This window comes from Talpa occidentalis, unplaced genomic scaffold, assembly GCF_014898055.3.
Source record: "Talpa occidentalis isolate TD23 unplaced genomic scaffold, MPIMG_talOcc4v2.1 talOcc4.7, whole genome shotgun sequence".
Lineage (NCBI taxonomy): Eukaryota > Metazoa > Chordata > Mammalia > Eulipotyphla > Talpidae > Talpa > Talpa occidentalis.
In genome coordinates, this window is record NW_023605083.1 from 5,279,413 (window position 1) to 5,349,368 (window position 69,956).

Sequence of the window (69,956 nt, forward strand, 5' to 3'; positions counted from 1 at the left end):
AGGCCTTGCAGGTCAGTTCCAGCCTTCTCTTCAGCTCTTGAGGGCCCAAGGTCAACACCTGGGCCTCTCACCCTTCCCTACATTCTACCAGCTCAGATGGGTGCCGGGAGCTCAAGCCGAGGACGTGGCCCTTGGAGTCAGCAAAGCTGGTTTGAACTGAGGTTTGGTCCTGTTTGTGTGAGCCTGGACGCGTCCCTTCCTCCTCTGGGCAGTAAGGAACGTGTGTGCCCATCTCGGGGAAATAGGGAGATTTGCCCAGGATCACAGTGCCCGAGGTGGCCCAGTTTCTCTGTGGCCTCCCGGCCTGGGGAGCAGCAGGAACCAGGCACACCTGCCCCTTGGTGAAGGCCCTGGGGTGGGCAGTGACCTGGGTCAGGTCCGCTTGGTGTGGCGTGGGCAGGGGAAACCCCAGCGGAGCCCCCCCTACCTCCACCCCCAGGCCTGCTGGGTCCATCACCCACTCGAGGGAAAGCCCTGGGCAAGTCCCGACCCTCCCAGAGACTTGGTTTCCTCTTTCTGTAAATTGTGGGGGGGGGGGGAGGGAGGAGGGCAGCAGCAACCCCTTCTCAGAACTAAGCGAGGCCCTATGTGCACTCAATGAAAGCTGATCTGGGGTTTGGAGAGCAAAGGGTCCGCTTCAGGGAGGCAGCTGGCCGGAACCCGCCAGCAGGGCCCCCCCCGCTGCCCCCCTCACTTCCGCTCAGATGCCAGAGGTCCTGGGGCCGCAGGGAGGCGCTGAGGGGAAATGACTGTTTGGAATCCTGCACGGGGAGGACAGCTGGGCGACCACTGCTCGTTGACCAGCCATTTCCACTTCCTGTCTCAACTTCCCAGCAGCCCCCGGGCACGGCTCCTTTTATTAGTGGACAAGCCAAAGGGCTCAGAAAGGTGGTGTGACCTGCCCTGGGTCACAGAGCGGACACCAAGACGCCGGGATTTCCACTCTCTATCCGTGGAGAGTCAGGCAGGCCGTGCCCCACCCTCCCTAACACCCTACGTCCCAGGCTGGGCCCGAGTAGGTGCTGGACACCGTTCCCAAAGACCTGCGTGTTTGAGGTGAGAGGGGCTCCAGTGCCCGGGCTGTGGAGTGGACAAGGAGAGGTCAGCCAGCAACTCCTGCCCCTGCCCAGGCTCCGCTGAGGCTTCTGGCCAGGGCCCATCTAGTTGGGTCTGAGGCGAGGCCGGGGCCCCCGGGCCTGCTTCTTACCCTCCTCCATGATTCCCTGGCCCCACCCAAGCACCATCTGGCCACAAACATGACCAAGGCCGCTCTCCTGCCAAGAGAAGGCATGAGATTTGCCATCTCATGGCGGTTTGAAGACGCTTGTTTGCTTCCACCTGCAGCCGGTCCTGTTGAGCATGAAATGGGATGCTTAGCAGTGACCCTCACGCAGCTGATGCCCATACTCATTCTCCACAGTGAGCGCCTGAAACCGTGATGTTCTAATTTAACTTGACTTCAAATAAAGTCAGGGGGCATCTCTCTGGGCTAAAGCCAAGTTGCTCTCAGGACTGGTCCAGGCCTCTTACGGCTTCTGGAGGTGCCACCAGTGCCCTGGGGCCATCTCTCTGGCTCTCCCGGCCCACCTGGATGGTGCAGTTGAGCTCCCCATTTTGAGGTCAGATGAACCACCTTGAGTTCCCTTCGTCACATCACCTGGCCACAGGTTTTGGGAATTAGGAGGGGCCTGATGCTGATTCTGCTGACCACACTCCGGCACATTTGCTGGGCCTCCTCCAGCTAGTACCTCCTAAATAAGCACCCGAGGGGCCTGCTCTCCCGGCAAGCATGTGAAGAAAGCCCTGCCCCACCCCCATCCTCGTGGACTTACATCCACACGGAGGAAGCTCGGTAGAGTGGACGGTCAGCGTGTCAGGGAAGGCTGGGTCGGTGGGGGGAACAGGCTGCCATTTTAAATAGGGTGGCAGGGAAGCCTCTGAAAGGTGACACTGGACTAAAGATGGAAAGGAGGGATGAAGAAAAAGGCCTACTTGGCAAGGCCCCAGGCTGCACACTGACCTGGAAGAGGAGGGCACCCAGGTTCTCTGTGGCCTCCGGGCTGGAGGCAGCAGGTTTGAAGTGAGGGGACCAATTGGCCAAGAGCCAGTGGTTGAGAAATGGCTTCTGCCTGTCCCCCCACGAGAGGCATCTGATGCAGGTGGCCTGCTTCTCCGGGAGCAAATGACAACAGTCTGGGGTGACTAAAAACAGAAACTCGTCTCAGCTCAGGTCAAAGATTTGACCTTGGTGGGCCGGCCCCTTCTGGAGGGTCTGTTCCTCCCTCTTGGCAGCTGCCTGTAACCATGGGGATCTGCAGCTGCAGCTCTGCCCCCCTTGGGTGTTCTCTGGGTCTCTGTCCCATGCGTGTCTGTGTCCAGTTTCCATTGTATAATTGTATAAAGACACCAGTTGTTGGCCTTAGTGCCCAGCCTAAACCTGATCTTAATGGATCACATCTACAAAAACTATTTCCAAGCAAAGTGACATTCTGAGCTTCCTGGTGGACATGAGTTTTGGGGCGGAGGGCACTTTTAACCTAGTACAAGTGTCTATGCCAGCTTTGCATGTGGGCACACTTGCTGCTTCACCCCAGCCTATCAGGTGCCTGGGCCATCGGAGCCTAGAGTGTGGACAGTTAAATAACAAATGTGTTTTTGAGCCTGAGAGCAACTTGGCTTTAGCCCAGGGAGATGCCCCCTGACTTTATTTGAAGTCACTAGGCACTGTCTTAGATGCTGGAAAAAACCCAGTAACACATTCCCTGCCCCCCCAAGGTCATGCCCTTTCCTGGGGAGTCAGGTAGAAAGCAAGGACTGTGCCAAGGGGGGCCTGCCCTCATCAGAAGATGACCGGAACTGACAGAAGCCGGGAGGCACAGCCAGGGAAGTGGAGAGAAGCCACGGTGTCTGAGTCAACAGGGGCTGGAAGGGCCCGACCCTGACTCAGCAGCTCAGAGGCATGGGTCCTCAGCACCCCACATCCAACCAACACCTGTTCTAAAGAGGGGCACCCCCGAGGAACTCAAGGGGAGAAGCTGCCCAAGGGGGCTACACATTGGCTTTCTCACACATCAATACCTGCACCGCCCAAGCCCAGATCAGAAGAGCCGCGGACGCATCTTCAGCTTTGAAACAACTTTATTAGAAGGCGGCTTTAAATGACAACTTCCAAGTCTTTCTTAATTTGCATTCACAAATTCCAGATATACTCTATTTATATATAAAGATAATTTTTGCATTGATCTTTGCGTCCTACTCAGCTCGTCCTCATCTGGCTATTCTGGCGCGTGCGGCATCGGCAGTGGCGCTGACCAGCTTGTGGCGCAGAGGCAGCTGGAGGGAGGGCGCCCACTTCACAGGCAGGGCGGGGGGCTGGCCACCCGCTCCTCTGCCCCACGCACAAACTCACAGTGATAGGCACCCCGCTGCCCTGTCAGCCAAAAAGGGGGAAATAAAGAAATCCTCCCAGTCCAAAAAATGATTTGGACTTTCACCTTCAGCGCTGTTGGGATTTCTCCCATTCACCCACCCCGACCCACCCTCAGACCCCATGGCTTCCCGGGGCGGCCTCTGCCCCCACCTGCCAAAGGATGCTGCTCTCCGCGCTCAGGCCCTACCCCTCCTTGCCTTTCTTGTCACCAGCTCCAGAGGAATTTCTTTGGACAGATGTGACCTGACGTCAGAGTGGGCAGCAGTGGGAGGGACCCCCCACGCCCCCCGTTCCTCTCCCCACCCTACCTTGCCAGCACTGGGAAGGTGCAACCCATCAGGAACATAAATATGAATAAAAAATGAACTTGAAAATGACAGGCTATTAATGAAACAAATCTATAAAAATAGTTAGGACATAACTCTGTTCAAATAAATACAAAATAAATAGGCTCCTCACAAGCAGTGCGGCGAGCACACCGCAACGTCAGTGGAATGTGGGGCTGGTCCCACTCGGCCCCAGCTGGGACTGGACACAAACCCCCAGGGGCGTCCCCAGCAGACCTTGCTACAGTCCGCCAAGCTACCCACTGCCTTGTCTTCCCTCTGGAAGCACAGACCCTGCACAGCTGCCCAGCGTCTTTCTGAACAAAACCCTTTTCCCAACAGCACATGATCAAGCCCTTTACACCTTCTCTCGCCAGGCGGGCAGAAGCTGCCAGCCTGCCAGGCGGGTGCCCGACTGTCCTGGCGGCCCAGAGGGGACAGGAAGTGGTGAGCTGATGCCTTCCTCACCGAATCCAGCAGAGAGCGCCCCGACACCCCCAGCAGCGGGGAGCAGAGGTCCTGGGGCGCCAGGGCCCAGCACCAGCCTCTGTGAAGCCATGCAACCCCGCATGCGCGCACATCCAGATGCCCGTCTGCTGGTGCGCTCCGCTGAGAGCGAGCACAAAGCCAGACCCACCCTGTCCTGCACCAGGCCGTGGGTCGGGAAGCCGGGGTGGTGAGGTCAGGTGGAACATCTTTCCCTGCGGCTTGAGGAGAGTGGAGCCAGGAGCACAGGGAGGAGGCCAGCCGTGCCCTCTTCCCACCAGATTAAAACGGCAGCCAGGAAGGAAGCCAAGTGGGCAGGGGGAAGGCGCTCGCAGGCTGGGGTGGGGTCTGCGGCCGATGGTGGAGCTGCAAGGATGGAAGGCCGGAGAAGCCTGCCTCCCAGCCCTGCCGTCCAGCGGGCCCTGGGGGAAGCACCCCGTCCACGGGAGAGCCGTGTCCTGTTGAGCCTCGGCCCCGAGGAGGACCCACAGGTCGTCCCTGGAATGCACACGAGGGGTGGCAGGGTCAGCAGGACACACCCAGTGGGCCTGCCAGTGCTCTCCCTTCGCAGGTGGGGCCAGGCTTTGCACAGCTTGGCTTCCGTCGGCTTAGTGTCGGCATTCACAGAATGAGACGGCTACACACCCCGGGCTGTGCCCAGGATCAGCGAGTCCGCGGGGCAAGGCCCCTGCCCCCTCCCGTCACCGCGACTGCACGCCCAGCGTGATCTTCAGGTTCTCATACACCACGTAGCTGATGCTCACGGCGGGGATCACCTTCATGAAGTTGGGGGCCAGACCCCGGTACAGGCCAAAGGCCCCCTCGGTCCGCAGGATCTGCTTGAAGAGACTGCTCATGGTCACCTCTGGGGCACCCTCAATGGAGGCTGCAGGGAGAGGGACACCTGTCAGAGGCCTTTTACCAGCAACTCCCTGGTTCCCAACCTGCTCTGGGGGACGGCCCCTGGGACTGGTCTAGGGCCAGCCTTACCTTGGGCCTGCATCCGAGTTCTGACCAGGGCCAGAGGGTAGCTGGCCAGCTGGCCACAGGTGCTGGACATGGTGCCACAGGCCAGGAGCACAAACACGCCAGGGTCGGCGCTGTTCACGGCGTAGCGCTGCAGCCAGGCATTCTTGAGCGTCTGGAAGGGGAGGGACGGGGTGAGCCCCAGGAAGAAGCTGGGTGGCCGGGGCAGTGACCGGATCCAGACAGGAGGCATTTCCTCCTCATGTGGGGCCCTTGAGGCACTGACTTCGTTAACTCAGCCCAGCAGCCCGCCCTTGTCTCTGGGGACTCCCGGAGAGAGCAGGAAACCCCCTCCCCCACTGCCCCCGCACTGTGCTCTGGATATCTGCTGACCCAGCCCCTGAGGGTGCAAAACTGGGGCCACCAGGAGCAGACAGTGACAGGAGAGGCGAACAGTGACTTCATGAGTTTGGGAGGTGCCGCAGCCTTTGGTTCTGGTTCCCGTTCTAGCCACACCCCTCCATCCCACCCCGATCCATCAGGGAGCCAACAGGGTGACTAGGAGGGGTTTCCAAATCTCTCCCCCTGCTCCAGGGGCCTCACCTCATAGACGGCGAGGTCTATCCCAGCATAGGGGATGATGCCCAGCATGTTGGGGACATAGCCTTTGTAGAAGGCGGTCACCCCTTCTCTGGCCAGGATCTTCCTGGCACAGTCCAGCATGCCCGAGTACTGGCCTGTCTTCCGCAAGGCCATCCGGGTCTTCAGAACCTGCAGGGCCCAATGGGAAGAGGGAGTGTGAGCATGGCGCCCCCCTCAGCCTCATCCCCATGAGCACTGCCTGCCCCACCCAAGGCTGCTCACCTCCATGGGGTAGATGCTGCTCTGGGCGATGGCCCCCGCCAAGGACCCTGCCACGAGCCTCTCATGAATCCGCAGAGTCTCCTGGTCACTCCCAACGAGACGCTTGATCTAGAACAGGGAACATACAAGCTGGTACCCCCAGACCAGCATGCCGCCCTGCCCTTCCCTACAGATCCAGCAGGGGCAGCGGAGGCCTGGTGTCCCGGGCACACCTGACGCTACCCAGCACGGAGGGGAATCTGCCCACAGGGGCACCGGCAGCGGGGGTGTCATACCCAGCCTCCCGCCTCGCCCTGTCCCTTGACTGGCTCCAGGTCCTGGGGCGTTGGCAGGGCAGAGACCTCCACTCAGGGAAGGCTCAGGTAGCAGCTGCCGATGGGTGACCGTGCCTGGGGAGCAGGTCCTCACCTGCTCGTAGGCCATGAATTTGATAGCGGACTCGGGGGCAATTTTGAGGACGTTGATGCCGTTGCCCCGCCAGAGTGATTTGGCGCCGCCCTCGCGGATCATCTGGGTGAAGCCGCCCACAATACACATGTTGTTGCTGCGGGAGGCGTGGACCTGAGGGGTGGGGTGAGCGGTCAGAGTAGACCCAGGGCCACGGGATGCCTGACCTCGTCCACGAGGCGCCTCACAGGACAGAGGGTCGGCAGGGAGGCCCTTCCCTCCCGAATCCTGAAGGCGGGCCCTGGCTGCTCTGGGGCCCGCTTGGACGGACTGTGCCCCTGCTGGGGCCGCCGCCGCAGGGACTGCTCTCCGAAACGGAGACTGAGCTATGCGGCAGAAAAATGTGAGTCCTGTATGAACCTGCAGAGCATTATAGGGTGAGCTGGCAGCTCAGCCACCTCCAAACCCCAGCCCCCGCCCTGCCCTTGAAAGCCCACGCCAGGCCACCCTGGGCCCATCAGTCTCTGCAGCTTTCCCGGGAACTCAGGAAAGAAACTGCTAAGACAACATGTTTGAGGCCCGAGTTCCAGGAGCATGGAAGTTGGGGGTGGGGTGGGGACAGGGGCGGGGAGGGCTGCGGGCGCAGGACTTTGCTCCCAAGGTCATATGGCTGGGAAGGTGGGATCCATCAGATTCACTGGAATTTCTCCCCAAACCACTGGGCTTCCCTGTCATGGTACGTCGGGAAGGCTGCCAACCAAGGCAGGCCCAGGAGGGCACCGGGGGTGACTGATCACCGTGCAGACCGATGCTGGACAGTGGTGTCTGTCCTTGCACAGGCTGATTTTGCAAAACTGCCCCTGGCATTGGTCTAGCTTATATCTGCTCTGTGGACGTGGAGTCTGGCTGGTGCAAGGCCAAGGTAATGGTGACTGGGCCAGGTGAGGACCTATCTGACCTTACAGCCCCACCAAGACCAGCTAAGGCAACTGTTCCTGGCACACCCAGTTCTCCCTGGCTGCACCAGCCTCACCCATCCACACTGGCCCTGTAGTATAAGCCCAGGCTTATGTGGCTCAGATAAAATGAGATCAGCTTGTGTAAAAAGTCACTGAGGCCTGGCCTGGCCCTGTGGTCACCCTGGTCTGAGTAGTAATTCCAACCTAACTTACGGGGTCAGAAAAGCATGGCCCCACACAGGCCTCCAGATGGGCCTTGTTGCTTACCTGCATGAGCACCTTGAGCCGGTCCAGGGGGGCCGTGCAGGTTCTGGACACGGCCCCTGCCCCGCCTCCAGCCACCAAGTGTCTCCACCACATCCCTGTCTGCCTCTCCTCCACAGTGAACTCATCAGGGACGGTCAGATTCTCCCCCACATCAAAGATCTAGGAGGAAAGCCAACCAAGACAAATAAAGTTGCCTGTGGCGGAGCTTTTGTCTAGCCTGGCCCATCCCCAGGGACTCTGGCTGGGACACGGGTGTGCCCATCCCCCACCATGGAAGGTGGCCAAGCTCTGACCCCTGTTGGCGGCCTCGGAGAGGTCCAGGTATAGGCTCTGAGGACAGTGGGCCAGGAGCACACAGCTGCCTCCTGCGAGAACTGCTTACAGGGCATTTCCACAGAGGCCAGCTGGCTGGCTGTGCCACGGGACCAACCAGGGGTGAAAATCCTCCTGAAACCTGATGTGTAACCAGATCCTGCTGGCAGGACACGCTGTAAGGCCTCAGCAAACACGAGAGGGTTGTGGTGCCTGCGTCATACTCTCTCCTGGGGCCAGCTCTGCGGTGACCCCTGAGTTGCGGGCCAGAGCCCCAGGCCAGCCTGCTCACGCCCTGAGTGGCGTCCCTGGCCAGGGGACCGGGGGACAGATGGGAGGAGCGCCTCTGGCTTCTCCTCCTAAATGGAAGAGTCCAGGCTGGAGAAGACTGCAGATACCGGGTAGCTCAGCAAGCACCAGCGAGGGACCCCACATGATGGAGGGGGGCTCCCCAATGTGGCCGCTACCAACGAGGGTGCAGATCTGCACTTCTGAGCAGTATGTGTAAGACCATGAGGTCAGTCTTTTGTCAGAAATGGAGCCATGGGGGGAGAACCCTAAACGCCCTTGTTCTCTAAGTGGCTGCGTCCCCACCCTGGGAGGGAGTACGAGCGGGGCGGGGAAGGATGGCATCTGAAGTGGCCCCTGAAGAATGGGCAGCAGCGGAGACAAGAGGGAGGCGGGTTTCTGCAGAGGCGCTCAGGCCACGTGGGAAGGGGGAATGTGTGGAGGCGTCCAGGGGCTGGCAGCAAAGTGGACAGTCGTGCTGCTGGCGAGGCCAGCGGTAACCCCATCCCCACATGCAGTCTGGGGACCGGGGGGAGGCACCGTGGGCCTGGGCCCAGCGCTGACCGTGGAATGCTTCCAGTACAGGATGATCTCGGGGATGTTCTCCACGGGGTGCAGGAGGTGGTAGTCTCGCCACTCGGTCCAGTCGATGGTCATCGTGCCGTTCTTATCCATGCTGTGAAGGCAAAGGTGCCCAGGTTGACCCACGTGCCCATAGCCCCCGTCTGTCAGCCGCATGTCCCACCTCGGGCAGCCAAGGGCAGGCACTGTGGCCACAGAGGACCCACAGTAAGTGCCTCTGTCCCCCAGGAGGGAGGTAGGCGGGCTCCCCACCCTGCTTTGCACACAAACTAGAATATAATGGCCCGCAAGAAACGTGTCCTGATCAGGCACAGTCAGGGAGAGAGGCAGTCACCAGGGCGACAGGGATACTTACTAGGTGACAGGGCCCCAGAAGTGGCCCGTTCGTATTCTGACAGACAGACAAAGGAGGATGCAGAGGAGAGAGGAGAAACAACACAAGTAAGTGCTCGGAGTGGGCGTTAGCATGGCAAGTGCACAGTGGGTACAACACAGCAGGCACAGCACAGCGCAGGGGTGCGAGGACGGAGGCTGCGTTCTGAGGGCAGCCGCCTCAGGCCCAGAGTTGAAATGTGGAAAGGCTTGGCCAGGAGAGGAAGTTGCTCCCAGGGCCATTGGGTGGGACCGCTTTACCCAGTCACAGCCCCTTTCTCCGGAGAGCGGGCCTCTGGGGCTGCGCAGCTAACTGTGGTGTGAAGAGAAAGCTACCGATCTCGGGAAGAGCCCACCTCAATGGGGACACCCTGCAAGACCCCGCCCCTTCACAACCAGCCACACGAGGGTGTCCCTTGCTCGCCTTTCACTGACTTGGAATCCCCCCAAATGCTCTCTCCCTTCAAGGATCACTGGGGAAGGGGCAGGACTCTGTGGGTTCTCAAGGGAGAGCTGACCTGGCGTCTGGGAACAGGGGTTACTGATTCACCCCTTTACCACCACCAGAAGCCAAAGCTCTGAGAAAGGGGTCAGGACAGCACGTGGCGCCACGGGGTCAGCCCCAGACCTTGCTTCGTCCGCTTTTGTTGAGTCAAGCACAGCGGCTGCTCAGCGCTTACCTCTTGAGGATTTTTTCTGCCTGCTGTTCTGAAATCTTGACCCCCAGGTCCCGCAGGGACTGCATAATCTCCTGAGCATCGATTCGTCCTAAGGGGCAAGGACAGAGGCCGTGAGCCAGGCTCCGAGAGGCCCAGGACCCACCTGCCCTACCCTGGAGAGGACACGCACCATCATTCTTCTTGTCCAAACTCTTAAACACCAGCCTCAGTTTCTTCTCGTGATCCTGGAGATAATGCACAAACTCCTCAAAGTCGAGCTGCCCATCCAGGTCCTTATCGCCAGCTTGTACAATTTTCTGGAAAACAAAAATGAGGTTTTGCTTACTTCAGCTCACACACCAGCCTCACCTCGATCCTCACGGCGCTCGGTCCACAGGACACTGCTAATCTGTGAACAGACGTGGCCCAAGACATTTCTGTGGCTCTAATCCCAAAGCTATAATGATAATTTACCCTCAATCCCCTGAGGACTGGCCAGAACTCCAAAATGTCCACACCTTGCTGCCCTCAGGAACAGAAAAAAGGAGCCCCCAGAGGAGGTCTCATGGTGGAGGCCACAGTGGCAGGCTGGACCAGCTCCCCTGAGGCGCAGTTCCTGGTGCCGGGCCTCAGCCTTGCACACTCCCTGCCCAACTGTGGGAATGGCGGGAGCTCCAGATCCACCAGGAGCTTTGCAGCTCGACTTTTCATTCCTCCAAGTGGCAGCGGCCCAAGGACAATCTGGTGGCCAGAGCGAGGGTTCGGGGCACAGCCAGGCCCTGCCAATGCCTGCTTGGCAGAAACACTGTCAGAGGGAAGCCTGGGTGCTGGAGAAGGGTGAGAGCCCAGGGGAACTATTCTTGGACAGGAGCTTGGTGGCAGTGCCAGTGTGCTCTCAGGGGAGTCGGTTGATAGAAACACCCCAGAGCTCAGCCAGGCACCCAAAGGCAGGGCAGATCTACTAATTTAGTGGCCCAAGAAGGCTTTTAAGAGACCCTGTTCCTGGGCCCTAAGCTTCCGAATTGCTCACCTGCCCTTCCAGGTGAGCTCTGTTCAGCACCTGTGATTGGTTTTAGATGCTCAACAACTGTGGGGGTTCCCCACAAAAGAACTAAAGGCTTGGGCTCCAGCAACCTGCTGAATCCTCTACAATGGCTCTAGGAGGCAGGTACTGTTATTTTCCCCAGTTTACGGCAAAAGGAACAAGCTCAGAGAGGTTGAACAATTTATTCCAGGTCACACAGCTCAGGAAGTGGTGGGTAGGATTCAAACTAGACTGGCTGGACTCCAGAGCCACCTCCCTAGAGATACTGCTGCTGTCACCCTAAGGGCTAATCTCGAGGTGGGGGACACAAATGAGTCACTCCAACCCAGCAACACCCCAAACCTAGGACTGAGAACCTCCTAAGGAAAATGTTGCCCAATTCTAAATCTCTCAGCGAGAGCTACAGTCACTATCCACAAACCAAGATGGATTCAGTCTTGGGAGCCACGGGTCTGGACGGACCACTGGCTGGCTGGCTCTCTCCAGGGATGACCACCTCAATCTCTCCCTGAGCTGCCCGAAGGCTTTTTGTGATTACTGCCCAGTGATCGAGGGTGGACAGGTATTGTGCCAGCTAACGTGATCCAGAGAACAGTCATGGCAACAAGGAGACAGGTGCAAGCCCTGTGCTATCTGCTGTCTGGGGTTCTGTGAGTGTCCTGCAGACATCAGAACGATACAGACTACGTGTGAGTGCGCGATTGCCCTAGACTTAGGGCAGGAGCAGAAGCAGGACCCACAAGCCATGTAGGGAGTTGGTAAAGGTTTGGTATCTGGGCTGCTCTACCACCAGTGCCATCCGTGTGCCTTATTAGGCTGGGTGCCCTGTGACACAAACACCCCAGAACATGCCCAGTGCAGCAGATTGCAAAATATTCTCAACATTTCTGCTTCTATCTCAGAACTCACCACCCCTTCACAGCACCAGGAGCTGGGGACAACACAGGCTCCAGTTAACAGAAGTTGGGGTATCCCTAGGGACCTCTGAACTCTAAATGTGCTCTCCCTCTTTGAAACAATGAGTTTCTGCCGCCTCCCTGCTCCAAAGGGACAGCTCAGTAAGGACCCCCCTCTGCCTGCCCTCCCAGTGGCCTCCACTCCCAGCTCAGGAAACAGCCCTCTGCCAGCTGTACAATCTCCCCTTATCATAGCCCACACCCCCTTCCCTGCCAGGTATTTCTCAGGACCCTGCCACCACCCCATCCCTCCCACCCCCCACCCCGTTCCCCCCTACAGCAAGAGGACTCCAGCTCCCACAAGTGCTTTCCGAGGAATTCTAGACTTCCCTGGAAGTCACGTGAAAGCCAGTCATTCCCATGACGTGGGCCTCTCCCGGCTACAGCCACATGCCGGGAAATACCCACATTTCAGGCATTCCTCCGTCCCCCAGGGGGGACATTGCCCGGATGCCTGCCCTGCGCACAGACCTGCTTCCACTGGCGGTAGGTGGAGAACTCCTGGGAAGGGATGAGCACGCTGAGTTTGAAGATGGACTTCAGCTCGGCGGGAAGCCCCCTGGACTCGAAATATTGGAACTCGGTCTGGGCCTCCCCGATGAGGGGCACGTATAGGCAGAGGCAGAGCATGCTGGTGGCGCCGCTGGATGGGGAGCACTGCCCTCCGCCAACTCCAGCAAGATCTGTGGGCCGCGGCTGTCACGGCTGCTCAGGCCCTGCCCTTTTACTTCATTGACAAAGTCCGCCCACTGGCAGTGCCGCCAACAGCCAATGGGGACGGCCCCGCGAGGAGGCGGCAGCGGGTCGCTCAAGGAGAGGTGTAAAGAGCAGGCCTGACGTCACCCACTGGGGGGCGGTTAACTCTTGGGAGGCGGGCTGAGCATCCCGCCCAAACTAGCCTTTACCTCTCGGCTGCCAACCCTTCAAACAGCTTCCAGCCTGTTTTTCAACAACGTCCCCACATGCGTCACCCAATACAAAGGCTTTCTCCCTTTGGTAAATCATTCCCAACAGAAAAATCAACAGATGGAGATAGGATCAATGCTCGCTGAAACTGGGCAGTTGAGGGTAGGAGAAGGTAGGAGGGGGGGCGGGGGGGGCTGAGACGGGGGCCCAGACACCTCCGAGTGCCCCCACCGTGGGCTTGTTCGTTCACAAGGGAGCTGAGCCCTGACTCTGGCTGCCTTTGCCATGTGGCTTCCAGGTGCCACTTGGAGTGAACTTTTCCAGGGTCCTCTGCACAGCAAGCACCTCAGAACCCATGTGTTTCCCTGCAGGCTTCCCCTGGGAACCCCAAAGTGCTGAGGAGCTGACAAGGGCGGGTGGGCAGGTGACACTCTAGGCTAATGGTGGCTGTGCTAAGGCACCCCCCCAAGGTACCATTTTGGGGTCAGCCAGGGGCGTTGGTAGGACTCACAGGCCTGGTCTTTGGGGTCCACATGCAGAGCAACGACCACTCAGTTCACTTGACCGCTGGCCTAGGACTGTGCTGTCAGTACAGAGGTTTTAAAGACTGAAATTAACTCAAATGAAGTGAGATGAAATATTCAGCTCCCCCGTCAGAGGGCCACATTCGAGCGTTCACGGTCCACCAGCCTCACCCTCGCACTGAGTGTCTCCGTCAGCAGGAAAGTTCTACCAGGCCACACTGCTCGGGATGCCCTGTGCAGGTGAGCGCACAAGGGAATCTCGGGTCCCGGGTGTCAGAGTGGCGCGCCAGGCAAGGGCGGACCTCTCCAGGCCAGCCTGCACGCCCCACCTCAGTCCTTCCCCACAGAAAGTGTCCCGGATTCGTGCTGCGGGGGAAGCGGCTGCGTCACAAAGACGAAAAAGGAACCGACTATTCGTGCTCCCTCCGCAGAGCGCCACTTCCTAATATAGACTAACCCGCTAGAGGGCGGATAAAAATGGAGAGTTATGGTTTGGGGATCTGCAAATGTAAAAGGAATTTCTTAACTCACTAAACAGCTTTTGTTGAGAACTCTAAAAAAGAACTAAAAGATGAAAGGTTACATACCACCCATGAAACCGATTTTAAATAACTTCAATGGCATTTGGTCCTGCTGAAAGATCCGATGATAAGTCCAATAAAAACTGGTCCTGGGTTACAAGAAAGTGGGCCGGATGAGGTACCAAAGGCAATTCAGGGTCAACCAGCCAGATAGATTCCTGCTCAGCTTCACTTAAACCTAAGACACTCAGCTGTCTCTTAAGCTGCCTGATCTAGAATGTTCTGCTTTGGGGCTATTTTTATACTCATCTTATCTCTACGCACAAGGTCCTTGAAGGCAGGAGGCTACTGTTTAGAACCTTTTACCTCCTTGCCTGGAATGGGCCCCTGCCTTGATCAAAGAAGCACACCTGAAGACCTGGCTTTGCTTTCCTGAGTGTCTGCAGATAGTCACTGGGGTGTTGTATCCAACGCAACAAGATAATGTATCTATTTGTAAAAGGAGGTTTGCATTTATAAAGAACTGAACTGTTAAATGTTTAAAACAGTTCAACTGGAGATGTCATTTCCTAATAAACTATATACTTAAAAATAACTTTGGTAAATATAGCTGTAGCATTGAGTTTTTCTTTCTGTATCACTGAGTTTATGATGTTTTGAAAATAATACTAAACAAAAGTAAAATCTATATCTTATTTTGAGCAACTATTTTTTTCTAGGAAAAATAGAATGGAATAGAGCAGAACCTCTGGCTTATCAGTAAGCTCATCACCCTACAGATCAATGGTATCCTGAGGTCATGAAGTTATCTGAAAAGTTCTTGTCAGTATATGCATGCCAGAATGTTATTTTACAACGTTAATGGTGATTTTTTTTTTTTAATAGAGGCATGTTTTATTTATTTATTTATTTGTTTGTTTGTTCGTTTATACATGCACTGGGTACAGTCAGAAGCATGGGAGGGTGAGAGAATTCACCAGAGCAGGGAGCAGAGCAGGCAGAAGGACCGAAGTACACTGCTGAGGGGAGCAGAGGGCGTCAGGAAAGCTCTGCACGCCATGTGGGACCCTCCTCCGGTGGCCGGGGAGCAGCCGGGGATCGAACCGTCGCGGCAGAGGCCGCGGGCAGCCTCGCAACCCAGCGCTCAACCGCTGCGCCACCGGGGAAGCCCGTTAATGGTGATTTTGAAAAAAGATTCTAATATTTTTATTTGGTAACTGTGATTGAGTCCAAATGATTTAATTGTCTTCATTAGATAAACCTGAATTGGCAAGTTTGCGTATTATGTAAACCACCCATCCTACTGAACTTCCTTGGTAACTCTGAACTCCATTTTTACACAGAAAACTTGGAATTCTCCCCAAGTGAGCCAACTCCAGGCACCAGATCCAGAGGGGCTCAGGATCACCCCTTAATCTTTAAGATGAGGATATGGGCCAGGAGAGGCTCCCAGGCTTGTCCAGAGCCTGCTGGGGGCGGAGTTGAGCCTCTGTCAGGCCCGGCTCATGTTACAACATCCACTTAAACAGAACCCAACCCCGATACTGCCAAAGGAAATTTTAGACTTCAGCTTTCAAAGAAGGCCTATAAGCCTGAGAAGTATAGGAAGCAGTGGTTCACACTGGCAGGTGTGGGGTACTGGGGCGACCTGAGCAAGTTCAGGCTCAGCCTCAGGTAAAACACAACCCTGATCTGCGTTACAGCTTCTGAAACCCAAGAGAAACACGGATGAGGGAGACGACCAAAGCAGGGCTCGCGTGCTATCTGGCTGTTCTCTGGGTGACGGGTGACCTGCTGATCTCTCCCCCTCCCGCCACCTCCAAGTCTCGGCTTTCTTCGCTTAGTCTACTCGTGTGACCCAGATCCACTGTTTCCTTTCTTCTGACGTTCATTCCTGTACCAACCTGGAGAGAGGCACAATAGCCACAACTCTAGATTCCTTAGAATTTGCTGTTATCTGATTTCCCTTGCTCTGCAAGGTGGCACCTGCGCCTAGGAGCACCTCCTCACCCTCAAAACAGCCGATGTGACCCCCCAGCTTTCCTGGTCCCACCACTCAGTGTCTTGCCAAAAGACAGGTGCTTCCTGTGCATGCCAGGACAGCCTGAGCAGGACGAGGGCAGGTGGAGCACCTTGGGGCTCGGCATTAGGTCACCATGCACTTCCCCCTCCTCTGCAGTGACTCAGGCGAGCAGAAATGTTACTATGCGAGGGCGCCAGGCCAGCATCACCGCCAGCATCCGGAGGACCGAGCCCCGCCCACCGCCAGGCCTGGGCACCTCATTCGCTGCCTGCCGCAGAGTCATTTGATGATGGGGTTGCCATGACAGCGCAGGCAGCCGGTTTCCCAAGGAACCTGCCTACCCTTGGCAATTAGACACACAATGAGCAAGATTCTCTGAGCTGGGAGAAGACAGGCCCCTCAGGATTTGCAAGCTTCAATCCGCGGAGGGCGCGCCTCCCACTCCGGAGAACTGGCTTTCTTCTCCAACTGCAGACTGACTATAAGACAGAGATAAAGGGAGAACCCGAGGGTTCCTAGAATAAAGACTTGCCGGAACCTGACTGGCTAGCAGACATATTTTCACAGGGGAACAGAGAGTCAAACAAAGTGGCGCGGCTGGCACACTGGGAGGCCTGAGCACCAGAGCCCGCTTCTCTAGGAGGCTTCTAGGAGAAATGGCGAGGCCGGGCCCCTGGCCAAGGATCACGAGCCCCAAACACCCTCAGGAGTACCTGGGCTAGAAAGGGCGCCCGCTGCCATCCGTCCACACCGGGTTTAGCTGCCTTTAGGGCTCACACTGCCCAGAAGCGCCTCCTTCTTGAGGTTCCCCTCCGGCTCCCTTTTGGGGAATAGAGCCAAGGAACAGCGTGGGTCTCAGGCTCAGTCCCCCTCGCTCTGGATTCTGCAGAGGATCTGAACAAGTTGTTCAGGACAGCAAGTCCTGATGCCAGCCACCCCCAGGGGGTGGGCTGGCAAGAGGGGTCGGCATGAGTCTGGGAAATGGAGTAGCCCTTAATTAAAATCAAAAGCAGGTGAATTTAAAAAGGAGCCAGCCAATCCTTTAGTCCGTGGGCCAGAAAGCAAGCAGGTCAGGGAGGAAAGTTCTTGGCAAGAGAGAGAGCCAGCGCCATTTCAGAGCTTGTCTCAAGTGGTCAGAGGTAGAAAGTGTCTCCCTCTTGAAGGACGTCTCAGCCATGAGACTGTGAGCTGCCTGCCCGCCGGCCAGGGAGGGGCCCCCACAGACAGAGGGCTCTCCTCAAGGCTTCCACTTACAGACCACCCCAGCATTTCCACCCAAAGCCCCTCCCCTCAGCACACACAGAGCAGCTGAACTCAAATAACATTTTGGGGGTGTCTACAATGCACCAGACACACTGGCAGGATCTATTCCCCTTCTCCGGTAGATTTTTATCCTGAGAAAGGAAAAAAGACTCAAAATAACAGAAGCGTGGGAGGTGGAGGTGGCACAAGGTCATGCGTACTGTGGGCACAAGAAACCGCCCCCAAATAACCCCCAGAAAGAGACTGGCCCCATTAAAAACTTCTTTCTTAGGGGAAAGGAGAAAGTAGGCAACAGGGGCCAAAGTTCACCACAGATTAGGGGTGACATTGCAACCCCTCCTTGACAGGTCAACCCTGGGCAGATTACGTAACCTTTTTGCTCCTCAGTTTCCTCATCGACGAGATGGGCGTCCCACCACTTACCTACCTTGGCTCTTGTAGGTGCGTACGAGATGATCCGCACTCAGCGGTGGGACCGACGGAAGGCCTGGCACTCAGCGGACCACAGACCCAAGAGGAGCACCGGCCTTGGCTCTGACCTCCCCCTTCACTCCCTTCCTCCTAGACCCCAAGGAGCAGCAGGTCCGACCTTCGGGATGCAGGTCACTGGCTGCCCCCTCCACCCCCAGCCGTTGGGTTCAACTTGAAGATTCACTCCGCCAGCTTAGTGCAGGGGCCCCTGCTTTGTTCAGACATGCCAGCACGTAAGACACTCCTTAACTGCTTGTCCCTTCTTTTCAAAGGGCTTTCTGGGGCAAAACGACCATCCCTAAGGTCAACCGAGTGCGCCCCACGGTCCTTCCCCCGAGGGCCACACCAAAGCGATCTGGGTGGGGAGCAGAGTTCACAGAGGCCACGACAGCCTCTGCACGGAAGACCTGGGCTTCCTCACTGCCACCCCTCCCACACCCCAAAACCAAACTGATCGACTGATGTCCTTTCCTCCCCACTCCATTTCCTTCCAGGAAAATGATCCCAGAAGAGCCCCTCACCTCGGAGGGCCTCGTGAGGCTGCCATTACCTTAAACTGCTCTGCGGGTCCGACCACCAGCAAAATGGTGGGTCTCTTCTCCGTGGCCTCAGCCCCTCCGTCCTGTTTCCCCAAAAAGCTGGACATCTGGTCTCCCTGAGCAGGCGCTGGGGTGCCTCTGACTCCATGACCGCTCCCCTCTCCGGGGCCTTGGCACCCCGCCCCGGGGAGGACGCTAGACAGAAAGTGCCACAGCCTCGGCAGCATCTCGGCTCCTCCGCCGGCCGCGGCGACTGCTCACTTCGCGGAGGGCTGCGCCCGGCGGGGTCGGGGCGCTGCCGGGGCCGCAGGACGGCGCTGGGACCTGCTGGGCTGCGGCCGCCGGGCCTGGCAGGGGCTCCCGCGCCACTGGCCGCCACGAGGGGGGCCGGCGCCGCCTCAATAAAAACTCACTTCTGCAGGCGGCCGATCCGGCGTGCGGCTTTTTTGTTTGTTTCCTAAAGGAAACGGCAACAGCCAGGCAGAGCCGCCCGGCAGCCCCGGCTCAGCCTCAGCCCAGCCCCGCGGCGCCCCGCATCCAGGCTGCGCCCCGCATCCAGGCTGCGCGCTCACTGCAGCGGGGCGCGGCCAATCGCCTCTGCAGACACCGCCGCGCCCCGCGCCCCGGCCAGCCCAGCCCTCCAATCACCGCTGCCCGGCCCTGCCTGCGGCCGGCTCTGCAGGGAGGTGCCCGGCCGGGGGGCACCTCCGCGCCCGGGATCCCCAGGGGGCCCACCGCCGCCTCTCCACGCTGCTCCAGATGGCAGTCGCCGGACGGCCGCGCGCCACCGGGTCCCCGGCAGCCTCTCCCGAGACATCCAGAGGCCTCGTCCTTGTGCCTTTATCCTGCGCTCCCCGCTGCGGTGGCACAACGCAGGCCACGTCTTAGCGACTTGTCATGGCAACTTTTCCTCCGCTGTCTCCCTCCACACCTCGCGGCTCGCGGCCAGAGACCCACTCGGTGGCGTGTCTCTCTGCCCCCAAGGGCCCAGAACCGGGCACAGATTCGGTCTGTGGACGTAACTGAGTAAATGATCATGAACCAAAGGGTATTAAGCTGCGGGCATTTGTCTCTTAATTTGCTGGCAGGTGAAGGCAGTGATCAGCTACCCGCCCCTCTCACAAAGGCGGCCCTCTGACACGCTGTTCATCGCCGTTATCTTAAAAACAGCATAAAAAAAGTTGAAAAACTGTGTGGAGGAGAGTGTGGGGAGACACACACACTGCTAAGAGTCGGTACAACCCCTCAAGAGCAGTTTGTCCAGGATTCAAAACCAACATTTCAAAAGCACAAACCCTCTGACATAGCGATTCCAGTTTCCGCAGTGAGTCCTCTAGGTAGATTTGCACGTGTAAGAAATCATCTCCTCGCATATGTGTCACGGGTGTGAACATATGTGATAAAATATAAGGCGATTTTTCGCAGCCCCGTTTATAACAGCACATGCTTGGAAACAAAGCCCTTTAAAAAGGGGGGTGTGCGTGAATGGTGGCAGACCCCCACACTGACTGGGTCACGCTGCTGGTAAAAGGAACAGGGCAGTTCCTTGTGTACTATTGTCAACTGTCAAGTGACTTGAAAATATCCTAGTATATGAAAAAAGCAAGGGCAAATAGGAGACTTCTCTTCACTGACTGTCCTCTTTTATCTCACGAAGATACATACCTAGACACAGAGCTTTTTAAAAAGAAGACACAAGAAGACAGTGAGACAGCCACGCCAGGGCTCCCTGGCGCTTGTTCTGAAAGCCACAAGCCTCTCGCTGGACATACAGAGCCACCTTATCTAGAAGCAGCTGTGTGTGCTGGGTAAATGCGTGGTCTTTGGGCCCAGACCCCAGGTTTGAATCCTGAGGATCCTCACTAGCTGAGTGATCCTGGTCAGCTGTTTTAGCTGTGCTTTGTTTAATATGTGCAAAATGGGGGTTTTGTGACTTCACAGCATTGATTAAAGACTAACTTAGATAGTATATACAATATGTACTCAGTGAGTATTAGCTATTTTGTTATCATTATCTAGAAAATGACTGTGAGTTCATGCGCTTAAGAAGTTTTAATACCAAAGAAGAGTCGGTCTAGAGCCAAAAATCCTAAACAAGTGGTCCTTTAATGAAAACGATTCTTATTTTTAGGTCTTGAAAGGCTAGTGGAAGGGAGCATGTGGTGATATTTTGGGTTCCCAACTACAAACATAAGAGAAATACCTTATTTATTGGTTATTGGCTTTTAATTTAATGAACTCCTCCATACAATAGAACTGAGTTATGAAGCCAGCAGTTCCCAGCTAAGATAAAGCAACAGGACCAATTCACTTCCTGCCTGTAACAACTCAACAGCCAGACAAAATATATGAAACACTGGCTTGCAAGGCAATGGACATCAAGTGACAGAGATAATGCCTCCTGAGAGATCTTTTTTTTTTTTTTTTAAATAGAGGCATGTTTTTATTTATTTATTTATTTGTTTGTTTGTTTTGTTTATACATGCACTGGGTACAGTCAGAAGCGCGGGAGGGTGAGAGAATTCACCAGAGCCAGAGCGGGGAGCAGAGCAGGCAGAAGGACCGAAGGACACTGCTGAGGGGAGCAGCGGGCGGCAGGAGAGGTCTGCGCGCCATGTGGGACCCTCCTCCGGTGGCCGGGGAGCAGCCGGGGATTGAACTGGCACCGCAGAGCCGCGGGCAGCTTTGCACCCAGCGCTCTACCGCTGCACCACCGGGGCAAAAAAAGATAAAAACAAAAGAGACGTGCCCGGGACTGCCCAGTTCCTTGCTGGTTTCCAAGCTTTGGTGCAGACTGGCTACTGGCTACCCAGGGCAGCTGAAGTTTGCAGGACAGAGTGCCTGACAGGAGAGCGAGGTGCACATAGCTGAGTCCCGTACAGTCACAGGTGTGGGAGGAAACTGCTGATAGTGGGATCACAGCGCTAAGGATAGGTCCTGCTCCCCCAGCCAGAGTGAAAACCTGTAATAATAGGGAGGATCCAAAAGGGTGCTCAGAGGGTTGTGTCTCAACAGTGGGGCAAAACTAGCCCAGGCTAAAGGCTGCTCTTGCTTGCAAAAGCTCTATAAGGGCCAAACTGTCTCCAAATAATTGCATTCCAGAATAATATGCAAGAATGTTTACAGGAATATGAAAAATATCCAGCACCCAAGATAAAACTCAGTAAGAAATTAACACAAATGCAAAGCAGGAAGAGAGCACCCATAATGAGGCTAGAAATTACTCAAGTGAAACTGACCCAGAAACAACATACAACAGAATTAGTGCACAAGGATATTAAGTCAAAATTGTATTCCATATGCTCTAGAAGCTAACAGAAAGATCAAGCAATTTAAGTAGAGTCACTGCAGATATTCTAGGTGAAAATGACAATACCTAAGATGAAAAATACACTGGCTGGTTTTAACAGCAGATTACACAATGTTGAAGAAAAAAATGAATGAACTTGAAGACATAACAATAGGAACTTTCCAAAAATAAACTGAAAAACAAACAAAAGAACAAGAAGCCTATGAAGCGTGGGACAACCACTAAGGGGCCAACAAAGACATAGCTAGGGTCCATGAAGTGAGGGGCTGGGGGGCAGCACATACTTAAAAGTAATGGCCAAATTTTTCCTACACTTACTGAAAACCACACGTCCACAAATGTAAGAAGCTCAACAAATACCAAGTCTAAGAAACAACTAAAAGATTACACCCAGGCATATCACAATTAAATTTCTAAAAACCGTGATAAAGAGGAAATTCTCTAAAGCAGCTGTAAGGAAAAAAAGACCCATTATACATAGAAAAACAAAGATGACAGGGACTTCCTCTCAGAAACTGTTAGCCCAGAATTCTATAACCAGAAAAATACCTTCCAAAGGGAAGATAAAGTACCTTTCAAAAATACACCAACTGAGAGAATTTATCACCAGTAGATTTGCATTTTAAGAAATGCTAAAGGGCGCGACTCCACTGACCCCCCCCCCCCACCTTGGGTCTGTCAGGTCCCCCAGGGGCGCAATAAACTTTCCCTCCCTTTGAAAAAAAAAAAAAAAAGAAATGCTAAAGGAGGCCTTGAGGTAGGAGGAAAAAGATACCAGATGAAAATCTGGATCTACACAAAGGCAGAGCACAAGGAGTGGCCACAGTGTGGTAAAAGATAAAGGACTTTTTTCTTACCATTTAGAACTCTTTAAAAGATAAGTGATGTGTAAAGCAAAAATATCTAACAATGGATTGTGGGTTTATAATACACGTAAAGGTAAAAATGCATGAGAACCAGAGCACAATGGAAGCACACTGTTTAAGATTCTGGAACTATATGAAGTGGTCTGCCATATATTATAATTCCTAAAGCAACCACTAGAGACAGAATGTTATAGCTTATAAGTCAACAAAAGAAAGTGAGTCATAAATAATATCAGCTAATTCAGGGGCCTCCCTGGCGGTGCAAGGGGTTAAGATGCAACCTATGAAGCTGACAGTCGCTGCAGCATGAGTTCGATCCCCGGCCAGGGAGATACCCACATGGCGCAGCAGACCTCTCCTACCTCACCCGCTGCTCCCCTCAGCAGTGTACTTCAGTCAGACTGCCTGTTCTGTTCCCCACTCTGTCTCTGGTGACTCCTCTTACACCCTACATCTCTGGCCTGTACCCCAGCTCTTGTATGCATAAATAAATAAATATTTAAAAAAAAGAAAAGAAACTAATGATGAAGATCCTATGGCTTATTTAACCTAAAATCACCCTTGACTGTCCCCAGAGATAGAAATCAATGAAAATTTGTTCAATTCCATCCTTTGTTAATATTTTTATTTTAAAGCACTGTTTCTTGTATATTTGATTTCCCTGTGGTTAATAGTTTATCTCTCTCCATATACCACAGTCATCACCTAAATTAGAAACATCGAGTAGACCACTATAATTTGGGTTCTATACAATGACCATAACACAATTCTACCTTTCTTAGCTTTCTTGGGTCTGAGAAACCATCCATATCCAGAGACAGGGATGGCAAGTACATATAGCCCTCCTGACTGTATGGCTTATAAACTTCAAGAAAAGCTGGTTAAGGTGAGACTAATCACCTGCAAAAGTAACCCACTCTCTTCCAGGAATCTATAGGCTTGCTAGAAAAAAGTCACAGCATCTCCCATACTTTTCAGCGAAAACAGTAGTTTCTAATGGAATGAACCACCAGTGGGAACCCATTCCAGGTTACCATGATGGCTTGCCCAAGGTGGAAGTGTGCCTGCAGCAACCCACAGAAGGACAACTGGAGATTCCTGGGAGTCTTGTAACAACCATGCTGAGAGCTCCAGGACTGACTGCAGGGCAATGTCCCCTGTCTCGTGTCTAGCAGTTTAACTACCTGCTTCCCTGTCTATCTTAGAATTATCATTAACATTCCAAAGAGATGCTGTCAGAGGGAACACTATTAATACTTTTTTAAAATAGAAAAATGAAGCCAGATCACATTTGACAGAGAGCCATACTGATTTCCCTTGAAAATGAGGACTGGCTGGGCCGATAAGGTTATAAGGAGGGCATTTTCTATAAAATGAGTCAACTGTAAAACTCCTAAACCAGAAACAAAACCAAAACTAACAAAAACATTTCAACCACATGCACAAAAATCATATCCCCTGCACTTACTAAGCTTCCAACAAAATGTTTAGATATCACCTTAAAAATGTGCAAGGTAGGGGGTACATATTCTTTTAAATCCTTTTAGGATGGGACAAAAGCAACAGTGTTTGAAGGATCTCTTTTAAACACTGATCTATGGCAGCAGCGATTTGCTTTTTCAGAGGCATGGCTGTGTCCATCTCTGAACTCAAATCAACTGGCAGATCTCAAGGCTGAGACCCTGTGTGCTGCCTGCCTCGGCAGCGGGCTTCCGGGTGGAAGGAATAAGGTCAAAAGCCCTTGCCTGGGACTCAACCCACAGTTAGACAGCAGAGGAGCAGGCACTTGTCTCATTTGGCACAAGTGAAACCAAGGTAAAAGCCTGCAGTGATGCAAAAGATGAAATCCCCTAATTTATTTCCACTTTAGGAAGTAAAACCAGAAAATCTCGCCTTGGCAGAAACTCCCAGAAGGAGCTCCTGTGCCTGGGAAAGCAGAAGACAAGTGCCCTGGAGAGAGGGCGCCAGGATGGCAGAGCCACTCCCCCCAAGCTCCTAAGTCCAAGCCCAGCGTCTAAGAACAAAGACGTCTTTTTCCTTTCTCTGACACAAAGTTAGGGTTGTACAAAATCAACCCAATTTTAAGTGGCAGATTTTGAGATGCCACATGCAAATTAAGGTTCTACAGAAGAGACTGTATAGAAAATAGCAAAATTTTTATTTTTCTTCTCTTAGAAGTGCATGATTCCCCTTCAGACTAGCAAAGTGTCAGGAAGGAGGGCGACAAAATGGTATTGAGGGCAGCATGTAAAAACGTAATCACCTAAAATGATCAAAAACATCCTAACCCTGGGGCCTCCCTGGTGGCGCAAGGGGTTAAGTCTCAGCACTGTGAAGCAATCCGCACCACGAGTTCAATCCCCGGCCAGGGAGCTGACCCACATGGCACGGCAGACCTCTCCTGTCTCACCCGCTGCTCCCCTCAGCAGTGTATTTCAGTGGATCCACCTGCTCTGCTCCCCACTCTGTCTCTGGTGAATCCTCTCACCCTCCGCACCTCTGGCCTGAACCCCAGTTCTGTATGCATAAAAAAGAAAAACCAACTTAATCCATGCAAAACTGACCCATGGGAACCAAACCACTGGCACAAGCTCAGCCTCCAAGCTGCAGCCACTTTAGTCTTGTTCACGCCTTCCCTTCTCCCACACAAAAAGGCAAACCAGCAGATTTATTATTAAAGCAACACTAAATGTTTTGTTTCTAAAAACTGCTTTCAGGATAGCAATCTGAAACTGAGATTGTCTGAATGAGTGCAAAACACAGCTCATACCAGATGCTTGCTTTGCGTCATGGGGGGATTGCAGAGAAGCGCCCCCAAAGGCTGCCTTCAGCCAATATTCCTGAAGGGTGAATGGGAGAATTCTATGTAACAATAACTGGTTTAAACCAGGCCAGCTCTTAGAAACAATTCAGAAAAGGCAATCTTTAGCTCTAGAACTATTACTATATATTATCTTTATTTTTTATAAGGTTAAAGAAGCAACTCTAGCAAAAAAGACACCCAACGTGTAAAGGAAAAAAAATCCATAAACGCACGGTTAAGGGGAGCTCTGCATGCATCATTTAACCTCTCTGGATGCAAAGCATGGGGACCTTTCCAGTTCTCATGCCCTATAGATTCAGCCTCAATCTAAAGACACGAACCAAACTAGACAATGGAGTTTTACGCTGGAGGGCAAGAAGGAGGCCCACAGGCCGATGGAGGTGGGTGCAGTAGCTGGCTGCTCTCAACCACAGGACTAGCCGATTGATTCGGGTCCCCAGATGTGGCTTCAACCACCAGCTGGTGCCTAGTCTTGGCGAGCTCGACTCCCCTCAGCCCATTTCCCCCCCACCACTGGCATGTCACTGCAGGCAATGCTGGTGGTTTTCTTTGTGATTTGGTTCCAAGAGCCATCTCAGACTGCAGGAGAGGGAGGGCCGGAGGAAAGAAGGCATGAGGCCCGGGTGCATGGGATGGGGCAGGAAGCTTCACAGGCAACAGTAGGCTTGGTAGCAGCACTCTCTTTGAGTTCCCCTTTGACCCTGAGGAAATGAGCCCTGACTCACCTCCTTTTCAAGCTTCCTGGAGAGGCCAGTCAAGGGTTCAGGGCAGATAAGAAGTTTCCTATGTGCTACCTTTGTTACTCATTTATTTTCTTTATTTTCAACTATTTCTTAGGTCCTGTGCTGAGGCTTTCTATATCACACAGAGAATAGAGTGTACCTACCATTTTGGTCACTATCCCGGGCCTTCTAAGGCCAAACTGGTGTTATGCACAGATGGGAAAACTACTGTGGCAAAGTTTGAAGGGCTTGTCCAGTGTACACAGCCCCGGAGGAAGGAAGCAGTGCAGGCTGGGCTAAACAGGGCAGAGTCAAAATCCGGGGCTCTGCTACTGGTTTCCCCTTCAGCCAGCTGGCCTCTGAGCCTCAGACTCGCTTCTGCAAAATAATAGTCAGTGAGGAAATCTCCAAAGGTTTTTACCAAGTTCGACTTGAAGGTTCCATTCTTTCCCACATTTAAGAAAGACCACACGTGGATTGCGCAGTGACTGAGTTTCTGAAAAGGTAATATTAATGATTTTATTCTCTAGTCACTTCGTGCTGTGCTTTCATTCCTGCGTACATGTGAAGTCATGTGTTTGATTATTGCTACCTCAGAGGCCGGGAGAGCCTGTGCCTTAGGCAGAGTTTACTTATGAGCGCGCCTCCGTAACAGAGGAAGGAAACACCAAGAGCAGAGCGGCGCTGTCAGGCTCCATTCCCATCCGGAGAGACTTCTGGGCCACAGACACCCTTCCAGGGGGCAACCCTGCTATTTCGATCACTTCAGAAATCTCCAGCACCAGGGTTCCTTTTGTTTGCATATTCCTGATCTGAAGAATTCAGACCCACCAGTAACCCACACAGTACTGAAGACACCCCCCACCTTGCTCTACATGGGGGGCTCTCCCTTTACTAGCAATGTCCTCAGATTTCTTCCTTCTAGTCCACTCTTACCTAAGCCAGCGGCAGGGGCGGGGGTGGTGGCAAATGTACATATGACCAGTGTCGGGCATCTTCTTTCCAAAGACTCAGGAGGGAAAAGTCACTTTGTGCTGAGCACCTCTGTGTCAGACAAGGTACTAGGCTCTCTAAACTTGCGTTTACTCTGCACAGCCACCTTGGAGCAGGTATTTGAGCCAGGCTTCTGATGAGGGAATGGAAGACCTGGCAAGGTGGAGTAACTTCTGGCAGAAACAACATGTGAATCCAGGTAAATGCCACACAACACTACTGTTTTTGTTAAAAATAGTCTCACGGAGATAAAAGTCTCATACCACACAGAGCACCCATCCATTTGGATGTAAAATTCAATGGTTTTTAGTTTAGTCACAGATATGTGCAAGGTCAATTGCCAAGGTCAATTTTCAGAACATTTCATGGTCTTGAAAAGAAACCCCACACCCTTCAGTTACTACCTTCCGTTCTCTCCAGCTCCCTCCTCTCCTGACCCCGAGCAACCACTATCCTGCTTTCCAGGTGTTGGACTTTCACACACACGGATCATATACTCTGTGGTCTGTTGTCAATGGCGCCTCTCCTGAAGTGGACTACTTCCCGGGAAAGGCTGTACGGTCATCGCCGGGAGATACAGTCCAAGACCCACCTGTGGATGCCCCCAAATCACCGCAGCACACAGCACCCAACCCTGTAGACGCCACACTTTCCCTCCATGTACACACCTCTGATTGTTTAATTTCTCGATAAGGCGCAGGAGATTAACAACTAATAATGAAACAGAACAATTACAACCATACATTGTAACAGAAGTCATGTGAATGTGATGTCTCTCAAAATACCTTATTGTAAGTAATACTTTTGTCCTGCGCAGATCACCAAAACTGGGAAGCAAGATCGAGGCTAAGGGGGGACCTTCCACGGCACCCTGCCTCCCCTGAGGGGCCTTGGCACCCTGCCTCCCCTGAGGGGCGTGGAAGGCCCGGGCAGCTGGCCTGTTGGAAGCGTGTTGTGAAACCTCCTACGTTAGTGGCGGCAGAGATGAGAGGAAGGCAAGACAGCTGTTTTCAGATACTCAAAGGGCCCTTAGGTGACTTTTCGGTGTTGCTCCTGAAGGTGAACTTGGGACAAATGGGGAGCAGACAGGAGCAGACAGCTTTCGGTCTAAGAGAAGAAAGAACTCTCGCTGCCTCTGACCAGGCCCACACTGGAATGGGCTGATGGCTTGGAAGGAATGATCCCCACACTGGGGTCCCCAATGGCCGGGGACCCTTTCCAGCCCAAGATCTGCCCAATGCACGTAAGTGTAAGAAGAAATGGTTCAAAGGAAAAGTCTGCCTAGCCTTAGTTTAGTGAGACTGGCTTTCTGAGCATAGCTGTGCTTGCAGAATCCAGCCCGCGGCTATACCCCACCGACCAGGATGAACACCAGCAAAACATGTTTCTCTCATTCCCCGGTGCTTTCCGTGAGACTTCAACAACTATTGACTTCCACAAACAAAAGGGAAAAATCCTTTAACGTGTGACTCTGAACATCAAAGGAATTTGTCCAACTGAAGCTCCCAATCAGGTCTTCTGGTATGTTCTTATTCATTCCCTGGTTTAGGGATTAGGACACCTGACTCTATCTTTCCAAGTTATCAACTAATTCCTAAAAAGACCCTCTAGCTTACTGGAGGATAATCACTTCCAGTCAGGGGCCAATTTTGCAATGAGACAGCAATCCCGGTTCAATATATGAACTCAATCCAATCTGCAAACAGTGCTTTTCTTTCTCTAATGGGCCATTATATTACACCAAAGGGCGACTATGCCTTTTCTCTGAAAAAGGCTCTTTCTTCCAGAGATATATCTATGTCCAGCTAATTAGGCGAACACCTTCCCCACAAATGGTGAAACACTGTAAAGGTCTCCAGTTCTACAGTACTGTCTGATTAAGACATGCCAACTCGACATTAATGATTTTCTGTTCAATTATTTCAAGTAAACAGAGGTTGGCTACCTCATGTATACTGCTCAGGTCTAGGAGGGACTGAGGGCCGGGTGGATTCTGAGGGTTGGCCAGGATAATCTCTGAATAATCTGCAAACCTAGCTTGGGAAGAACAGAGGTGGATCGAAATTGATTCTTATCTTTCTCAAACTGTCCCAAAGCCCAGGTTGGCACTCTCTGTGTCTCACAGCAACAACTGGCAGAGGAAAGTGGAGTGAGGCGGGCATCAGAAGATAGCCTCGGTCCTTCTCTGGTCTAATTCCTTGGGGACCAGATGAGTTTAGAGGTGTTTTAGTCTGTTCCTTACCCTTTGACCCTGTAAAACAGACAGCTTGCCTACTTCACACAATTACTGTGAGGGTCCCGCTAGATGGGACAAGGCTGAGTTAGCAAACCATACTCTTCTAGAACACCAGGCCCTCAGGAGAGCCCCACGAGCCTCGGCTAAAGGAACAACCATTTCCATGCAACACAGCTTTGCTTTCTTCCTCTAATTGAGGCTGCCTGAGTGGTAACCTATGTTTTAAATTTGCTGTAAGACAAAGCTTTTGTTTGGTCACATGAAAATGCCTTAAATAGGCTATGCTATAATTAGCTCCAGCTTTAGTCTCGTCTCCTGAGGTCACTGCCGAGCTGTCATCTTTTTTTCTTTAGTAAACCCTTGCCTTCTCTTGTTCGAGGACGAGCTTCTTGCTCCTGTGCCCTTTCCAAAGAATATGTCCCTGGCTGGCTGGCTGGCTGGCTGGCATTGCTTTCTCTACCCACTTCCATATTAACTAATTTTTCCTCCACTATCCCCAGTTCTCTTTTTTTTTTTTTTTTTTTTTTGATAGAGGCATGCTTTATTTATTTGTTTGCTGGTTTGCTTGTTTGTTTTGTTTATACATGCACTGGGTACAGTCAGAAGCGCGGGAGGGTGAGAGAATTCACCAGAGCCAGAGCGGGGAGCAGAGCAGACAGAAGGACCGAAGTACACTGCTGAGGGGAGCAGCGGGCAGCAGGAGAGGTCTGCGCGCCATGTGGGACCCTCCTCCAGTGGCCGGGGAGCAGCCGGGGATCGAACCGGCGCCGCAGAGGCCGCAGGCAGCTTCGCAACCCAGCGCTCAACCGCTGCGCCACCGTATCCCCAGTTCTCTTGAAATGAAGGCAGATGCCGAAAACTGCTGGTTCATTTCAAAAGAAAACTTGACCTAAGCTGCTGTAGGCTGGCAAGAGGCTTCGTGCAGACACAAAGCCTAGGTTCACCCATCACCCACTGACAAACACTCGCAGCCGATTCCTGAGCTTCTCTGGCTGGGCCTGTGCATTACATGAAGCAGCTGCCAAAGTTCTTCTGTGCCTTGTCCCTCGGCAGATGACCCATTTCAAATCCAAGGGGCCCCAAATTCTCATTTGGCTCTTACTAGTTCGCAAAACTGGGCACTGCTTCCTTTGTACTCAGCTAATACTGATACTATTTCAACAGGAAGTGTGTGTGGGGGTGGTCATGCGGCAGGGTGTCTTCCTGGTGCCCAGTTATTTACAAAAAGGCCGATTACCTCTCTAATACTTAAAAACATTCAGCACAGGGGGCCTCCCTGGTGGCGCAAGGGGTTAAGATGCAACCTATGACGCAATCTGTAGCCTCTGCAGCAGAGTGAGTTTGATCCCTGGGCAGGGAGCAACTCACATGGCGCAGCAGACCTCTTCTGACTCGCCTGCTGCTCCCCTCAGCAGTGTATTTCAGTCAATCTGCCTATTCTGTTCCCCACTCTGTCTCTGGTGGATCCTCCCATGCCTCTGGCCTGTACCCCAGTTCTTGCATGCATAAATAAATCTTTAAAAAAAATTCAGCACAGGACTAACTTGCGCTCCTCAACATGTCATAAAGGAGAAGCATAGCTAGCTTGCTCTCCCCATCTCTCTCTAAGCTGTGTAACAACTTAATGTATTCAAAAGCTGAAAGAGATAGAGTTCAGACCAAAGCCACACTCCAGAGGCACACACACTAAAAGTGGAATGACACACAGATTAGCATGACCCAGTGCAAGCGTGACATGAAAATGCGAGAAGTGGTCCATATTAAAAAAAGAATTATTTCATTTCATGGAACTCACATAGTCACAGAATCAAAAGATTTTGGAGCCAACGTGACTCCAACGTGACTCCAGTGATAGGCGCCTTCTGGTTAATCAAAAAGGTTTTCTTTCCGTGCTGGAAAAGAAAAGCGATCACTTTCTCCTTATCTGCCCTTACAAATTTGCTGCCAAAAAAATGGGTTTAGATCAAGAGCAGATGTGCCCTGAGCTACAAGAACAGTGACTCCATTTGAGGCACAAAGCATGGTATAAACAGGAATACCAGATGCCCTCCCGCTGTGAGCCTGGCAGCATATGCCAAGTGGGCAGGTTTATAAAAACAGAGAGGTTCACCTAGCGCCCATCTCCCTGAGCCCACGAGACACACAGATCCTCTGAGTTTGCCATCCTATTTTTCCAAGTCACTTATTTGTCAGCTATGGATGGGAAGATGGGAACCCAGCTCACAACGCCATTTTGTGTAAAACTCACTTAAAAAAAATTTTTTTTAAAACATGTCACTCCACCTCTTGGACTTAACCCAGTGGTTCTATCTTGTGTGGTGCTGCCCGCCCTTCGGCCTCCCTGGCTCATCCTAAGTGAGTGAAATACCCGGGATGTGGACCCAAAATCCCCTGGACCTGAGTTAGAAACCCCTTACGTCTATCCATCTGAGCAACAAACAGGTTGAATTCACTGCCGTTTTACTAGATTTCGTCACACTTGGCTACGAGTCTTGAATTGTTGTATGTGCGAATGGGCCAAAAGAACTTTGATGAGAACTAGGTTACTAGGTGAAGTACTTGTAGCCCTCCTCCAGGTTGGAAAGCAGGCTAAGGGGAGCGGAGCGACAGCTACAAATTCAGACTGAGAAACCCACCAGGAGAGACTGAAGGGGAAGAAAGAGCCTGGGCTCCATGGAAGGGGAAGAAAGAGCCTGGGCTCCATGTCCTTAGACAGAGAAGCGAGCGTTTCTCTTCTGGCAGGCCCAGGGTGGCCACCTGTTTCCCCTTGCACCTTAGCAAAGCGCCCACTCCAGCATGAGACTGTTCCTCCCCGTGATATTCACTTTTAGGAAGAATTTACCCCTTGATTCTTCCCCCTAATCTGCAGCCCTGCCCTGCAGGGCCCGTGCTCCCGTCTTCTGGACAAGCATGGCCGTGAGGATGAGTCCAGCCTGAGAAAGAACTGTCAGTCCTCACCACCCACATCCTTACCCTCCCGCCTGAAAACCCAGTTCCCATTTTTCTCCCAACTCCCACATGCTTCTGAGAGGAACCAGATCGGGGCCCTCCGCTGGCATGGAAACGGGGAGAAGAAGGGAGGCGCGCAGGAAAAGTATGAGGACCCGGCCCATGGGGTGGGGAGGGTTGGGGGGACCGTCCAGCTCAGCCTTGGGGTCAGGAGGGAGGTGACAAAAGGCGGACGTGGCTTCTACTTTGGGCAAAGCCCAACGGCCTTTTCACCACCAGAAAGCTGCGACAGTGACCTCCTGTGCCACTCGGCGCTGATCCCCCGGCCCCGGCGCCCACAGAGGTCAAGAAGGACCCCACTCCCGCCAGGGCGTACACGGGGCGTCCACCTATTCCTCAAGGGGTCCCACCCAGTCCACGACGTCGACCGCCAGACCTGCCAAGCCTCGAGGGGCCGCCGGGGCCTGGCGGGCAGAGCTGTCACCCCCGCCCAGGCCTGACAGCCCGGGGCGCGCAGGCCCCCCCGTCCCCCCACCCCCGCGCGGCCGGAGCGCGTCGCCTACCCGGAGCTCGCCCTCCGTGCGGTGCAGTCCCAGGCGCCGCAGCCCCACGGCCAGGTCGTTGACACAGAGGCCGCCGTCGCGGTTGACGTCGAGCGCCTGGAAGAGGCTCCAGAGGCGCAGCCGGTGGTCCGGGCCCCCGCAGACGGCGCCGCCGCACGGGTCCCCCACGGAGGCGGGCGACGAGGCCGACGCGGCGGCGGCGTCCGGCGGCGGGAGGCCACGCAGCGGCACAACACGCTGCTCACCATCGGGCGCGAGGCGGGGGCGCGGGCGCGGGCGGCGGGCCGGCGGCGAGGGCGCGGGGACACGCCGGGGCCCGAGAGCGCGAGCGCGGGCTCCGCGAGGCCGGCAAACCGGCGGGAGGGGCCGCTTCCGGGAGCCCCGCCCCGGGGCGCCACGCCCCCGGACACGCCCCCGGCGTGGCAACCGACCAATCGCAGGCAGGACAGCGACCCGAGGGGGCGGGGCCTCCCGGAGGGCGGCCCGCATTGCCCGGACTACCCGGATCAATGGAGGGGGCGGGGCCAACCGGGCTCAACCCGGGGCCGATTCAAACTGAGGAAAGCGGGGATTGGCCCAGTCGGGACGGAGGGCGGCAATCACGCTGCGATAGGCTCGGGCGACGTGATTGGCAGGCGGAAGGCCCCGTGGCCAATTTCCATTGAGAAACGCTGCTTAGACGGCGGCGCGGCGGGGACGGGAGGGGCGCGCCTGGACGGAGAGATCGTAGGTCTCGCTGGGAAACGCGATTTGTGTGAGAGACTGTGAGCGTTGCTTTGCGAGGCAGATTTTATGCCCGCGTTGGAATTAAAAATTAATCGGCCAACAGCTCCAGGGCGCAAGCGTTGGGTATCCGCAGGAGGCCGAGTTCGGGTCATCTCACTTCCTACCGCCAATAAAATAGCTGAATTTAGCGGTGTAATAGGCGTAGAGCCGGCGAGTGAACGACAGACTGATGTTCCAATGGAAGGGGAAGGCGGTCATGTGGGCGGAGCGTCCTATAGCGACGGACACACCTTTAGGCCAATGATCAGGCGACTTGCAGTGAGGGGGCGTGATCTTCGGGTGAGCAACAAGGAGAAGGAGCCAATGAGGAACGTGATAAGTGAGGCGCAACCAACCCTTCCCCTGGAGAAGCCCTGGAAGGCGGGACGAGGGGAAGTGGGCGGATCTCCGCACACCCCGGCGGAAGAGGCAGATTCAGGAAGCCATTACGCAGCTGGCTGGCCGCGGCTGGGCCGGTCGGGACTGGGCCCTACGCACTTTGCGTAGCGAGGGGGGTTCCCAAAGGCCTGGGGCTTGGCTTTGGTCAAGCCCGGCCTATCCCCTAAAGGGGGGGTGGGTGAGGGGCAAGGCTGAGGAAAAAGAGAAGGGGAATTGGGACGGTTGAGGGGGATTATAATTTCTTTGAAAAGAGGGTTGGGGAGAGGCTATGGCCGTCCCGGCCAAGAAGAGGAAGATGAACTTCTCGGAGCGAGAGGTGGAGATCATCGTGGAAGAGCTGGAACTGAAGAAGCACCTGCTGGTGAACCACTTCAACGCTGGCGTCCCTCTGGCTGCCAAGAGCGCGGCCTGGCACAACATCCTGAGAAGGGTCAACGCTGTGGCCACCTGCCGCAGGGAGCTGCCTGAGGTCAAGAAGAAGTGGTCAGACCTCAAAACCGAGGTCCGTCGCAAGGTTGCCCAGGTCCGGGCAGCCGTGGAGGGTGGCGAGGCACCAGGGCCCACTGAGGAGGATGGAGCTGGTGGGCCTGGGACAGGTGGTGGCAGTGGTGCTGGCGGCCCAGCTGTAGCCCCTGTGCTGCTCACCCCCATGCAACAGCGCATCTGCAACCTGCTGGGCGAGGCCACCATCATCAGCCTGCCCAGTACCACGGAGATCCATCCCGTGGCCCTCGGACCCACGGCCACTGCAGCCGCAGCCACGGTCACCCTGACACAGAGTGAGTGACCTCTCTCGCCCAGTTCAGCGTACATAAATGGGAAGGGCCAGCAAGAGCTGGGGCAGCCTGGGGAAGGTTGATTGTCAAGGGTTAAAAGTCAGATGGGAGTCTTAGAAGACCACGAGGGCTTCCAGAAACTTCCCAGACAGAAGTGATCTTGTTCTCTTTGGGACGTCCCTCAACACGCAGTCTGGACTTCTGACAGGCTGGGCTGCTCTCAACTGTTTTGCCACCATTTCATGTCCATGACTGAACTGTGTGGTTCTTGGCCATGTCTGTATCCCCACAGGACTTAGCACAGGGTCTGCCACATAGGAGGCAGTCAAGACATAGCTGTTGAATGACTAAATCTACAGGAACAATAATTCCTGAGTTAGATATCAAGCCTAGACTGAGACAGCATGGTTTTCAGCACAGCGAACATCAGCAGGCTGTGCTCAGGAACCCCATGGTTCCCGGCGTTAATGTACTTATTCATCCACTCATCAAACATGAACACTGTCAGACCCTGTGCCTGGCACTGGGATTACCGAGGTCTCTAAGATATAGGCCAGTTACACTCCAGTAGGACAGACAAGACACATGTGAACAACCACACTACCCATTGGAAGAACCTAAGGACTCGGACGAGGAAGGGGCTTCTTGGAGGAGGGTAGGTGGGGGCACACGGTTGATGATGGCACTGAGGGTGGAGAGTCACCTTTTTCACCTGCATGGAGGCCCTGACAGTCCACCTAGAATCCCTTCAAAAGTTCTCAGCTATGAACGACAACGGAATTTACTTTGGTTTGACTTTTTAGTTTAAGGTTTTGTGCCAAGGCCTTTTCGTGGCTCCTTCGTGATGGGCAACGAGCTGTCTGATTCTCAGTGGGGCGTGCGGGGAACCCTGTGTGAGTGCCCCCTTCCCCAAGGGGTCACATTTCTCAAGGTCAGTGAGGTGGGAAGGCAGACACTGGTCTGTATCAGTTATGGAACAGAAAGGAGCTTTAGTCTTGCATTGACCCAGGTGATCAAGGAGATGGGAGGCATTTATTGGGTACTTTGGCTATGGCTGCCCTTCTCCCACATTCTCCTCTGCGTGACCAAAGGGACATCAAAAAGGTAAGGCGGCTGTAGACAGTTGTGTGGAGTCCTACCCCGCAGCTGCTGGTGCTACGGGAGCACATGGCCCTGCCTGTAGCAGCTAGAGGCAGCCCGGTGGGGTATTATGAGTGCATTGGACTCTGGGGCTGGGGAGACCTGGGTGTGCTTCCTGGATCTGCTGAATAAGCACTGTGACCTCAGGCAAGGCACTCCACGTTCTGAGTCTCTGCAAATGAACATGACAGGGAGTCTTCCTCATCATGAGGACTGGGAGAGCTAACGAGCGTGAAGGGCTTAGCACAGTGCCTGGCACCTAGTAGGTGCTCTGAGTTTCTTGCTAGCCTTAGTATTAGCATCTTTGCTTTTGCCAGATCTGGGGCTGGCCCATTGATTACTAAGTAGATTAGGATTATGAACCCCTTAGAGTCTAGACTTACATGTGAATACCTATAATGTCAGGGGAGGCCTGAATTCCCAGAACAGAGCTCAGTGGGCTCCTCTCTACCCCTGGGGAGCTTTATTCTTTCTAGAAAGTGACCTGGTGCTGCCTTTGCTTTCTTCCTCACAGTCCCCACAGAGACCACCTATCACACACTGGAGGAGGGGGTGGTGGAATACTGCACGGCCGAGGCACCCCCACCCCTGCCGGCCGAGGCGCCTGTGGAGATGATGGCTCAGCACGCCGAGACCTCTGTCAAGCCACAGGCGCTCAAGAGTCGCATCGCCCTCAACTCAGCCAAGCTGATCCAGGAGCAGAGGGTCACCAACCTGCACGTGAAGGAGATCGCCCAGCACCTGGAGCAGCAGAACGACCTGCTGCAGATGATCCGCCGTTCCCAGGAGGTGCAGGCCTGTGCCCAGGAGCGCCAGGCCCAGGCCATGGAGGGCACCCAGGCGGCCCTGAGTGTCCTTATCCAGGTCCTCCGGCCCATGATCAAAGATATCCGCCGCTACCTGCAGAGCAACACGCCCAGTCCGGCTCCTGCCTCTGACTCGGGACAGGTGGCCCAGAACGGGCAGCCAGACGGCATCATCCAGTGAGGGCTGCCCGGCTCGCCTTCTGCTGTGATTGGATGACACTACCTTGGTCCTGTAAGTGGGCTCCATGATTGGACAGCTCCCTCTTTGATAGAGATGTGGGGGTACCCTGTTTCTGAGAAATGAAGGAGACTGGGAAGAGGAACTTGTTGGGTTCCTGGGACCTGTCAAATCCTACCACTTGAGCTGCCTTGCTGAGAACCCCATGATTGACTAGCTGGGGGTCAGGCCTGGGGATGACACGTATTGTCATGTGCTGGGCTTGTGTCTAGGACGGCTGTCAGGAAGGCTCTCACTTGGGGGTCTTCACACAACTGGGGCTCACTGCTGAGCCATCTCCCCCCCCACCTCTCGGGGTGCCATCCTTTTGAGTAAGATAATGGCAGTGGCGCAGTAAGAGCTACTACCTCCCTCGGGAGAGAGTGACTGGGCCGAAAGAGGAAACCCTTTTCCCTTCTCACTGTGCCTCAGTTCTCAGGGGACTCTAGTCAATGCCGTGCTCCCCCAACCCCACCCCACCCAGCAGGGGCCCTGACTACCAATATACCTGCCAGCTGGGCTCAGGAATGTCATGTGCTGTGGGGATGGCTTGGCACCATCTGATCTTCCCCGGTGTCCCCTGGACTGCCCTCAGGTCAAACAGCAGGCTGCTGTCAATCTAAGAGAGTCAACCCAGGTGGAAACATCTTGCCCCTCTGCAATGGGAGGTGAGCTGTTGGCTCTGTCCAGAAGGCTGTTTCAAGCCAGTTGTATTTATTCTGTCTGAGAACCCCTCCTGGGAAAGCCTCCATGACCTCTGAAGGCCGCTCTGCAAATTCAAAAAACTGGGTGCCCAGCACCCCCTGGAGCCCTTTGACACGCTATGCAGCGCCTGTGTTCTGATGAGACCCCCCACTGACTTTTGTGGTATCTGGAGACCTGACTGGCCCTCAGTATGTGAGCGGGGAGAGTCAAAGCGCCAAGAAGTGGGACCTTGGATTTCTGTGCTGGGGAAGAGCAGGCCCACCTCAGGGTGCTGCTGCAGGAGGTGGTATTCCCTGTTTGTCTAGATGATTTCTCCCCATTTGTAGGGAGCCAACCCGGATGGCATTTGTCTGTTTCATTTTCAGAACCGCCATTGATTACTGAGACCCTGCGTCCTCCCGGGTTGTTTCTCAGTTTGGTCCTTTTGCTGCCGGTGCCCTGGCCAAATGTGACCTGAGGGGTAAAGCTCCAGGCTCCAGATCGCAGCTAAACACAGAGGGTGCCGACCTTGTGGGCAGGTTTGTTTAGAATTGCTCGCCTCCACCGTTGCCATCCTGGGAAGATGCCCCCGAAGACGGTTGGGATGTGACTGTTGTCCCACCAGCCTGGAGGGTGCAGGCAGTGCCAGCTGCAGAGAGCTGGAGAGAAATCGAGCCAGAGAGGAGTTGGGTGGCAAAAGGAAAGCCCTTCTCACTGTGACTGGAAAGCAGCAGCTCCTGGCACCCCAGGCACCCTGCCGCCATGGAACCTGATGGCTCTTCAGGAGAGCTGTGGGGACCCCCCTGAGGTTTCCCCACTGGGTTTGGTGGTTCTTTGGGGTTGGAAATCTGAGCCAATATTGTATCTGTTCCAATTGGGTATAAAGAGGAAACCTGGATCACTTCTATTGGTTCCTTCCAGGTCATAATTTTAAATTAAAGAAATACTACCGTTTTTCATACCCATCTGTGTCTTTATTGAGTATATGGTAGAGGTATTGTTGTAGAGCAACCCCGATACAAAACGGGGTGCCTGACTGTGGGTCCTCACCCGCGCGCTTAAAAGGACTTATCAATGCTCTACTGCAGGCACACGTGAAAGGTTAATAAAAGGTTTATTTACAAGGGAAAGGAAAATAAGAAAATGTACAGCTCTGGGAGAAAAGTGGGAGACAAAGTTTTAAATGAGTCCTACCCGATCCGCTGATCAGAAATCCCAAAATGGCGCTCTGAGAGCTGGCCGCCAGCCAGGAGCGGTGAAGCCAGGAGGCGAGCGATCGCGAGCCAGAGAGCGAGCAAGGCCCACGTGTTTGGTTTTTATATCCAACCTGGCTGCCCAACTCCACCCTCAGGTCCCAGCCACCCTCCCCTTGGTGGTGATGGGATTTGTCTTTCCCAATGTCCTGATGGCTTTAGTCTGGAGTGGGGGTGGAGTCCACAAAGCCTGTATGAGATTATCTCAGGACATCCTTTCCCCCTAACAGTATGAGCTGCCAGAGAGCACAAGCTGGCACACTGACCTGCAGATCCAATTCGGCCCGCCACTTTTTTTTTTTTTTTTAAAGATTTATTTATTGATTGATTGATACAAGCACTGGGTGTACAGTCAGAAGCGTGGGAGGATGAGAGAATTCACCAGAGCCAGAGCGGGAAGCAGAGCAGGCAGAAGGACCGAAGTACACTGCTGAGGGGAGCAGCGGGCGGCAGGAGAGGTCTGCGCGCCATGTGGGACCCTCCTCTGGTGGCCGGGGAGCAGCCGGGGATCGAACCGGCGCCGCAAAGGCTGTGGGCAGCTTCGCAACCCAGCACTCAACCGCTGCGCCACCGGGGAGGCCCTCGGCCTGCCACTTTTATTTATAAATAAAGTTTTATCAAAAGACAGTCACATCCTTCATTTACATGATGTCGTTGGCTGTTCTCCTGCCACAATAGCAGGAGCTGAGAGTGGGGAGGAGAGGGAAATATATCAGAGTTGGGTGACTGTGACACAGACATCTAGTCCACAAAGTCAAAAGTACAGTCACGCATCTCTTACAGACCCAGATATGCGCTGAGAAATGCATTGCTCGATGATTTCATCGCTGTATAAAAGTCATAGTGTGTAATTACACAAAACTATATGGCCTGGTACACATCCAGGCTTTATGGTACAGCCTATTGCATATGCAGTCATTAAATAATTCTTGCCTTTATTACTCTCTGTCCCTTTATAGCAAGTCTGCCTCTTCCTGGCTTAGGGCTGTGTTTCAGACTCTGGATGAGAATTGCCTGTGGTGTTACACTTACCCCATCCCTGACTTCACCCAAAACCTAGAATTAGAGGAAAGGAGCACTCTAAGAGTAAGCATTGTAAAAGCTCTGGGTGATTCTGGTGTTCCCTGAAGGGTAAGAACTTTGGCGCAGACACCGGAAGACTTTGACTCAGCTGGGACACAGGTCACCCCCAGGCAGAGCTGGTTCCCAGGAGTTTCTTCCGAGTAACTGAGAAGTCCCCCCTCCCCCAGCAGATTCTCATGAAGACTCTCCTTTTTTCTGGAAGGATCCCACCCATGCCAGGACGTGGTTATCTCTCTCTCCTGTGTTTAGTAATAATACAAATTGACCATTTTTAAGCCTCTACTCCGCCCAGCTCTTATAAGCCTTACCTCATTGACTCTTTGCAACAGCCTGAGGAATTAGGTGCTGACTTTGTTCTGTTTATGTCTATGGGCACCCCCCATCAGAAAAGTTAAAGAATTTGCCTGAAGTCACACAGTTATCTTACTCCCTGGGATGACCAGCACTCAACTTTTTTTTTTTTTTTTAAGATTTACTTACTTATTTATTTAAGTACTGGGTACAGTCAGAAGCGTGGGAGGGTGAGAGAATTCACCAGAGCCAGAGGGGGGAGCAGAGCAGGCAGAAGGAGCGAAGTACACTGCTGAGGGGAGCAGCGGGCGGCAGGAGAGGTCTGCGCGCCATGTGGGACCCTCACCCGGTGGCCAGGGATCGAAACGTTACTGCAGAGGCTGCGGGCAGCTTCACAACCCAGCGCTCAACTGCTGCGCCACGGGGGAGGCCCAGCGCGCTTAACTCTTAGCTGCTCTGACCTTGCTGCTGAGGAGAGGCGGAATCCCCTGGAGACAATATGAACCTGACCTTCAGGAGTTTCCAGGTTAAAGGAGGGCTTCCTGAGAGGCAGCTGGAGCTGTTGTTTGTCTGGCACTTGAGCGGGAACACAGCCACCTCTCCCACTCTCAGACTACGCTGATGCTAAAGGAAAGAGAATGACTTAACATCTAAACCCAGGGTGGCTCGAAGGTGCCAGTCGAGGGCTTTCACTTATATTGGGGTGATTTTTTTTGAGTTGTCAATCTAGAAAGACAGGAAGCAATTAAAAAGGCAAAGTACATTTATTTGGGATCAAATAATTGCAGTTCAGGCTACATGGATTTAGGAAGATGTTGGGTAAGTGAATCAGGCTTTTTACGCCACTAGCCTCTGTAGCTATCACCTGTGGCTTTTATTGTGCTAATGCTGGAGGCGCTTGGGAGCATGGGCTTGGGGCACGCATGCCTGTGTGTGGACACCTGGAGCAGGGGTGTGGGCATGCTTAAGTGTGCACACCTGAGCCTCGAGGTCAGGGCTATAAGGGCAGCGTCATCAGGGGAAGATGGCAGCTAGAGGACATGTGACTACAGAAGGGGCGAGGTCACCAGAGAACACCAGAGAGCCCAGAAAAAACAAAGATTCACCGGGGCTGGGAGTCCTGCCAGCCTCCCGGCCCCCTGCCTTGCCAGTCTGCCGTCTTGGCACTATAGTAGAAAACCTAAAATGGGCCCCACAGAGGGGATAAAGCTGTGTGTGTGTGTGTCTCGGGGTGGTTATGGGAGGAAAAGAACAAGGTGAGGCGCGAAGTTAAGGGAAGGAGTTGATTGGTATTACTGAGGCTCGACTTCCCGGGCTGCGCGTCCCTGCTTACCGGTTCTCTGGCAAAGATGAAAAGGGCACTGGCTGAGTCTCTTCTCGCTAAAAGTCCATAATCTTCAAACAATTGCTTATGGTTTCTTACAACAATTGCTTTATGACCCAGCCAAAGGTCTTTGACCTAGTTCAAAGGAGACAGGTGATGTATTTTCTCTGTAATGGCTTCACAGGTGTGACCTTTTTCAGAGCCCTTCCTGAAATGTGGAGCTTTACATAAAGAAATCGTCCCGGCCGCTGGCCCTTGCAGCTCCCACCAGTGAAACCTCTAACACTTTACGCCATCTTGATGGAAGTCTGTCCCCAAAGGGGTCGGGGTGAAATGCATTTTCCCAGACTGTACAACAGCCTCCGAGGCCATAGGTCCCAGTTTTCTCAACTCTAAAATGGGGGTGCTGAGTCAGAGTACCTACTGGGAGGGTGCTGTGGGGATTCGAGGGGAACAGCTACCATGTGCTGAGTACTTACCTGCAGAAAAGACTGTTCGAAGCACTGTAAGTGTCAACTCATTTCTCGAGGTCAGGACTGAGCATAGGCAGGGGACACAGAAATACTGGCGTGATCATTATCAGACCCAGATACCCCAAGGGTAACTCTCGAGTCTTTTCCTGAGATCACAAGAGAAGCTTTGTCTAAGGCGGTTTGAACCAGATTACAGATGTAGCCCTAAAACTATAAAGTGGCACGGACACAGGGAGCAGAGAGCAGGAAGGAGACAGGGCCAACCAGGCCTGGGAAGCAAGGCCCACAGGGGCAGAGCTGGGTGCCAGGGTCTCCTGCTCCAGGTGCTCTGAATGAGGCTGTGGGAGCCCCCTGTGAGGAGCTGAGCTGCCGCGTGTCTTGGAGTCCATTGAGGCAAGCAGCCAAAATGAGAGTAAGAGCCTGTGACCACTCCCACCTGCTCAGGTGTAAGCGAGAGGACAAAGCTCCCCGGCCCCTCCCCCCAGTGTCTGTTTCCCCCACCGTTCTGCTCCAGACAAGTCAGATATTTCAGATGGGGCGATCATCATACTCACTGGGAACCCCAATATAAAGCTCTTGTCTTATGGACAGACTTGTGTGTGTTTGGGGGGGTGGGGCAGCCCACTAGGGCTGTAGGAGTGGAAAAGTACTGAGGACTGACTCAGAGCAAAGTTTCTCCCTCTCTCTCAGATAAGGAAGTCTTGGCAGAGGCACCGGGGAAGGCTTCGGTTGACAGCCTCCAACAAAGAGGCCTCTGGATGGAGGCACCTGAGCCAGGGATGCAGAGCTCGCCAGCAGCGGAGGGTGGGGGCAGCACGAGGCTGGCCACGTACCACCATGGGAATGGCCTCTGGTTGGTCCTGAAAGATCACACGTGGCTTTGTGACAAAGAATGCCAGGCCTCTGGAGTCCGCCTGCTTCATATTTATCGGCTGTGGGTCCTGGCAGGGAGGGGGCCCTTTAATTTCCCCTGAGCCTTGACTTCTCGGCTACAAAGCCAGCTGTGATGACACTGATGTGCTCACGGTGGCCTCTCGTGGCCAGGCACGCAGTGATTGCTCAACAGCGGTAGCTGCTTGTTGCAGTGATTGATCGCTGGGTAACAAACCTCCCCACCACTTAGTGGCCCTAAAACAACAATCTTTTATTTGCTTGTGACTTTGCAGCTTGCGCAGGGCTTGGAGGAAGCAGTGTGTAGTTTTCTGTCATCAGCTGGGGTGGGGTAGGGTGGAATCTTTTAAGATGGCTTGAAAGGTGATGCAGTCTTGCAACATGTCTTGGAAGCTGAAGCTGCATGTTGGCAGAGAACTGAGCTGGGACCGTCATCTGGCGGGGGTCTGCTCCCCATGTATGGGTTCCCTTGCAACATGGTGGCCAGGCTTCTGATCGGAAGAAAGTGGCAGCTACAGTCCTCTTAAAGGGTGGCTGGGATCTGGCAGGGCGTTACTTTGTCATGCTCTCTCGGTCATGCCCTCGCAGGCCAGTCCAGCCCGTGGTGCTGGGGGAACACACTCCACCTCTTGATGGAGTCACGGCCTGTGCACACGGCCAGGCGAGGCTTCGCTGGTGGCCGCTGCCGGGAACAAGCTGACACGCTACTTTTATTATAAATGGGGTCAGGACTCCACTCCCAGGAGAGGTAGCCTCTCCTCATGTCCCTGCGGGAGTGGAGGAGACGCCCTGCAGGCCACTGGGCTGGAGACAAGGGAGAAACCCCCATTTTGAAAGAAGCTATTGAAGCTACTTTCGATTTCCTATAGCTTTGAGTCAAGAGGCCCGAAGAGCCTCCCAGGACAGGGGCTGTGTGGGCTCCCTCTACTCTGGGACCTGGGCCTAGGGAGGGGTCCATCTGAGCAGACCTGCTTGCAGAGCTCCCTGAAAAGACTTCTGGGGCCCTGGGGAGATCCAGACTGTTGACTGGGGCTCTTACAGCGTGGTGAGGTGGTCGCCGAGCGGAGCAGGCAGGGACAAGCCCACTCTTGGTTGGAGATGAATTAAACTTGGCGTGGATGTTTGCAAAGGGGATCTTTCCCTTGAGTGTCCCGTCCAATGACAGGGGCCCAGAGGCTGCGCTGGATGTGCCAGTTTTCTGCCACCCAGGACTGTCGCCTTCTCTGCCCACCTCTTCCCGTGCAAGCTCCTGGGGCCAAGTATGGATGTTATTGTCTCAAGAGGCTCTTCCCGACACCCCCCCCATCCCTGCCAGCTCTCCCCCCATCAGGGATTCCTATGGTGCTTTGCACTTGCTTGTTCTCCCACTGACGCCCGCCATGGGAGCCTCTGGGCTTCACGGAGCTTGTTCTGGCTTAGCCCACCCCTGCAAAGGGTACCTCCATTCTCTACTGGAACCCCAGTGACTTGCTTCTGCCCATGGCCTCACCCCTCACCACTAGTTAGAACTCCCCAGATCCCTCAAGTGCATCTGTTGTCGTTTTTTGGGGCCTGTGGGTTTGGACTGCGGGGTCCTTGGGTTCACTCTGGGAAAGGTGTCCCCAGAGCTCCCGTTTCAGCGACACGCAGCGAGTTTCCCAGGCAAGTTTCTCCACGAGACAGAGACGCCAGTTATATTTAAAGGGCAGCTTTATTAGGAAAAGGGACAGAAGAATGAAGGACACTTGCACAGACACCAGCGGGCAGGAAGAGCTGCCCCAAAAGGGACAGGTTTGCTGAGAGGCCTGCGTGGTCACAGGCGGGTGGCCTTGAGGAGAGCGGCCTCCGCCGAGGGAGCTCAGTGACGAGAAGCCCTGGCAGGTACAGGGCACGGGCAGGCAGGAGGCTGCTGCCCTGCGGAGGGAGAGAGTTGGTGAAAGAAAGCAGCTGCATAGGCACAAGTGGGCAGACGGGCTGCTGCCCCGTTGTGAGGGCTGCCTGCGTTAGGTTTTATCATCTTCAGGGAGGGGCTCATCTTAGTGGGTGGATGGTTTGTGCCCCTGACCCTCCCTACAGCAGTCTGGTAGTTTCTGATGTTGCGCCTCCTGATCTGGGTGTTGATGCCTAAGGGTCTTGGTTTCTATAACTGGGTTAGTGGATGATGCTCCTCCCTTCTGCCCCTACCTCCTAGTGTGAGTCAGGTTCTTGACCTTGTATCTCTTGCCCTCCAGCACCCGCAGGAGCCTCCCTGCCTCCAGTTCCACCTGAGGGGGTTTTGGAGGCAAACCTAACCAGGCCAGTCTCTGTTCCTGCCCTTCACTCAGTGTGAATTACAAGCTTTCGGAAAAAAGTCCTTCTGATGGAGTTCAGATGATGGGGCTCGGCGCGTGGGGGTCTTGGGTCTTCTGAGAAGGAATTCGGCAGCTGTTCCCATTCATCAGCACACGGCAAGGTTACCAAGGAAAAGAGAACAAGGAAAAAAGGGCCTGCAAAGAGGTAAGAGCTGCGTTTTGCCACTGAAAGGCTGTTCTTTTATAATGTTCTTTGATGGAATTATTATGGAAATTTTCGCCTTGCGGGTCGGATTGGGTTGGTCTTTTAAAATCCTTAATCCTCCTGTCTGCCCCCATCTGTGGCTAGTAATCTTTCCTGACTCCACCTCAGATTCCTGGAAACTTCCATAGCTGGTTTACTTAAGATTTATTAATTGTCCTGACCCCACCTCTGGTGTTTGTCCTGTGAAACCTTCCATCCTAAATTTTTCTGTGCTAAGATTCCATCACTTTTATAGTCTGACCTGACCCTGTTTTCTGTCCTGTACTCTCGAATCCCACTGAAAGTTTGTTTCCTTGTCAATTATAGCTCCATAAATCTGGAAGAAAATTATAAAAAAAAAGTTTACTTAAAAATGCCAGGCTCGGGCCTCCCCAGTAGCGCAGCGGTTGAGCGCTGGGTTGCGAAGCTGCCCGCGCCAGTTCCATCCCGGGCTGCTCCCCGGCCACCCACCGGAGGAGGGTCCCACATGGCGCGCAGACCTCTCCTGCCACCCGCTGCTCCCCTCAGCAGTGTACTTCGGTCCTTCTGCCTGCTCTGCTCCCCGCTCTGGCTCTGGTGAATTCTCTCACCCTCCCGCGCTTCTGACTGTACCCAGTGCTTGTATATCAATCAATCAATCAATCAATCAATCTTAAAAAAAAAAATGCCAGTCTCTTTTTCTAGCCTCCAAGCCTTTGCCTTTGCTGTTCCTTTTGTCCAGAACAACTTTCTTCCTTATCACTTTCCTACTGTTCTCCATCCTTCACGTTCAACTTGGCACCCCTTCCTTCAGGGAGCCTTCTTGGGTCACATCCTGTGTTCCCTTCCTCACACACTCCTCATGTTTTGTAGTTGCACGTTTGAATGTCTGGGTCCTGCTCAAATGGGGTATCTCAGCCTCAGCACTCCTGTAAGTTGGTTTTCATTTCCCCCACTTGTTAGTTGGAGAGAATAACGCCAAGACTCACCTGGCGCATGTGACTTGTGAGTGGCTGAGCTGGCCTTCCGCCTGAGGTGTGCTGCCGCCCCGCCTCCTCTCTGTGAGTCAAGTTCCCGTGAGTGTGAGTGTGAATCAGCCTTCCAGAGTGTCAGCCTTGACCATGGATCTGTGACAGGAACCTGGGGTGCCCTGCCCTGACTCACCCTGCCCCACCTAAGCGCGGTGGCCTCGGGCAGGTAGGGCCCGCACTGAGGCCTAGGAGGATTCAGCAGCCAAATGAAGTGGCCGAGAGCCAGGTGGGGCTGAGCTCAGGCGACCCTGACCTCTAGTACTGGCCCCTGGGAGGTAATGCATTTGAAAAGAAGAGGTAAGGGGGCCCTATCTGAGAACCCCTCTCAGCACCTTCTCCAAGGATTCTTTAACCCTGAATTCAGCAACTAAACAACCTAAGATGCCAGCCCCTGCCTGGGCTGAGGCTTAACTCACCTTCACATAACCTGAAACTTACAGCTTTTTATTTTTAATTTTTAAAAAAGACTTATTTATGCACACAAGAACTGGGGTGCCGTCCAGAGATGTGGAGGGTGAGAGGATTCACCTGAGACAGAGTGGGGAGCAGAACAGGCAGATCTACTGAAATACATTGTTGAGAGCAGCGGGCGAGTCAGGAGAGGTCAGCTGCGCCATGTGGGTAGCTCCCTGGCCCAGGATTGAACTTGTGCTGCAGTGACTGTGGACAGCATCATAGTGCTGAGACTTAACCCCTTGTGCCACCAGGGGGCCCCCTGAAACTTACATCTTATTACACAATGTTATTTCTATAAAAACAACAAAAATTAGTTGAAATAAATCTTGACAATTAAAAAAAAAAGGGGAGGGCCTCCCTGGTGGCGCAGCGGTTGAGCGCTGGGTTGCAAAGCTGCCCACAGCCTCTGCACCACCGGTTCGATCCCCGGCTGCTCCCCGGCCACAGGGTGTGGGTCCCACATGGCGCGCAGACCTCTCCTGCCGCCCGCTGCTCCCCTCAGCAGTGTGCTTCCATCTGCCTGCTCTGCTCCCCACTCTGGCTCTGGTGAATTCTCTCACCCTCCTGCGCTTCTGACTGTACCCAGTGCTTGTATCAATAAATAAATAAATAAATAAATAAATCTTTAAAAAAAAAAAAAGGGGAAGTGGGGGAATGTGGGTCCGTTCTGCTGGTTATTTCTTTCCTTTGTACAAAAGCAGCCAAAATTGGGGGTTTTATGTGGAATCTTCTGGTTTATAGGGACTACTAAATATTTGTAGACTCTGGGGGAGCCGAACAAATCACTTGTGGTTAGAGTGACCCCTTGGAGATTAGTTTGTAAGCTTTGAGCATAATTTTTTAGGGGCGGGGCGGCTTATGCCCCTTGGGAGGAGCCAGAGGCCAGAGTGGCAGATTCATTTGAGTCTCAGTCCCCCTGTCCATGTGATGGGGGTGGGTTGACCATCCCGGGCCCCTGTAAGTGTTGTCCCTCCTCTGCCCTGGCTGGGTCTGACTCACCGGGAGGAGCTGGGCTGGCCTCTTCGCGGTGCTGGAAGCTGAGTCAGTTTCACACACATGGGCAATGGTGTTCACATGCCAACTGCCCATCAGGAACCAACACAAAGGGGCTCTGGTCGTGTCAGGGAGCCCCACTTTTTTCAGGCAGGCCTTCAGCAGGATCCTGCCTGGGTGGGGGCTCCGGGATCTCTTCTAGATGTTTTTAGTGCCTGCCTAGCGCCCAGGACTCCTCCTGGCTGGACACTCCGGCTTGGTTTGAGGGACCATCCCTCCCCTGTGCTCAGTTCGTGCAGTTTGGGAAGGGATTCCAATTCTGGTCTCAGTTGGTAAGTGTGCGTCCAGGAGAAAAACACATTCCTCTGTCCATGAAGAGTGGTCAAGGGACTCAAGGGGTTCCTGAACCCAATTCTAATGTGGGTGTATGTGGAGGCCTCCCACACCAACAGGTAATTCTCAGACTTCCGCGTGGTGTCCGAGAACTCAGCTCAACCCTGACACCAGGTGACAAGCTCAGTCTCCCTGGACCAAACCCAGCTCATTCCCCATGCTCCTGACCAGCTGGTTATAGATCAGAAGTGCCCCCACCTGCTCCTCAGGTTCAATTAATTTCTCAGCGGCTCACAGAACCCAGGAAATCTGTTAACTCACTAATTACCAGCTTCCCAAGGCCGGAACCTGGGCCAGCCAGGCGGAGGAGACCCAGGCCAGCCTCCCTGCTCCCGAGGCGGCTGCTCTCCCAACCCTTCCATGCACGCCCTCGCCAGGAAGCTCCCTGAAGCCCCTCCTCTTGGGCTTTTCGGGATGCTCCATGACGTACGTATGATTAGTTTAAGTCATCAGCTATTGCTGATTAAACTCAATCTCCAGCCCCTCTCCTCCAGGAGGTCTGGGTGGGAGTGGAAGTTTCCACATTCTAATCAGAGGAGCAGCCAGTCCCCAGCCTTAGAGTCTGCCCTGGGACTTTCTCAGCTGGAAGGGAAAAAACCTGGGGTTCTAGAGAGCCCCCTCCTGGACAAAGCTGCCCTCGTCATGCAGCTAACCCTGCAGAAGGCTCTTCAGAGACTGGAGATTTCAGCTCGGTTCTCAGCACTCAAGGCCCCGCAGTTCCTGAAGCGAGATTACCCTCCGGGGCTAGCAAATCTCCCGTTTTGTTTACCCCAAGCAAGAGTTCAGGACTGAAAGCATCCTAAGGCTTTATCCTATCCTCAGGGTCTGCAATTTAAATTCCAGGTGGAAACAGCTTCAGGGGTTGCCTAGACCAGTTGTTTCTCTAGTTACAGCCTGAGGAGTGTTTGCTCTGGGATCACCTGAGCTGTCCGCACAGCTGTTGCCGCTGGTGTGGCTCTAGGGGTGCGCTTCCCCCAGTTCCCAGGGGAGGCATCTGCCCTCTTCTCCTGACTGCCTGCCGCCTGCAACCCCCAGCTCCTCCTCCGCACCCTTTTCCTCTCCACCCTGCTTCTTCCCTTCTCCCCTCCCCCCCCCACCCCATCATGTCTGGAACCCATGATTCCTGCTTCTGCTCCTCTGGCCACAGGTGATAGGAAGGGGAGTGGATACCTCGTTCAAATTGGGCCAATCCCTTGTCCCTCAAAATCTGAAATTGGGGTTCAAAAACCGGCTCTGTTTTTGTACCTGTTTGAATCCTCTTCCCTCTCATGCCCCAGCAAACCAAAAAGGTCGCACAGCAGAGGAGGAGCAGGGAGGGAACGTGTGAGGAGAGGGAGGGTGGAGAGCACCCCACACAAAGTGACCCTGCTCCGAAGCCCCCCAGCCCTGAGCTTCACCCTTAAGGCCTCTCTTCCCCACTATCTGCTCGACCACCCCCTTCTCATTTTGATTACCCCTTCCACCTTTTGTGGTAGTTAATTACAAGTAATTTATTACTTGCAACCAAAAGACCTTTATGTAAGATGCAGTTTTTTTTTTTTAAGATTTATTTTATTTGTGAATATAAAAACTGAGGTGTAGGCCAGAAGTGTGTGTGTGTGTGTGTGTGTGTGTGTGTGTGTGTGTGAGAGAGAGAGAGAGGATTCACCCGAGACAGAGTAGGGAGCAGAACAGGCAGATCTACTGAAATACACTTTTCAGGGGAGCAGCGGGCGAGTCAGGAGAGGTCTGTGGCACCATGTGGGTCAGCATCCTGGCCAGGGATTGAACTGGTGCTGCAGTGGCTGCGGATTGCTTCATAGTGCTGAGACTTAACCCCTTGTACCACCAGGGAGGCCCCCTAACTTGACTTTTTAATAAGTATTTAATGCTTTTTGTATATCTCAATACTAGTCCTTTGTCCCATATATTTCTGCAAATATTTCCTCTGAGTCACTGCATGCCTTTTCATTTTTATCACAGGCTCCATAGATTCCTTCGATACGCTGAGTCTGAGAACTTGTCTTTGGTGATAAGCTGTGCAAACTTTTTTTTAAACAATTTATATGCACTTTATTTGAAGCAATCCTGAGTATATCTATTTCTAAAAACAAGAAGTGCAAATTCAATCAGCTGCCAGGGGTGCTAGCCTCTCTGACCTCCCCCCAAAATAAAGAGGGATCTCCCCCAAAATAAAGAAATAACAAATAAATAAAAAAGCAACAAAAATAATCATAAAAGTAAAGCAAACAAAAGGATCCTCAGATGTTATTTGGGATGGACAAGAGAGGGAACACCCCTTAACTCCACCCCTGCTAGGAGTGTAAATTGGTGCAAAGTCCTAGGAGAACTATTTCCTGATGATTCTACAGAAATCTTTATTTTTTTTTTTAAATAGAGGCATGTTATTTATTTATTTATTTGTTTGTTTGTTTGTTCTGTTTATACATGCACTGGGTGCAGTCAGAAGCGCGGGAGGGTGAGAGAATTCACCAGAGCCAGAGCGGGGAGCAGAGCAGGCAGAAGGACCGAAGTACACTGCTGAGGGGAGCAGCGGGCGGCAGGAGAGGTCTGCGCACCATGCGGGACCGGGGCCGGGGAGCAGCCGGGGATCGAACCGGCGCCGCAGAGGCCGCAGTCAGCATTGCAACCTAGCGCTCAACCACTGCGCCACCGGGGAGGCCCTCTACAGAAATCTTTAAATTCAAGTTCCAGTGACTTAGCCAGTTCAGTTCTAGAAATTTTTCTGAAAAAAATAAACAAGAGCAGTGTCTATCCCAGTATCTATGGTTCTGGGGTTGTGCTGATGGGAGGGGGCCATGGGCACACCTGGCTGGCTGACCCCTGGATCTTGGTACTATGCCCTGGTGCTCAGAGCCCCTTCGCCATCGAGTGGGTGGAAGGCTCAGAGGACCGAGAGGTCAGTGGGGCTGGAATTGACCCACCATCCGTAAAGTCCAGTGCAGTCCATACTGGGTTGTATCAGGAGCCCACTCTGAGCCTCACCTGGCCTGACCCTGGGAAGGCTCCAGGCTCCAGGTTTTAACCAGTCACCACCAGTGCAATCTGGAAACCAGGGATACTCAAAGGACCTAAGAAGAGACAGCCCTTTGTTCTCCAAGCAGCAGTGGTTTCCCTGGGACTCGGGGAGGTGGGGCCTTGATCAAGGCTGGAGCCACTGCTGGAGCTGGGGGTGAGAAGGGAGCTGGGAGCCTGGAGACTTGAGTTCTAGATTAGCCCTTGTTTTGCTGTATCACATAGAGCTGGCACTTCCCCTTCCTGGGTTCTAGTCTCCTCAGCTGGACAGCAAGGAGGTGGATCAGATAGCTAGGTCCCCTTGGCCCCTCCAGCAAGGATTAAAAGCACAGGTGCTGGAACCTGCCAGACCTGCATTCCATTTCATCCACCATCACTTTTAGTGACTTGGTGTGTGCTGTTTATAGAGACTCTTTGTACTTCAGTTTCTCATCTCAGCTTTAGGCTCTGCATGTGCTTCCCACATGCTTTGGAAAAAAGATCCTCCTGGTCTGCTTCTTCCCATCTCTCCAGCTCCAGTAGCTGCTACTATCTCCCTCATCATCATGCTCCAGCCCCGCGGGAGCCCCTGAGCTCCTCCCACCCCAGGGCCTTTCTTCACATATGCTCTTGCTTCTGCCTTGCTCCCTGGCTATGCATTCATCAGTGCTCAGAGGCCTGGCACAGAGCAGGCACCCCAATAATTTTGCTGAATGAGTAGTGGTAACACTGTATTTTAACATCTCTGAAATCAGGATCGGTGTGAACCAAGGAGCAATTGTTTCACATCCCTCAATACCTGCATGATCACATCAAAATCAGCAGCTTGGAAGGACATTCCGGAAACATTCAGGGTCCAGGACATCTCTGAAGTCTGGAACAACACAGACCTCAGTACTCAATACAACGAAAACTTCTGTGTGTGCAGAAGTTTCAAGAACATCTTCACTAAGTTATTTGGATCATGCACAATAGTGATGCATGATGAAAAAAAGTCTAAGTAAATTCTTTAAAAAGCACCTCAATAAGTATAAAATTTTAAGTGATAAGGTCGTGTGTGTCATATTTTACCAGGTAGTGCTTTTTTTTTTTTTTTACCTTTTGGTGGCACAAAAATGAATGATGCCATCTTTCTACCAAAGGAGTCCGATTTGGTTATACTCTGTAAGTAATTCCCGGCTCATCAGAGGCTGTGGGCGGCTCTGGGGCGCAGAGCTACGAGCGGCCACACGGGGGCGCACTGCAAGCAGACGCCTTCCCAGTCCGAGGTTTTAGGGATCTGGACTCCAGGAATCCTGAGCGTGCCGTTTCCCGAGAGACATGCCGGGTCCGACAAGCCTCCGTAGCCGAGAGGAGCTGTGGGTGTGGAGAGAGCTCAGGGACAGAAGCCGAGGAACCTGCCCTGCCTTGGTTAAGCTGTGATTTTTTTTTTTCTTTTGCTGTGATTTTGGTTCCTGCACCTTTCCAGCCTCATCATGTCTCTCCCGCTTCAGTGGGCAGTAGGAGAACTGAGCCCCCACAGTAAGGACCAAGGTGGCTGAAAGGCGTCCACCAGCTTGGCTGACCTGCAGAGCTGGTGGGAAGGCTCTCTCCTGGTCTGCTCTTGCCAGCTTCCCCTGAGATCATGACATTCCCTTTACTTCCTCGAAGAGGAAACTGAGGCCCAGAAATAGGGCATGACTTTCCCAAAGATATAGAACTGCATGCATAGAACCAGGAGTGAAAGCTAGACTGCAGGCTCCTACCCTGTCATCTGACCCATAATGGAAAGCCACACAAAACATTGTGGGAGAAAATGAGCCTCAGGCCAAGCTGGGGCAGGCCTACTGGTGGACCGTCTCACATTCTAGGCTGAGCGGGCCCGGTTTGCTGGTCCACCCACTGGGTTCCAGGCTGAGATATGACAGTCTTCGGATTGGCCCACAGAGCTTCCAGGCTGAGCTGGGGCTGGCTCTGTAGTTGACCCCTGAGCCTCCACGCTAAGCTGTGGATGGACTACCAGTCGACTCTCTCAACTGCCAGGCTGAACTGGGGCCCTACTGCCAGTCGAATCCCTCAGCTGCTAACTGTGCTGGGGCCGGACTGCCGAGCGGGTCCTTAGCCACGAGGCTGAACTGTAGCCAAAGTGCCGGTCAATTCCATGGCTGCCAGGCTGTGCTGAGTCTAGCCAGCCGGTCAACTCCTTCAGCCTCCACAGTGAGCTGGGGCTGGCCTGCCAATCAACCCCCTCAGCCTGCAGGCTGAGCTTGGGCCTGCATGACAGGCCACCACCACATACATTTCTTCATTTCCCCTTCCCTTGTAAATAAACCTTTTATTAACCTTTTGTGTGTGCCTGAGTTGAGAATTAATAAGTCCCTTCTAAGCACGTGGGTGAGGACCCACAGTCAGAAAACCTGCATTATATTGGAGTTGCCCTGTAACAGAATCAAACTGCTGGTTGACCTGATCAGCCCACAGGCTGGGATGGGGCCGGACTTCAGGTCAAGCCCTCAGCCGACAGGCTGGGCAGTAATGGGCATGCTGGTTGACCCTCTGAGCCTGCAGGCATGGCTGAAGCCGCCTTGCAGATCGATCCCTGTACCTCCAGCAGGGATGAGGTCGGCCTGCTGGTGGAACCACTAATCCTCCAGGCAGAGCTGGGGCTGGCCTGCAGGTCGACCCCTGAGCCTCCAGGCAGGGCTGAGTCTGCTTTGCAGATTGACCCTTTGCCTCCAACAGGGCTGGGGCTGGCACACAGCTCCACACCTGAGAAGCCAGGTTGTGCTGAGGTCGGCCTGCGGGTGGAGCCCTTAGCCAATGGGTTGCACTGGTGAGGTCCTTCTGGTTGACCCCTTCAGCCTCCAGGCTGGTCTGTGCTGACCTGCATGTAGACTGCTGAGACCCCAGACAGGGCTGAGGCCGGCCTGCTGGTCTACCTGCTTATCCAACAGACAGAGATAGGGCGGGCCTGCAGGTGGACCCCTCACATTCCAGGCTGGGCTGGTTGGGGCCAGCCTGCAGGTCACCCCTTCTGCCTCTAGGCAGGGCTTGGGCCAGCCTCCAGGTCAACCCCTTAGCAGGTCAACCAGTTTGCTGCAAGGGGCCAGCCTGCAGATCAAACCACACTGCCTCCGGCATGGCTGAAACCGGCCGGCTGGTCGACCAGCTGATATTCCAGGAAAAGCAGGGGCTGGCCAGCAGGTCGACACTCATGCTCCAAGCTGAGTGGGGCTGGACTGCAGGTCGACCCCAGAGCCTCCAGGCAGGAATGAGGCCGCATTCCAGATCCAGCCTCTGTGCCTCTAGCAGGGCGGGGGCAAGCCTGCAAGCAGAATTGCTCAGGCTCCAGGTTGGGCTGGGGCCGCCTGCAGGTGGACATCCTCAGCCTCCAGGCTGGATTGAAGCCAGCCTGCAGGTCGACCTCCTGAGACCCCAGGCAGGCTGGGGCCGGCGTGCAGGTCCACCTCCTCAGCCCCCACGCTGGATGGGACTGGCCTGCAGGTTGAGCTCCTCAGCCCCCAGGCTGTCTGGGGCCAGCCTCAAGGTAGACCTCCTCAACCCCCAAGCTGGCTGGGGCCGGTCTGCAGGTCAACCTCCTCAACCCCCAGGCTGGCTGGGGCTGGCCTGTAGGTCTACCTCCACAGTGCCCAGGCTGGTCTTAGGCTGGCCGTCAGGTGGAACTCCTCAGCCCCCAGGCTGGCTGAGGCCAGCCTGCAGGTCAACCTCCTCGGCCCCTAAACTGGGCTGGGGCCTGCAGGTTAACCTCCTCAGCAACCAGGCTGTCCTGGGGCCATCTTGCAGGTGGAACTCCTCGGCCCCAAGGCTGTGCTGGGACCCACCTTCAGGTCGACCTCCTCAGCCCTCAGCCCCCAGGCTGGGTAGGGCCGTCCTTCAGGTTGACCTACCCAGTCCCATGCTGGCTGGTGCCGGCCTGCAGGTCAACCTACTCAGTCCCCAGGCTGGCTGGGACTGTGCTGGGGCCGGCCTGCAGGTGGACCTCCTGAGCCCCAAGGCTGTGCTGGGGCCAGCCTGCAGGTCGACCTCCTCAGGATCCAGGCTGGGCTGCGAGGGCCTGCATGTCGTCCTCTTCATCCCCCAGGCTGGGCTGGTGCCAGCCTTTATGGCCAAACTTCTGTACCCCAGCTTGTGTTGGGGCTCAGCTTTGTTCAACCTCCTAACCCTCTAGGCTGGGCTGCGGCTGGCCTGTAGGTTGACCTCAGCAGACTCCAGGCTGGGGTGGGTCAGCTTGCAGGTCGACCCCTGAGTGTCCAGTTACTGCCGAGGCCACTTTTTAGATTGGCCCCTGTGCCTCCAGCAGTCCTGAGGCAGGCCTGCAAATCAACCCCTCACACTCCCGGTAGGTCTTTGGCCGGCCTGCCAGTCGACCCCCTCAGCCTCCAGGCTGCACTGAGGCCGCCTGCAGGTCGACCCCTGAGCTTCCAGGCAGGGCTGATTCCATACTGCTGTTCGACTCACTCATCCTCCAGGCACAGCTGGGGCCAGCCTGCAGGTCTACCCCTGAGACCCCAGGCAGGGTTTAGGCCTGCCTGCTGGTCTACCTGCTTATCCTCCAGGCAGAGCTAGGGCCTGCCTGTAGATGGACCCCTCACACTCCAGGCTGGACTAGGTGGGGCCAGCCTGCAGGTCCACCCCTGAGCCTCCACGCAGGGCTGAGGCCCTTTTGCAGATCGACACCTGTGCCTCCAGTAGGACTGAGGTTGGTCTGCAAATCACCCCCTCACACTCCAGGTAGGTCTGAGGCCGGCCTGCTGGTCCACCCCCTCAGCCTCCAGGCTGCACTGGGGATACCTGTAGATCGACCCCCTCTGCCTCTAGCAGGGCTGGGGCCAGCCTGCTGGTCAACTGGCTGATGCTCCAGGAAGAGGTGGGGCCGGCCTGCAGGTGGACCCCTCACAGTGCAGGCTGAGCAGGGCCAGCCTGTAGGTAGATCTCTGAACCTCCAGGCAGGGCTGATTCTGTACTGCTTGTCGACCCGCTCATCCTCCAGGCAGAGCTGAGGCCGCCTGCAGGTGGACCCCTCACACTCCAGGCTGGGCTGCGCAGGGCCGGCCAGTAGGTGGAGCGCTGAGCCTCCATGCCCCGCGGAGGCCGCTTAGCAGTTCGACCCCTGAGCCTCCAGGCAGGGCTGAGGCTGGCCTGCAAATCAACCCCTCACACTCCAGGTAGTTCTGAGGCCGTCCTGCTGGTCGACCCCTCAGCCTCCAGGCTGCACTGGGCTGACCTGCAGATCGACCCACTCTGCCTCCAGCAGGGCTGGTGCCAGCCTGCTAGTCGACCCACTTATCCTCCAGGCCGAATTGGGGCCGGTCTGCAGGTCGACCCCATACACTGCTGGATGAGCAGCTCTGTGGTTGTGCTGGCCTGCAGGTCTACCCCCACAGCCTCAGGGTTAGACTGGCGCTGGCCTCCAGTTCTACCCCTTCAGACTCTAGTCTTGGCTGGGCCCGTCTTTCACGTGGACCCCTCAGTTCCATCTGGGCTGGTGCTGGCCTGCATGTCTCAGCCTTCAGAGAAGGCTGGAGCCGGCCTGCTCGATGACCCTTCAGCTTCCAGGTTGGGATGGGGCTGGCCTGCAGGTCGACCCCTTCATCCTCTAGCCTGAGCGGGTCTGCATTGCTAGTTGACCCTTCAGCCTACATGCTGAGGTGAGTTGGCATGCTGGTCGACCTCTTCAGCCTCCTGCTGAGCTGTGGTTGGCCTTCATATCAACCCATCATCCAGCAGGCTTAGCATGGTATGGCCTGCTGGTCAACCCCTCAGCCTCTAGGCTGAGTTGTGTAGACTGCCACTGGTACTTTTGATGGTGAGATGTGTCAAATCAGCCATGCTAGTACTGGGTTTGCTTCCTCATTTAACCATGAATTGATTCTACCTCCCACACTGCAGAGAGCCCTTTTCACCACTTGCTGATCTTCTCACCTACCCTCCTAACAGAGGCCCAGAGAGGTTGAGCTACACATCGGAAGTCACGCATTGGAGTCTCTCTGACCCTCCTCTCACGCCTTGTTCACTTGTACTGAATTAACATGTGAGGCACAGTGCTTGAAAGGGAAACCCACATCCTCTTACTGGTTCTGCCTCAAAGATATGAATTTTCAATAGTGGGGAGTCAGTCTCTCACATGAGCCCAGGCTCTCTCCTCATTCCTCCTCCCTGCTACAGAGTCCTGACCACCCCCACCTGCTCACAGCCAGGGCCTGCTTGTGTCCCAGAACCTTCTTATCCTCTTCTGTGTGATCGGAGGAAGCATCAAGCTGTCTCTTTGGAGACTGGTGAGCGGTGTGTGTTCTGTGCCTGCCACTGCTCCTGGTGGGAATCTAGAAAGAAGATCCAGGAACCAGGGAGCTTGGGTGTGACCCCTGATCTGCCCCTGGGCAGTTGTGCAGCCTGAGGGAAGTCTCTGTCACTCCTGGCCTCAATTTCCTCATCTTTATGATGGGAGTCCTGGCCCACCTTTTGAATAGAGCACACACAGGCCCCTCATAAAACCAGTCACTGCCCCAGAACCCAGCTGCCCTAGGCACCAGAGATAAGCTAACAGAGATGAGCTGACAGCAACAAAGGACCCCTGCCCCAGGCAATAAATAACTCCAGCAGACCCCACCTCCAACAGAAAAAACTCTGGCAGTAGCCAGACCCTTAAGACTCACTCTTCCATTATGGGGTGTCTTCCATTATGGGGTGCGAGTCGTCACCTCACAGTCTTTCAATAAAGCCAGCTTTTGTTTGATACTCTTGGCCTCCTTTCTTTTCTAACACCTTTCATTTCCCTAAAGCAAGTTCTAGGGGTGAGACTGGTTACTGTGGTTCATGGTCATTTCCTTTCCTCAACTTTGTGGAAGCTCACCCTCCATGGAGGAAACTCATGCCAAGGGCCATTGTTCCCGAGGGTGCTGGGTCCTCATGGGATTCAGATGAGGGGTCTCTGGGCCATGGGATCCTTCATCTGCAAAGTGGGCTCCATGAGGATCTGTGTTTGGGGAGAACTCAATGAGCTGGCTTGTGCAAAGGGCCTGGGGCAGCTTAGCTGCAGAAAACCTCCCTCTCTCAGGGATGTCAGGGAAGTGAACAGGACTTTCAAGCAGTGGAATTGTTGGGGTGGGGAAGGATGCCCTGAACAAACTCTACACAGTTTTTATGGACCCCACCCCCATTCCAGACCAAAGAGATACAACTGAAGGAAGTGTTACAGGGCAGGGAGAGAGGTACCCCAGACCCCACAAACCTGCCTGCTCTAAATAGGTTCTGTCATCTACTGCATCAACACAAAACATATGAGACTTTAATGAAAAGGAACTTTAATAAAATTAGTAAATAATACAGGAAAGGCAAAGAATATAGTTTCTAAATCAAGCACCCAAAGTTACCCGTCCCCTTGTGGGTAAAAGTCCGCCCAAGCAGGATTGGCCCAGAGCAAGGCCCCAAAGCCTGCCACAAGTCTAAAGCACCTTCCAGTGGGGACCCACAGAAAAAGATCAGAGTCTGGGAGGAAAAGAACAAAATCAAAATCAAGACCAAAACCGCCACTGTCACTTCCCCATGAGTCTCACCCACATCTGTGTCACCCAGTGCACGACCAACAGGCAAGCACAGTTTCTTCGCATTTCTCTTGGCTCCATGTGCCTCTTCCAGGTCTCCTGGCTCCACTCTGCTTCCTTCCTTCCTCAGTCTCCTCTGCAGCCTCTTCTCTCTCTACTCAGCTCCACCCTTCTTTTGGGTGGGGCAGGAAACCTGGAACCTCCCCCTTTCCTGGGGACCACCCTGTTACAGGAGGATTGCTGGGAACTGAGGGTGGAGTTAAGCAGTCAGGTTTGGTATATACCTAGACATATGGGCTTTGGGGGTCTCTTGGCTCTTGGCTTTTCACCAGCTCTCAGCGTGCTGTTGGGATTCCAGCTCAGCAGAACTGGTAGGATGCATTCACCAATTAATCTTCCTTTCTCCCTGAGTTATCCATTGCTTCATTTCCCCTTCTGTTGTAAATAAACTCTATCTATGCATACAAGAGCTAGGGTACAGGCCAGAGGTGCGGGGAGTGAGAGGATTCACCAGAGACAGAGTGGGGAGCAGAACAGGTGAAATCCACCGAAATCCACTGTTGAGGGGAGCAGCCGGGAGACAGGAGAGGTCTGCTGTGCCCTGTGGGTCAGCTTCCTGGCCAGGGATCGAAATCGTGCTGTAGTGGCTGGTGATAGCTTCACAGTGCTGAGACTTAACCCCTTGCACCACCAGGGAGACCCCAATAAACCCTTCGTTAACCTTTCAGTGTGTGCCTGCAGTTGAGTCTTATTATAAGTCCCTTTCAAGTGCACGGATGAGGTTGCCCTGTAACAGAACGGAGACAGGAAATCTCCGTGTTTCCTTGGTGGGCACAGATGGTGGAGGCAGCAGCTTCCAATAGAGCCCCGCACTCCAATCAGTGCTGCCTGATTCCAGGTGTTCAGCTGGGGCAGCTCCTCCATGTTGCGCCAGAGCTAGATTGATTACCAGGGGCAGAGCACCTGCCCTGTGCCATGTCTCTCTGTTCCTTCCTAGGCTCCCACCACTCACTCTGGGGGAAGCAGCTGCCACATCCTGGGGCTTTGAGACAGCCCAAGGAGGGGAGTATGCAACCCAAGTCTTGGCCTACAGCCAGGAGGAAACCTACCTGTACCCTCCCCAGGAAGGAACCCAAAAGCTGACTCTCCCCGCAGCCCCAGCTTAAGGAAAGCCTCAGGAGAGAACTGAAGCCAGAACTGCCCAGCCCAGCCCCTGCCGGATTCCGGACCCTCCCAGCTAAGATAACACATGCGTCTTGTTCTAAACTGCTCTGTTGGGGGTAATTTGTTAACAACAGTAAATAGCTCATGCAGTTCCAGTGTGCGTGTGTTATGAAATGTCAGGCTAACATTAAAAAGAACGAAGCAGGGTCCTCTCTGGTGGCACAAGGGGTTGAGACGCAACCTGTGAAGCTATCCACAGCCCCTGCAGCGTGAGTGCAATCCCCAGCCGGGGAGGTGACCCACATGGCGCAGCAGACCTGTCCTCACTTGCCTGCTGCTCCCCTCAGCGGTGTATTTCCATCAGTCTGCCTGTTCTGCTCCCCACTCTGTCTCTGGCGAATCCTCTCACCCCCCACACCTCTGGCTTGTACCCCAGTTCTTGTATGCATAAATAAATAAATCTTAAAAAAAAAGAACTAGGCAGGTGCCTATGTCCAAAGGTGGAAAGATATCCAAGGTAGGCGACTAAATGAAAGGAAACCTTCCAGGGCCTCCCTGGTGGCACAAGGGGTTAAGTCTCAGCTCTGTGAAACTATCAACAGCCACTGCAGCATGAGTTCCATCTCCAGCCAGGGAGCTGACCCACAAGGCGTGGCAGACCTCTCCTGACTCCCTGCTGCTCCCCTCAATGGTGTATTTCAATCAGTCTGCCTGTTCTGCTCCCCACTCTGTCTCTGGTGAGTCCTCTCACCCCCCTGCACCTCTGGCCTACACCCCAGCTCTTGTATGTATAAATAAATAAAATAAATCTTAAAAAAACCCAGAAAGGATGGGCCTCCCCGGTGGCGCAGTGGTTGAGCGCTGGGCTGCCAAGCTGCCTGCAGCCTCTGCAGTGCCAGTTGGATCCCTGGCCGCCGGCAAGGGATCTCCTACCACGCCCACTGCTCCCCTCAGTAGTATACTTTGTCAGTCTGCCTGTTCTGCTCCCAGCTCTGGCTCTGGTGGATGCTCTCACCCTCCCATGCTTCTGACTGTACCCAGTGCTTGTAAAAATAAATGTCTTAAAAAAAAAAAAAAAACAGAAAGGAAACATTTCTGAGCATGCATTGTGTGATAACTTTGCCCACAGATATGCGTGGTTAGGTCCAGGCAGAGGCGAAGACCTTCATGTCTGTGATGCTTGAAGTGTTTATGATATATGGGTCTTAGTTTGGTTAACTGATAGGGGAATACAATATTCAAATATTTGCCTAAAATGAGCCTAGTAGAAAAACAATACATTGACTTCCATAACCCATAACCTTTGAAATCTCATTGTTTATCAGATTAACAGTTAATTTCTCTGTCTTGGGAGTTTGATCAACACAGGAAGGGGTGGGTGGAAGGGTTGTTGCTCCTTGGATGTGTCCGGGGTCAGGCTACTGGGGGGTGTTATTTCCCTTGTGGCTTCCCATACAGCCTTGGCCAGAGCAGTCAGCTGGTGCCACAGGGGTAGGGGTGGGGAAGATGGCAGAGGATGCAGAGGCAGAGAATTTTCATGGGTCAGGTCTGAAGATGATGCCCAGTCACTTTTGCCCATACTCCATTTGTCGGAGACCCACCCCATCTGGCCACGGCTCCCACCAGGCCACTTATCCCTCAGCCCCCCAGGATGACAGGCCACTGTGCTCTCTAATCCCAGAACCTCAGCTACAGAACATTAGCTCAAAACCCTCCTGCTGCCACATTCTAGAAGTATTAACTGAAGGAGGTCCAGCTTGTCCAGTGAGGCCTGTGTCAGGAACACAGCCTCTGACCTGGAGCCCTCTCCTGCCTCCCCCTCCCAGGGGCAGGGCCCACTACTGCAGGCAGGGCCACCTGAAAATGAACCCCGCCCAGGTCATGGAGCCCCAGGAGTTGTTTGCAACTCGGATATGCTCGCCCTCTTGTCTGCAAGTTGAAAACACCGGACTCACTGAGGCCAAGAAGCATGATGGCTGCTGTGCCCTGTGCCTGCCCACACACCTGCACTGTGCTGAGGGCCTCAGAAAGGGAAACAGGCCTAGAGAGGTCACAAAGTCACCACAAAGTCACAGTTCCTAAGGGGTAAGACAAGGAGACTGTGCAAGCAGGTCTGCCAGGTCCCATAGGCAGCATTCCTAGCACCTACTCTGCTTGCTTCATTTCATTCATTCATTCATTCATTCATTCATTCAGCAAGTGTTTATTGACCTTTTACCGTGACCCAAGCCCCGTGCTGAGCATAGAACAGTGAGCAAAAGCCAAACTGGGCTTGGGTTCAGGGGCGATGGAAATGACAGAACAATAGAGTTAATAACAGCAAATATAATTGCAGCGGACGTGCCAGACGTAGTCTAGGCATGTTGTTTATTCTTTTTTAAAAAAAAGATTTATTTTTATTTATGCATACAAGAACTGGGGTGAAAGGCTACATAGCCTGTTTGGGAGCAGGGCTAGGAGGTGATAGAGGCAGGATTGCAAGCAGAGTCCAAGACTCTGAACCATCACACCCAACTACCTGACTAATGTAAAACCAAACTAAACACACACACACGCACACACATAACTTCAGTTAGTGTTCAATGCTATGAGGAAATAGCACACAGGGGGCCAGGGTGAGGCATGAAGGCCATTCTCACCCAGTGGGTGACTTTTGAGTGGAGGCCTGAATAAAGAGCCAGCAGTTGTGGAAAATTGTGGGGAAAGACATACCAGGCAGTGAACATGGCATGTGCAACAGCCCTGAGGCAGGCACGGGCAGGGAGGGAGACCAGTGTGATCAGGGGCCTAGAGTGAGCTCATAGAGTGGGTGGGGGACGCCCCACGGCAAGGACCTGGGATTGTACTCGAATGGTGAGACAGACACTGTCAGAGGATTTAAGCAGGGGAGTGATGCTTTTCAAACAGTGGCCCTGAGAATTTACAAGTTTTGAATTTTTATCTCAATAATCTAGCAAAATTGCCAGCCTCACGCTGGACCACCCGGAGGCTGGAGGCAGCCTGTGTTGGCATTTCTGTTGGTATCTGGCGAGGAGGGTCTATGTCAAGGGTCCCAGGCCAATGGAAAAACAACAGACAGCTGCACTCATTATCTACTGCTGCATCGTCATACAAACTCAGCCGCTTAGGACAACAAATATTGACTATCTAGAAATTTCTGTGCTCAGAGATCTGTGGTTCAGCTGTTGGCAGAACTCAGTTCCTCATGGTCTGTAGGACCCATGGTCTCATTTCCTTGATGGCCATCCTCCAGTCTCCAATTCCCACACACATGGGTCCCTCCCTAGGGCAGCATGTGTCCTGTCCAGTGCCAGCACACAAGAGAGCAAGGGCGCTAGCCAGCCAGGAGGTCCGCACCTTTCTGTAACCAGGTCTCAGAAGTGATATCCCATCACCTGTCTCATTTTTTATCTCTCTTTTTTTTTTTAAAGATGTATTTATTTATTCATACAAGCACTGGGTACAGTCAGAAGCACCGGAGGGTGAGAGAATTCACCAGAGCCAGAGCGAAGAGCAGAACACGCAGAGTGATGAAGTACACTGCTGAGGGGAGCAGCGGGTGGCAGGAGAGATCTGCGCGCCATGTGGGACCCTCGCCGGAGGCCAGGGATCGAACCAGTGCTGCAGAGCCTGCGGGCAGCTTCTCAGCCCAGCGCTCAACCGCTGTGCCACCAGGGGAGGCCCTCATTTTTTATCTCTTTATTCATTTCATATGGTGAAAAAATTTATTGAGAATTTTATTTAGAATTAGCCAGCTGCACTTGTTTAGAGGCTCCCACTAAGACCCAAAGCATCATGGTCAGGAGCCAGTTGGACACTGCCTTCTTCTCCTGGTCAGGTCTGATGGGGGTGTTGACCTTGGCTTTGTCAATGACACGGCCTGTTTGACCTGGTGCCTGTTGGCCTTGATGTCCACCATGAGCACAAGTGAACACAGGTGTGTTGTCTTCTGCCTCTTCATGGGGGGCTGTGGTCAGGGGCAACGAATGATGGCACAGGGGGCCAGCTTGTTCCTCCTGGGGTGCTTTTCTGAGGATATCTGGGGTGCCTCTTGAGCCGCAGTGACTTTGGCCATTGGTCAGTGGATCTTCTATTTCTTGTGTCTGTGGATACCTTTTTGGCTCTGCTTTCTTGGCCTTCAAATCTTTGGCTTTGGCTTTGGGACAGGCAGGGGTCTCCTTTGTCTTCAGCGCCATCTTTATGAAATGACCACCTTTTTAAATTCTGGAGAGTTTCTGAATACCACTTGCCCCGTGTATGCCGAGGTGGTCCCCGCAGTTGACCATGAAACCGAGAGAAACTACCTACCTAAACTTAACCCTTTATTCAGATTTCCCTCATTGCAGCAGTGGCCTTTGGCCATTCCAGGATCCAGTCCAGGACCCCACGGTGCCCTTTGTCAGGTCTCCTTGTTCCTTCTGGCCTGTGACAGTGCCTCAGTCTTTCCTTGCTTTTTTTAAAAGATTTATTTATTTATGCATACAAGAACTGGGGTACAGGCCAGAGGTGTGGGGAATGAGAGGATCCACCAGAGACAAAGTGGGGAGAAGACCAGGCAGATTGACTGAAATCCACTGCTGAGGGGAGCAGTGGGGAGACAGGAGAGGTCTGCTGCACCATGTGGGTAGCTCCCTGGCCGGGGATCAAACTCATGCCACAATGGCTGCCGATAGCTTGATAGCGCTGAGACTTTAACCCCTGTGCCACCAGAAAGGCCCTGCTCATTCTTTTTAATGAGTGCATCATACTCCACAGGACCTGCAAGCATAATTTACTGATCTGTCTCCTTCTGGTGGATATCAGGTGGCCTCTGGTCCTTTGCCATCACAAACTGTGCTGCCTCCTGTGTGAAGATTATTGCCAACCCACGTGGGACTAAATCCCCATGAGTGAAAGTGCTGGGTCATAGGGAACACCCTTTGAAAGTTTTCACAGATATTGCCAAGTCACCCTTCAGAATGGCCTGCCAATTTGCAGTCCCACCTGCAGTGGGGGAGTGGGCCAAGCACCCAACTCTTGTCCACACTTGTCATGACCCAGCTTGAAAAGTCACTTAACAGCAACAGCAGCCAGAGTGAGTGTGTGAAAATGTTACAGAGAGTGACCAGGGGCCAGGGGTGGGTTGAGGGCTGGGACCGTGGGGGGGATTTGCTAGAGCTGCAGGGGCGGGCGCTGGGCCCCAGCCCACCCTTTCCCCTCCCCCACCTTGGTTCCTTCCTCTTCTGCCCTGGCAGCTGTGCTCAGCACATCCTCTTTCAGTGCTGCCCTTGAAGGCGCTTCCCCCACAGACCTGCCTCACACGTAAACCCAAGTTTCTCCAGCTTTGACCCCCTCCCTTACAGTGACTGAGACAGGCCCCAGTCTCAGCCACAGCTTCCTGCAAAGAGAGGAGCTTTCCCTTACAGTGACTGAGATAGGCCCCAGTCTCAGCCACAGTTTCCTGCAAAGAGAGGAGCTTTCCAGGTTCACTTGGTGACTTCGAACAGACCTCTGATCTTCTCTGAGCCCGTAGCTGCTTTTGCAAAAATGTGGATCGTGATAACACCAACCTTTGGCCTCTGTTGTTTTTTCCTTCAGCAAACATTTATTTTCTTATGACTGCATGCAGGCATGTGTTCAGCAGACATTTCCTATCCTGGCCTCTTGGCTCCCCTGCTCTAGTGGCAAGGACCGAGCAGTTAACAACCTAGGGGTGTCTTTTTATATACTCTATATGAGGTACATCATTTGAATCGAGTACAGGTACATAGAAACCCGACTTAGCTGGAAGGCAGGGTGCCTAAAGGGCTACCAAGTTGAGACCAGAGGATGGAGGAGCTAAGAAACTGGAGAGCAGGGTAACTGAGTTCCTGGTGGGTGGAATGGCTTGTGCAAAGGCCCTGAGGTGAGAGGGGCATGCCACATTCGTTTTGGGGCCTGAGAGAATCTGAGCACTGAGAAAAAAGGAGAAAGGGGACTGAGGTGAGGCCTGAGGGGTCTGCAGGGCCTCACCACGTAGGCCTGTGGGCAAAGTGTTGACCTTTAAACTAGGAACATAGGAGAGCCATTGACGAGGTGGTGAAAAGATTAAATGATATATAGCAGGTGAAGTTCTTGATTCGTGTGCAATAAATGTCTCGTTCATTCGGTCATTTCTGCTTCCTCCACTCTGTGTGTCAGGTCAGATAATTCCAAAAAAATTTTCTGACTAGTCTGGACCAGTTTGCTCCTTGACTGAAGTACCCCATTCTATGAAATGGGGTCCAAATCCAGATAGTCAGCAGCATGCCTTGGTTTTACCCTGGGAGGTGGACCGTGTGGAGATTTCAATCCAGTTCTCTGACTCCAAGCCCAGTGCTCATTTACCCTCTCCCTGTGACTAAAAGCAAGCTCCTTTTTTTTTTTTAAAGATTTATTTTATTTATTTATGCATACAAGAGCTGGGGAGTAGGCCAGAGGTGCAGGGTGGGGGTAAGAGGATTCACCAGAGAAAGAGTGGGGAGCAGAATAGGTGGATCTGCTGAAATACACTGCTGAGGGGAAAAGCAGGGAGACAGACAAAGTCTGCTGTGCCATGTGGGTAGCTCCCTGGCCGGGGATTGAACTCCTGCTGCAGTGGCTGCCAATAGCTTGTTAGTGCTGAAACTTAACCCCTTGTGCCACCAGGGAGGCCCTAAAATCAAGTTCTTATCACCTCCTTACCCTGCTTGAACTTCTCCCTGGCTCCCCACTGCTTCCAGAGCGCCCACTGGCTGGCATTCAAGACCTGCTGCTCAGGGCAAGCTCTCTTCCTCCTGGCCTGAGCCACAAGGACACAGGAGCACTGTTCAGTGTCTCCTGGAGGACCCAGGAAGCCGCTGCCACCAGTCAACTTTGCCATGTTCCCCCTCCCACCTACTGTGGGATTCAGGGATTCCGGACCCATGGGGCTCACCTGTCCTGCTGTGTTAGTTTCGATGTCTGTGCTAATAAATGACCACAAACTAGGCAGCTTGAAACAACACAAATTTTTTATCTTGTTTCTGTTAGAAGCCCAAAACAGTCTGCTAGAAGTTTTGGTTTGAAGTCCAAAAAAGGGGCTCACTGAACTCAGGTCAAGGTGCCAACAGAGCTGAGTTCCCTCTGCAGGCTCCAGGGGAGAATCCATTTCCTTGCTTTTTCCGGCTTCTAGAAGCTTCCTTAGTCTGTCACCCCATCCTCCATCTACAAAACCATCTTTCCGTTTTTGCTCCAGTGGTCTCTTCCATGCTGTGATTACTTTGGGCCCACCCCGGGCATCCAAGATAATTTTCCCAAGTTTAAGTTCAGTGGAGCAGCAAACTTAATTACTTTTCCTCCTTGTCAAGTAACCCAAAGTGCTCACGCTAATCACAGGATTAGGACATCTGCATCTCTGGGGGTCATTATGCGGTAGACCGTATTTCTCTTCCCTCCCTCACCAATCCTGCCCTCAGGTAGGAACCTGGGGGGAAGTGTGGGTCTGGAGAGGAAAGAAGGCTCCTCCCACACACCTGTGGGGAATGTCTAACCACCACATACTCGAGATTGGAGTGTTTGTCCTACACCATATCTTAGGAAGGTCAAATGACTGGCCCAAGGTCACAGGTCAGGAATGAATATTGATGGGGTCCCCCCAGGCCTGACCCCAGCGACACCCTCTTTCTCCAGCTCACCCCGAATGGCCTCCCCTATCGTCTTAATGATTTTTCAAGGCGACTCCTAGGAAGTCCTGTGGCTAATTTGCCCTTATTTCTGGCTTCCGGCCAAAAGTCATGGGGTCATGCTTGAAAGACTTCCTTAAATCCTGCAAGTAATCACTCTGGAGATTTCTGCCTGAATTAGAAGCAGGGATGGTTCCAATGGGGCTGACTTGGTGCAATTTTCTAGGGGAGCTATTTGCAAATGTGTTTTTTGAAAGACTTAACAATAGACATTCTTTTTAACCATTGACGCCTTGTGACAAAAGAAGCCAGAAGGGCTTCCCTGGTGGCCCAGGCAGTTGAGCACTGTACTGCGAAGCTGTCCGCAGCCTCTGCAGCACAGGTTCGATCCCCGGCCAGGGGATGACCCACATGGCGAAGCAGACCTCTCCTGTCTCACCTGCTGCTCCCCTCAGCAGTGTATTTCATCTGTGGTGAATCCTCTTACTCTCTCGCGCATCTGGCCTGTACCCCAGTTCTTGTATGAAAATAAATATATCTTAAAAAAAAAAAAAGAAGAAGCCAGGCTGACAGGCTGCTTGTCAGAGCTATGAGGACCAGCCACACACTCGAGACAACCTATTGGACACACCAGTAAGGTCTCCATGAAATAAAAGTAAGGGCCCAGGGAGCAGCCCTTCTGCCCACCGGTGCCAATGCAGGTGCTTCTCACCACCAACTTTCTCCCTTTGCAGGACACAGCTCTTGTGCCCGCCTGTGACTATGCTGGCCTCTTTTAGCAAACCTGCCCCCTTTTGCGGGCAGCTCTTTCTGCCCACTTGTGTTTATGCAAGTGTCCTTTATTCTTCTCTCTCTTTTTTTATGATAAACATGCCCTTTTGGACTAAAAAAAAAAAAAAAAAGTAAGGATCCAGTACTATAGGACTACACAGCCATGGAAAATGTGCAAAGCACAAGTTAAAGCTACAAAGACACCTCCTAGACACCAATGAGAATAGCTAAAGTTAAAAAGACTGGCTGTATCTGGGCCTCCCTGGTGGCACAAGGGGTTAAGTGTCAGCACTGTGAGCTATCAGCAGCCACTGCAGCACGAGTTCAATCCCCGGTCAGGGAGGTGACCAACATGGCACAGCTGACCTCTCCTGTCTTCCCACTGCTCCCCTCAGCAGTGTATTTCAGCAGATCCACCTGTTCTGCTCCCCACTCTGTCTCTGGTGAATCCTCTCACCCACCCCACACCCCCTGCGCTGCTGGCCTACTCCCCAGATCTTGTATGCAAAAATAAATAAATCTGAGTATCTCAAATGTCCATCAAGAAGTTTGGGTGAACAAACTGTGGTATATCCATAAATAGAATATTACTTAGCAGTAAGAAGGAGATGAGCTATCAATTCACACAACATGGATGAATCTCAAAACAATTATACTAAGTAAAGAAGTCAGACAAAGAGGGGTATGTGCTGTATGATTCCATTTATGTGGAATTCTGGGAAATGCCAACTAATCTATAGTGATGAAAAGCATGATCAGTGGTTGTTGGAAGGGGTGTGTGTGTGAGAGAGACAGAGACAGCGAGCAGCTGGAGGGATTAGGAAATGACACAAGGAAAATTTAGGGGTGATGGCTGGCTGTATTTGTTACCTTGATTGTGATGCTTGGCTCATGAGTGTATACATACGTTGACTTTTATACACTTTAAGTATTGAATGCTAGTTACTTCAATAAAGCTATTTTTTAGGAAAGATATCCACTTGCTACACTGCAAAATTTTTTTTTTTTTAAAGGCAACTTCTAATGGTATACACAGCCTGATGTCCTTTCTGGAAAAAAATATTTCTGTCTGTTTATTTTCTGGGTGATGAGCCTGGAGGTGAAACAGACATTTTTCTTTAAACTTTTCTGCATTTGCGTAATGATTTTTCACACCCACACGACGGCATTTATATCTATGATAAATAAACCGATTTCCATTTTGCAAGAGGAAACCCGAACAAGCGCCCTAAGCCTGGACGAGTCCCCGCTGACCCCTCAGAGGCTCCTTTCTCTGGTTGGTGCTGTTCAGCCGGAGGTTGGAGCTGACCCAGACCCCCTGCTTCCTGTGAGCCAGTCCCTGCACGCAGGCGCCCCCAGGGCAGTGACGAGAGCAACGCTGCAGATGCTTCCCGGAAGGCCTGGGGGTCAGCCTGAGCTGACCAGTAAATCACCGAGGCAGGGACTGAGGTTTCCTCTGGAGGCAGGGCCAGCGAGACAGGAAAATGCAGTAGGAGTTTCGGATATGGTAAGGGGCACCCACCTTTGGCTTTAAGAGAGTGGGGGGCTTATATGGAGGAGAGGGCTGGTGGAGAGGAGGGGTGGCGGTGGAGCCCCACTGGGGGGGGGCAGAAAAAGAAAGCTGGGAAGCCAGCGGGCCCTCTTTGAGTTCCCAGTGCCAAGGGCTGCCTGCTGCATTCTGTCCTTCTTCATTCTCTGCATGAGGCTACCAGAGGCGTGTAGTTCATGGGCCAACCAACACTAGTTGGGGCGTATGTGTGTGCGTGTGT

General features: G+C 53.5%; 2 protein-coding genes across 3 annotated transcripts; one reads left to right on the plus strand and one right to left on the minus strand.

The window, feature by feature from the left end:
- Positions 1-1,109: 1,109 nt before the first annotated feature.
- SLC25A25 (solute carrier family 25 member 25) lies at positions 1,110-32,857 on the minus strand. The gene is given in 11 exon segments (XM_037491843.2): positions 1,110-5,128; positions 5,233-5,383; positions 5,812-5,979; positions 6,073-6,180; positions 6,481-6,633; positions 7,686-7,844; positions 8,850-8,961; positions 9,920-10,007; positions 10,089-10,215; positions 32,610-32,824; positions 32,827-32,857. Coding segments are annotated over 11 exon segments (1,497 nt in total). The 3' UTR covers positions 1,110-4,943.
- Positions 32,858-33,964: 1,107 nt separating this feature from the next.
- NAIF1 (nuclear apoptosis inducing factor 1) lies at positions 33,965-38,367 on the plus strand. 2 transcript variants are annotated; one of them, XR_005121778.2, is made up of 3 exons: positions 33,965-34,552; positions 36,204-36,727; positions 37,783-38,367. XR_005121778.2 is itself a non-coding variant. In XM_037491890.2 (2 exons), exons 1-2 carry the CDS (start codon positions 34,042-34,044, stop codon positions 36,674-36,676), a joined length of 984 nt encoding a protein of 327 aa, XP_037347787.1. In that variant the 5' UTR covers positions 33,965-34,041; the 3' UTR covers positions 36,677-38,367. The 2 variants fall into 2 exon arrangements, 1 of the variants encoding a protein (XP_037347787.1); XM_037491890.2 differs by having other exon boundaries at positions 36,204-38,367.
- The last annotated feature ends 31,589 nt before the right edge of the window (positions 38,368-69,956 follow it).

Bases quoted from the DNA above. Each gene is read 5' to 3' on its own strand.
- NAIF1 (XM_037491890.2), top strand. From the start codon at position 34,042: ATGGCCGTCCCGGCCAAGAAGAGGAAGATGAACTTCTCGGAGCGAGAG. The intron at 34,553-36,203 runs GTGAGTGACCTC...TCTTCCTCACAG, and splicing joins CACGGTCACCCTGACACAGA to TCCCCACAGAGACCACCTAT.